Below are 72,089 nucleotides of genomic sequence, written 5' to 3' on the forward strand. Positions count from 1 at the left end.
TATTGGTATGATCAATTTATTAATGTCTGTATCCTCTTGTAGACCAAATACAACCTTTCCTGTTTATGTTTTGGCCAACCATTATATTCCCATTCTTGTTGAGCTCTTGTAAATACCAAGACATGCAGCACTTAACAGCCACTGTTCTATTAACTTCAGTGAATATGTACTTAATCTTCATGATAACCCTATAAGGTAGGTTCTGTTATTTTATTACAGGTGAGGAAACTGGTTTACAGCACAGGTTAAGTAACATGCCCAAAGTCAGAACTACTAGTGCAGTAAAGATTTCGAATCTGGGCACCTTGACTTTGTGTTCTGTGCCCTTAATTACTATTGTGTGCTGATTATGTCTGTCAGTTGAATTTATAGGTTCTGTAAAACATTGGCTGATAGTTTTGAAAACTAGCAGCAGAGTGGTCACCAGGAACAAATTAACTTCATGTTTTGTAAGAAAGTTTATAAAATAAAATATGTAGCCTTTTTGCCTGGATGGTTTAGTCGTGATAGTAGCTGAATTAAAAACTTGTCATTTGTGATTCAACATCTCTTAGGGTCTCTAGTTTCTCTAAACAGCCTCCAAAGAAGTTTCCGAATCTTAAGTTCAAAAAAAAGAGTTCCCATTGCCATTTTGGTAGTGATATGTAGCTTGTAGATAAGAAATTCATATCTGTGTACAGCAAACTTATCTATTTTCCCCATTACTATGAGACCTGGTAAAACCAATTTTATAATTTAGAGCATCTGCAACATAAGATAACTCCATAGGAAAAACAGATTAAGATTGTAAGCATAGAGACAGATAGCAAAGGATAGTTTTAATTTTGGGCTTTCATCTTCAGGTCAAACCAGTGGTTATCAAAATACTATGTCCAGACCAGTAGGATCAGCATCGTGGGATTTGTTAGAAATGCAAATTCTCAGTCATTGTCAGACCTACTAAATCAGAAACTCTGGGAATGGGATCAAAACATTTCCCTTTTATTTTGACATACCAGTAATGTTTGAAAAACAGCAACATGGAAGTCTGGTTAGGCTTGTGGTTTTTTCCGTTTATCAATTTAATTTTTTCTTTTAACTTTGTAAGAAAAGTTTTGGATTTAAAGACAAGTTGTGAAGGTGGTACAGTTATAATTTCCACACCCCATTTCCGCTTTTATTACATCTTACGTTAGTATGGTACATTTGTTAGAATTCATGCCAACATTGATACATGGGGTATTGTTACCCTAACTAAAATCCATACTTTAAATTTCCTTGGTTTTTGCCTAATGCCATTTCTGTTCCAGGATCCCATCTAGGATACCTCATTACATTTAGTCAAGTCTCCTCTCCTCAGGCTCTTCTTGATTTTGACAGTTTTGAGGAGGTACTGGTCAGGTATTTTGTAGAATTACCGTCAACTGGGATTTGTCTGATGTTTTTACCGTTACATGTTTTGAGAAATAATCACAGATGTGAAGTGCCATTGTCATTGGTAGTATCAAGGGTCCATACTGTTAACATGACTTACTTTGAACACCTGGCTAATGTAGTGTTTGTCAGTTTTTTTAACTGAAGTTATTCATTTACCTTTTATCCTTATTTAGAAGGATGTCAGTATGTGCAGCCCACACTCAAAAAAGAATGGGAAGTTACGTTCCACCTCTTGAGAGCAGTGCATTTACATAAATAACAATTTTTGTGCATGGGAGTTATTAGAATAACTCTTCTAATTAATTCATTTAGTCATGTATCTAGTCAATATGGACTCATAACTTTGTTATGATCCAGTATTTATTTTGTCAAGTTGTTCCAACTTTGATTATCGTGGACTTCTCAGTTGGCTTTGTTCCTTTGTAGTAGCCCTGTGCTGTCATTGTTGGTTTGTTTTTGTTGTTTTTTATCACTGCTTACTTTCTGGGCACTTCAGGATGCTCCAGTCGGCCATTTCTCCAAGGAGCCCTGGTTCTTTTCATAGGAGAATGGTATTAGAAACCAGGATCTGGATGTTAGGTGTACTCACTGCTGCTGCGGTGTCTGTGCCTCTAGGCAGTAAATACATGTGTATGTATTAACTTGTCTGTATGTATATCTATAAATATTTCTTAAGTAACCATTTTTATCTATATTAAGCTACACATGAGTTCATACTTAAGTCTCCACTACTACTATATTGCCACATAGGTATTTCTAGCTTCCTCCCCTAGCTTATCAGCAACTTCCCACTCCTACAGTGAAAACCTGGCTTCTACCATCTGCTGTCCATTTACGTAATTGTTCGGTTTCAGCATACAGAACTTGTAGCAGTATCAGAATTTTTGCCTTTATTCTTACTCTAGAATGACTCCTACAGACTGAGTTACTTGAGTACCTTTCCCCCTTCCTCTTTGATAAAGGTTGTTTCATGTATTTGTACTAAGGCTTTATTTTATTATAGATAAATTTGATAGGTGTATCTGGAAGTTGTTTAATGAAAAGACTGGTTAGGATGAGGGCATGAAATACAACAGCAGTAGGAAGAGAAAGGGATAAATAAGAGATTTAGAATCTTGAAGTGATAGGAATTAGGGACTAGAGAGTGAAACTTTTAGGAAAACCCCCAGGTTTGGGAACACAGGGAGAGCCCTAAACAAGATAAGGAATATAGAAAAAGGCTTTGGAGGAAGTGATTTTCACAGAGGACTGCTGAGTCCAAGGAATCATAATATCCAGGTGAAGTAGTCCAGGCTGTAGATAAGTTCACTCCAGCTTACAGTAAATGAGGCCCTGTCTGGCCCTCAGGATTTAGAAATCATAAATAGGCAGTAACATAAGTTACTATTTAGCTAACTTGGACACTACAAAGTTGATAGTGTTCTGAAGTTTTGAGGGCTTCTTGGTTTCATTCAAAAAACAGTGACAATCCTGCCTTGATGTAGTAGAAGTACACAGGCATTAAAATAAGTCAGTCAAAGGATTGTTCCGGCTTAGACCCTGAATATGCAGTGTGCCACCTAAACCATCTGTACTGAGTCTCCTACTTGAAAGTTCTTTACCAGAAGAATGGGGAAGGGAGGCTGAGTGGACAGAAACAGTATAAATTCAGTACAGTCCCTTGATTCTGTCAGTATCATGATTGATTTCATTAGGCATGACACATTCTTAAGGTGGATTAAATGTTTGGTACATCAGGCTTATTAGAGTCAATGGGGCCCTTTACAATTGTGTATGAAACTTTAATAGCTCCCTACTAATGAAAGCTGGATTCTAATAACAGACCCGATCCCAGACTCTGAACTTCATATTAGAGGCCAGCTTGGACTGGTTTTTAACACCTCAGGGATTCCTTCCAGTCCCAGCCACCCCCTTGCCCGTAAAGCTACTTAAATTATCTGCAGGAAAAGGCTGAGCTGGAGGTGGAGGAGGGAAACAAATTTAAGGGGACAGAAAGCCAAGTCAGGGTATCAGAACTGAAAGATAGTTAGGTGGCATTCTAGTCCCATTTTTCAGTCAGATAACTTACAATCTTCAGGAAAAGTATAAAAACCCAACTTTATAATTCACTTAATTAGAAGACAAATTCTGTTATGAATTTAGGTATTACAGTACAAATAATGGCATGTTCAGAGAACTCAGAGTTTGCTGAGCCCCCAAACTCTATTTCTATACTTCAAAAGTTAGAATTAGAAAATAATTGATAGTACTTTGTTGTAACTCATTTCCGTGTAGAAACTTGAAAGTTTGAGGGTCAGTTGATATTTTTGAAATTCTGAGCTAAATATGAAAAATACTGATAGCCCATGTACACATATGTGAAATGAGTGTTATTTATATCCTCACAACAGAAAAACTAGTAAAATACAGAGATACACAAAGAGGATTCTATTTGTGAACTTTATTTCATCCCATAACTTTGTGTGCCTTTTCTGTTCAAAATGCAAACAGCCTTACTGTAGTTTTTATTATAAAAGGTGTATATGGTGATGTAAGAAATTGAAGCAATACAGAAAAACACAAAGAATAAAACTCCACCACCCCAATGTAATCACTTGTTGACACTGCATTATATATGTACCTTCAGTTTTATCACCATTTTTTCCAACTCAACAATAACTCAGGCTGTACCATAAACATGAAAAATGCTTGTATCAATTTTATGATCCTTTATTATTAAATTATAAATTAATCCATCATTGATGAGTAATTTGTTACTTTTTTACTATGGTAAAAAATGTTGCAGTAAACACTGTTGTCACATTTATTGGCACTTAGTTGCCAAGTTTTTCTAGAAAAATTTTTAGAATTTTTGGGTTAAAGTATTACACTTATGTTACATTTCACATATATTTTTTTACTACAAAAGGACTAAATTACTGCATTACAATAGGAATTTATGGCTTATTTGAATATGATTGTAAAAGTCAATAATAAAACAGGGAGTATACAGTGACTAGCAAATATTTTTGTTATTTCCCTAATGAAAAAGAATATGTTGCTCAGGATGTGGACCAAAGAATGGGATGAAAGGGGAACAATGATTAACAGTTTAATTCAACTGATCTCAAATACTTAGAGAATAAAAGCCTAGTTTTTTGAGGGATACTATTGGATTTTTTTTTTTATCTTGGAGTGATGGGTACATGGGGAGTCTATTGTATGATCTATGTTTGTTACTGAAATTTAATGAGCACTTGAGGTGCCATGCTGGGTGCTAAGTCTTCTTAAACTAAGCACCATCCCTCTTCTAGAAGTGTCTTTTATATGTTCATATATGTGTATATACACACATATATATGACATAAAAGTAAATTTAACATGTACATGTTAATTTGATATATACTGTGATTGCCATTGTAGCAATAATTAGCACCACTCTTACATCACATAACCTTTTTGGTGGTTGTAATAATTCTAGTCTCTTAGCAAGTTTGATGATTGTAATACAATATTGTTATCTATATTCACTGTGAAGTGCATTATGTTTCTAGAGCTTATTAACTACTACTTATAAATCTGTAGATGTCTTATCCCCAAAACCCCCTTCCTTGTTTAACCACCATTTTATTCTGTTTCTACAAGCATGGCTTTGTAAAATTACACATATTAAGTGATACATAGTATGCGTCCTTGACTTACCTCACTTAGCGTAATGTGCTCAAGGTCCATACATGTCATTAATGGTGCAGGATGTTCTTTCTCATGGCTGAACATTCTCCATTATTTGTATGTACCACCTTATCTTTATAAGTTCATCTAACAATGAACTCAAGTTGTTTCTGTATCTTGGTTGTTGTAAATAATGCTGCAATGGATATATGGAGGTGCAAATATCTTGTCCAGTTAGTGTTTTTGGTTTCTTTGGATAAATACCCCGAAATGAAATTAATGGATGATATGGTAGTTCCATTTTTAATTTTTCAGGAACCTCCATACTGACTGTTTTCCATAGTGGCTGCACCAATTTACATTCCCAACAGTGCACAAGAGTTCCCTTTTCTTCACATCCTTACTAGCACTTACTATCATTTGTCTTTTTGCTAGCCATTTTAAAACGTGTGAGGGGATTTCTCATTGTGGTTTTAATCTTCATTTACCTGATGATTAATGATATTGAGTATCTTATAATGTACCTCTTAGCCATTTGCTGTTTTGCTTTTATTTTTTTGGAAAATGTCTAGTTCTTTGGCCCATTTTTAAATGTTGTTATTGAGTTGTATGAGTTGAAGTATTCTGGATATTAACCCCTACTCAGATACATTGTTAGCAAAAATTTCCTCCCATCCTGTTGAATTTTAATTTTGTTGTTGCTTTTGCTATGCAAAAGTTTTTAAGTTTGATATAGTATCCTTTGTTGATCTTTGCTTTTGTTGTTTGTACTTTGGTGTGACACCCAAAAATCAAGCCCAGACCAGTTCCTTGTCAAGGAGCTTCTTCCTACATTTTCTCCTAGGAGTTTTATAGTGTCAGTTCTTATGTTTAAATCTTTGATCCATTTTGAGTTAATTTTTGTGGGTGGTGAAGATATGGGTCCAATTTCATTGCTCTGCTTGTGTTATATCCAGTTTCCCCAGGACCATTTGTTGAAGAGACTTACCTTTCCCATTGAGTGTTCTTGGCTTCCTTGTTAAAAATTACTATTTCCTTGTTAAAAAATAAAAAAAAATAGCAGGCTCTCTCTTTCATTCCACTTGTCTATATGTGTGTTTTTGTGCTAGTACATGCAGTTTTTATTACTGCAGCTTTGTAGTATAGTTTGAAATGAGGAAGTATAATACCTCCAGTTTTGTTCTTTTTCCTCAGGATTGCTTTAGCTACTGCAGGTCTTTTGTGGCTCCATACAAATTTTAGGATTGTTTTTCTGTTTCTGTGAAAAATCCCATTAGTATTTTGATAGTGATAGCATTGAATCTGTAGATAGCATTGTGTAGTATGGACATTTTAACAGTATTAATTCTTCTGATCCTGGAACACAAGATGTCTTTCCATTTGTGTTTTTGGTTTTTTTGAGCAAAGTCTTAACAGTTTTCATTGGACAGATCTTTCACTTCCTTTGTTAAATTTATTCCTAAATTTTTTTTATGTATAATTCTATTGTGAATGGGATAGTTTTCTTTCTTTTTCAGATGTTTCATCTTCAGTATATAGAAATGTAACTGATTTCTGTGTTTTTGTATCCTGCAACTTCACTGAAATCATTAATTTCCAATGATTTTGTTTTGCAATTCTCAACATAGAAAATCATTTCTGCAAATAGTTAAGTTTTACTTCTCCCTTTCCAAATCAATGCCATTTTTCTTTGTCTTGCCTAATTGCTGTACCTAGTACTTACAGTATTATATTGAATAATGAAAGTGAGCATCCTTGTCTTCTTCCTGATAGAGGAAAAGCTTTCAATTTTTCTCCATTTAGTATGTAAGCTGTGGGTTTCTCATACATAGATGGCCTGTGTTGAGATATATTCCATCTATAACCAGTCTGCTGAGGGTTTATCATGAAAGGCTCTTGTATTTTGTCAAATGTTTTTTTTCTGCATCTATTGAGATGATTTTGTGCTTTTTATATTTTTTTAATGTAATGTATTACATTTATTGACTTGCATATGTTGAGCCATCCTTGTGTCCCAGGGGTAAATCCCATTCATTCATGGTGTATAATCTTTTTTATATGTTCTTGAATTTAGTTTGCCAATTTTGTTGGGAATTTTTGTACCTATATTCATCAGGAGTATTGGTCTAGAGTTTTCTAATGATGTCTTTAATGAGTTTGGAAGTATTCCCTCCTCAATTTTTTGGAAGAGTTTGAGATGGATTGGTGTTAATTCTTTGAAAGTTTGATAGAATTTACCAGTGAAACCATCTGGTCCTGAGGTTTTGAGTTAGAAGTCTTGATTACTGATTCAGCCTCTTTGCTCATTATTCATCTGTTCAGATTTTCTATTGCTTCTTTATTCTTTCTTGGTAGGTTGCATTTCTAGAGATTTATCCATTTCTTCTAGGATGTCTAATTTGTTGGCATATTTGTTCATAATAGTGTTGCATGATCCTGTGTGTTCCTGTAGTATCAGTTGTAGTGCCTACATTTTCATTTCTAATTTTGAGAATTCTTTTATTCTTAGTCTGGCTATCAGTTTTGTTGATCTGTTAGTTTCATTGACCTCTATTTTCTGGTCACTATTTCATTTATTTCTGCTGTTTTTTCTCTAGTTCCTTGAAGTGTAAACTTAAGGTTGTTTATTTGAGATCTAATTTCTAAATTTGTCACTCAATTTTCAGAACAGCTTCTGCATCTCATAAAATTTGATATGCCATGTTTGTATTTTCACTTAAGATTTTTCATTTCCCTTTTGAATTTTGTTTGACCCATTCATAAATGTGTTTAGGTTCCAATATTTGTAGTTTTTCAACTGTTTTTAGTTTTATATTATATTCAGAAAAAAGTTATGATTTCGAACTTTAATGTGCTGAAATTTGTTTTGTGACCTATCATGGTCTACCCTTTAAGTGTTGCACATGCACTCAAGAAGAATGCTTATTTTGCTGCTCTTGGATGGAATGTTCTATTTACATTTTTTACTAAGTCCATTTGTTCTAGACTATGGTTTAATTGCAGTGTTTTGTTTTCTTGTTTTCTATCTGGATGATTTATCCATTGATGACAGTGAGATATTGAAGTCCCTGTAATTAATATATTGCTGCTTATTTCTCCCTTTACAAGTGTTAGTATTTGCTTAATATATTATGGTGCTCCAATGATGAGTCCATTTACATTTATCTTCTTCTTCTTGGCCCTTTGTCTATCATTACGATTTTTGGCTTGAAGGCTATTTAGTCTGATGTAAGTATGGCTATGCCTGGTTTCTTTTCTGTTTCCACTTGTATGGAATACCCTCTTCCATTCCTTCCCTTTGAGCCTGTGTGTGTCTCTAGAACTGGTGTTTGCTATTGGCATTGTGTAGCTGTATCTTTTTTTTTAATCCATCCAGCCTGTCTGTGCCTTTTGGATTGGTAAATTCAACTGTTTGTATTTTGAATGATTATTGATAGGTAACAGCTTACTACTGCCATCTTACCATTTGCCTTCTGCTTGTTTTGTATTTCCTTTGCTTCTTTTTCCCTGTTTCTGGGGGAAACACCTTTGTAAAGTGATGGTTTCCACCATGGTGATTTGCTTAGTCTCTATGTTTCATGGACTCAACTCTAGATTGCTTGTGATTACCAGGTGGCTTACAAAGAACATAAAATAATTCTAGGGAGCAACGTTTTAAAGTTTAATACATATTCTATGTGTTCAACATGTGGTAGCACATCATTTAATCTATGTCCCTGATTGATTACCATGCATGCCACATAATTGCTTGTTCTATTCTAATGGCCAGATGGTGATTAAATGATAAAAACAAAATAATAAAAAATTAAAACAATGAGTTGCAAAGGTTTTTCCATCAAACCCGTATTTCCAGCCACACATGCTGTTTTAACAACCCTTGTCTATCTTCAGGTTAGCTACCACCAAGAAGAAACATAAGATTTATGAACTTTTGTATTTTGTCACCTTCAGAAATGATATGAGTTAGAGGCAACCTAACAAATCAGGAAGTGTGGTGCCTCCTCTGTTCTTTCTCAGGATTTATTTGGCTATTTGAAGTCTTGTGGTTCCATATAAATTTTAGGAGTGTTTTTTCTACTGCAAAAAATGTCATTAGACTCTTGATAGGGATTGCATTGAATCTATTGGTATTTATTGATGTTAACATTTTTTCCAGTCCATGAACACAGGATACCTATTTGTCATCTTCAATTTCCTTTATTAATTTCCTGTATTTTTCAGAGTAGAGATCTTTCACTCGCTCAAATTTTTTCCTAAGTATTTCATTATTTGCAATGCTATTATAAATGGGATCAGTCATTTCTCAGAAAATTCACTGTTAATGTATAAAAACACTATGGATGGATTTTTGAATGTTAATTTTATATCCTTTGACTTTACTCAATTCTTTCAATTCTTTGATTAGTTCTAACAGTTTTCATAGTTGAGTCTCTAATTTTCTATATAAAAAACCATGTTATCTGGACACAGACACAATATTACTTCCTCCTTTCCAGTTCTGATATCATCTTTTCTTTTTTCTTCCTGGTTGCTCTAGCTAGGACTTCTAGTATTGTATTGAATAGGAGTGCTGAGAGAGGAATTTTTATTTCTGAGTAGTAGTATATTGTGGACATACCACAATTTATCCATTCATCCATTTACAGACCTTTTGGTTGTTTCCATTTTAAGCTGCTATGAACATGACTGGTACAGTCCTTCTCTGATTATTTTTTGCTTCTCTTTAGGAATTTTGAGTCATAAAGTTGTTAGTAGATGTTTAGCTTTACAAGAAACTACCGAAGTGTCTTCCAAATAGGCTCTACCATTTTGCATTCTTACCAGCAGTGTCTGAGAGTTCAAGTTCCTTACCATATTTTATTTTAGGTTAATTTTCAGTTACTTTATCTCTTTCTGCTACATAATTGGAGTTTTTTTATTAGAATAACACTTTGGTGATGAATTTTGAATTTTTAGAGTAAAAAACCTCTGCAGATGAACAAGGTAGAAGTCTAAAATAAAAACTTGACATGAAAAGCAGGATTTTAGATACTTTGGCTTCATGAGTTATCAAACACAAATACGGATTTTATCCTCAGCCTTTCAGTAATACTTTTAATGATTAGCCACTCATCTGAGACCTTAAAACACTTCTTTCAGGGTCCCTGCTGCTGCTTGAATTGTAAAGGCTGCAATAGAAATGTGTTTCTTTACTTCTTCCCAGGCTGAATGAGGGTCTGCTTTATTGCCAATGTCAAACATAGCATCGTAGATCCCAGGAAATGATTCTCCAGCATATTTGTTGTGGCTGCTTGGAGCAAAGATGATATGCCTAGTAGAAAAATACATAAACAAGACAGGTGGAGCTAAAGAGTAACATATACTATTACGTTTTATATACTTTTTCTTTACTCTTTTTTGTTTTACAATATCTCATCAAGTGCCCTATGTCTCCTTCTGTCATTTTTGTTACTCCAAAATGAAGACATACATAACTGATGAGGTACTATATATATAATGGCATAATTTTAAGCAAAGAGAGAAATTGACTATGCATTCATTACATGTCTTATGAGTCATATCGTGTTGCCAATCTACACAGTAGGGGGAAAGGTAAGTTCTTTCTTATAAATTGTGTGCATTAGTTGTCAAACTGCCTAGACATACATAAACAGTGATAATGTGTATGCTTTATGAGTATATTTAAAAAGAGAGGAGATTGATAAAATTTGTGTTACCTTTTTTAGAGATTCAGCAAGAATGACAGTTGTTACCAATACTCTTCAGACATTAAAAAGAATAATTAAGGAAGCTTGTATTCCCCAAAATATTATAGATGTTAAGAATAATGAAACACATTCCACAAGGTAAGTTATATATGAATTGCCCTCAAAGTCAATTTCTGATCTAGAAGGAAAGCTCACACAACCAAGCTACCCAGTTAACTGGAATTCTTTCAGAAAAGGTACATAGTTTATTAAACACTTACCAGAAATTAGGTCCAACAGTCCAATCCTAGAGCTTCTAGATATAATTTGTAGGAGACAATATGGAACTCTATGTAAGTCCGTATCAATGATCAACCAGAAATTTATAATGCTAATCATTTAGATTATCATTAGAGAATCATTTCCCAAAGTACATCAGGATTTATTGCTCTTGGCTTTTAAATCTTAACAGGATCTCAAATGGATCTTTCTTATTAAAACAAGTATAGGTACTAATTTGTTTATAAGTATTGATAATCTAACATATATGAGTTATTAGAGATACAGGTCATAGGTATTCCTTAGTATAGTTGCTCTCTTCAGGAGAACTGTAAAAGTATAGTAAAAAATTAGTGATAAAGAATTCATACCTGTTTGAATCACTGACATGACATCTAATGCCTCTGTGGCCTTTTGTAATGGCCTTTTGTAAATTACCTGACTTCTGTAAATATGTCCCATAAATTTAAAATAACTGCAATATATAATCTCTGCACAGTTATGATTAAGTGGCTTGTGGAATCAGAGTGCTTGTGTTTTATAAACAGCACACTATTATATTTGTAACATCACAGTGGTTTTCATTTACATGGAATGTCATTTTCCATTCCTTCACATTCAGTCTGTGTCCTTATATCTGAAGTGACTCTTGTAGGCAGCATATAGATGGATCTTGTGTTTCTTAAATCCATTCATCCCTTCTATGTTTTTTTATCGGAAAATTTAGTCCATTTACATTTAAGGTAATTATTGATAGGTATGTACTTATTGCCATTTTTTGTTAGTTGTTTTCTGGCTGTTTTATAGTTCCTCTGTTCCTTTCTTCACTTCGTTAGTAGTTTGATGACTCTTTGGCGGCATGCTTAGACTCCTTTCTCATTATCTTTGGTGTATCTACTATAGATTTTTATTTTATGGCTACCATGAGGCTTACATGTAACAACTTACATTTACAGAAGTCTATATTGTTAAGTTTGAATGCATTCTCAAGCTCTACGTTTTTACTCTCCCCATTCTGTTTTCCATGTCAATGTTTTACTACTACTTTTGTGTATCCCTTAATTATAGTATTTTTAGTACTTTTGTTCAGACTGGTATATAAGTGGTTAATCTACTACTTTACTGTATATTACCAGTATAACTGAAATTTTTACTTGGATGTGTTACCATGTTTTCAGCTTAAAGTCCCTTTAACATTTCTTAAAAGGTTGGTTTAGTGGTGATGAACTCCTTTACCCTTTGGCTGTATGGAAAATTATTGCTCTGTCAATTCTGAATGATAACTTTGTTGGATAGAGTATCTGTGGCTAGAAGGTTGGTTTTTTGTTTTTTGTTTTTCTCAGCCCTTTGACCATACCATGCCACTCCCTTCTGGCCTGCAGAGTTTCTGCTGAAACCCACTGACAGTCTTATGGATGTTCCCTTTATGTAACGAGTGGTTCTTCTCTTGTGCTCTTAAGATGCTCTCCTTTAATGTGACATTTTCTTTGGGTTCATCTTATTTAGAATTGTCTGTGCTTCCTGGATCTGGAGGTTTATTTTCTCTGGTTAGGAATGCTGTCAGCCCCTTTCTCCACTCCTTCTGGGAGCCCAGTAATTCAAAGGTAGAGTACATTTGGTGCTTTCCCAGAAGTCCCTTAAGCTATTTTCACTTTTTTTTATTCTTCTTTCTTTTTGCTGCTCTAATTGGGCTCCACTGCGAGGTTTCTAGATCGCTGATCCTTCTTGGGATTTATCTAGTCTGTTGTTGAACTCCTCTAATGTATTTTTCAGTTTGGGTATTGTATTCTTCAGCTCAGTGACTTCTGTTTGGTACTTACATTTTCTTTCTCTCTGTTAAAGTTCTCACTGTGTTCATTCTCCCAGCTTCATTATCATTATTTTAAACTTATTATCAAGTAGATTACTTATGTTTCACAGTAAGGTTTTTACCTGAGGTTTGATTTTATTCTCTCATTTGGAACATGTTCTTGTTACTTCATTTTGCTGTACTCTCTGGATTGGTTTATATGCATTAAATGAAAAATCCACCTCTCCCAGTCTTGAAGTAGTGGCTTCCTGTAGCAGATAAATCATCCAAACTTGCCCTGGATTGTGGTTGCCTCTCAAACCTTTGTCATTGTCCCAGTAGCTGAGGGTGTGCCAGTACCTAGCAATGTATCAAAGAGATTATCTCTGTCAGCAGACATTCAGATTCAGGCTGACTGGAAGCCAGACCCTCAGAGCAGCTTTTAAAGTATCAAATATGTTCTGTCTTATGGGACCACAAGCCGAAGCCCTTGTGCCTACACAGAGCTATAGCAAGGCAGAGGGAGAACAAAGATGGTGTTCCCCAGCCTATGGCCCTCGAGCCTACTCCTCATGCTGAAGCTCCAGGACAAGCAAATACATCTCTCATAGAAAGACTGGGAGAATTTCAGTTCTCTGTGCAGTGCTGTAGGGGTGGGAGCTGCCACTGTGTCCCAAGAACACAAGCCCCTCTGGCCACCAGAAGCAGGCAATCAAGGGGACATCCCCATGTGGCAGCTGCAAAACCAGGGCAGCAGATGTGTGAGCGCTCCCCTCCACGGTCTCTGGCAGGGTCTGCGGTTAGCCTTTAGATGTGTGTTTAATTAGAAGTCCGCTCTTAAGACTGTAAACATGATGAGAGTCCTCGAGGCCTCTTTCACTGGAAGGCGGAAGCTCCTACACCTGTCACCTCCTCCTGTGCCCTGAGGGTGGCAGCTTTTTAAAAACTCTTTCTCCATTGTTTATAGTCCTGTGGGACTGGACAGCATTAAGTCCCTCTGAACAGCAGAGCCAGGCAGTGTAGAGGCATCCCCTGGCAGAGCTGCAAAAATCAGGGCATGAGGCAAAGGTACAAGCTTTTTGGGAGATATTGTCAAGCTGGTGCAAGGCAGAGAGCACGCAAAGTCTGTTTTCCTCCTACAGGGCAACTCTGTAGGCCCCAAAAGTGTGCCAGACCAGAAGCCTGCCAATAAGGCCAAAGCTCCTGGACAAATAGGCCTCTTTCTCCGAAAGACTGGGAGTGTGTTGTAGGCTGCCAAGAGCTGTGCTGTTGTTACAGTACCATGGGACCCAGGATTGCAAGCCTCTGGGCCCCAGAGCCAAGTGATCAAGGAGTGTCCCCTGGGCAGTAACTGTAAAAACGGGTACCAGATGTAAGTAAAAGCTCCTCTCCAGGAGAAACTGGCACTTCGGTGCTCACAGAGGGAGAGCATGAAGCTAGTGCCTTCCAACTTTAGCAAAGCAAAGTAAAGCATGACAGGGTGTCCATCAGCCTTTGTCCTATGGAGTATCCCAGCATGCACCTGCAGCTAATGCTTTCAGATTAGAAAGTGAATCTTTTTCACACAAAACCTGGGTACTTTTCAAAAAGCTGCTTCAGAAGTGTTGTGCCCCATGGCGAGAGGGTCCATGCAAACTCTTTAATAGCTGTTTCTCAGTTTGCTGTAGCCCTTTGGGTCTTGTTGATACAAGCCGCATTGGTTTTCAAAGCCAGACATTTTAGGGGTTAACCATCTCAAGTGCAGGTCTTAAAAGCTGGGATGCCCAACGAGGTATGTACCCTGTGCTCCTTAGAAATTCTAGGTTTGTGAATTCTCTCCCAATTGTGGGCGATATGGCAGGGTGGGGGTTAGTGGTGAGATTAGGTCTCAGCTTCCCACCTGCTTCAATGTGGTCTTATTCTCGTTTGCCAGATACAAAGGAGCTGCTCAGTTTTCAGGTCTTTGTAAAGATGAATCATTCCATACGTAGCTGTAGGTTCAGTGTGTCTGGAAGGTGAGTGCAGGATCTTCCTATATTGCCGCCTTGAACTTCCTCTCCCTTTAGAATATAGTGTTACTCAAGTTAATAGTCCCAAATATGTTTTTAAAGTAGTGCAGTCTTTTTGGAGGACCATTTGGCAGTTAAATTTTAAATGCGTTTACCCTTTGACCCTGAAATCCCATTTACTGATGATAGAGATAGTAAAACAAATTTTCAAACAGGACACAGGGACATCCTATGGCAGGACTTTCCACAGTGAAAAACTGGGGAGAAAACAGATCCAATTAAAAATTCACTGAGGACTAAATTATGTAAGCCATACAGTGGAACACTATGCAACGGATGAGCTAAAACTATATAAACTGATAATGGAAAGATCTCCAAGATAAATTTATAAAGAAAAAAAGCAAGTTACAAAATAATGTATGGTCCCATACAGTTATATGTGTATAGATTAATAAATGTATGTATATGTGTACACAGATGCATTAAAAATTTCACATCAAATTTAACCTTGATTTTCTCTGAAGAGAAAAACAGAAGTGGCTGTCTGGGGGTTACAGAAAGGTAGGCTGAAGGCGCAATGTCCCTTTTTCATTCAGTATGATTCTATAAAGTATGAGTTGATTCTGACAAAGATTGTTTTGCTGTCAAATAATATAGATGATAGACTAACAGACAAGAGAGGATTATTAACATTTAGATTTGCTTTCAACTTTTTGGTGTATATAAATACTTACTGCCATAGTTACAGCTGAGGAACGTGAGGCTTAGGAAGTAATTTGCCCAGGTCACACTTAGTTTGTGGCAGAGCTGGGCTGTAAAAGCCTGTGCTTCTAATTAGTTAAATGTTCGTACTGATCACTATTACTTATTTTGGAAAGATAACTAACAATTACTTCACATACGTTACTTGATGATAAATGGCCTTGTGAAATACCAGTTATCACCAGTTTAGAGGAGGAAACCCTGGAGGTGATTTGCTCTCAATCACACATGTGTAAGTGAATTAAACAAATTTTCTGAGTCTAAATGCTAGAACCTTTCTAATTTTTTCACCAAGGAACCACAGCTTAAGAGGTACCATGAAACACTGGAAACAATACAAAGCATGCAGCCAAGGTACTGAAAGAAAACATGACAGAGAGAGAGATAAAAAGAGGATCATTCTTTAGGGGAAACATAGCAGCCGTCAGTCAAAGACATAAACTGTTACATGGAAATAGATCTAGGGACTGACTGTATGTGACTATGGAGAGCAGAACAGGGTCAGAGGGGGAAAGTAACAGGGAAATAGATCCTTATGAAGAAAACTTTCTATTAAACAGATCTTTCTCAAAATGAAATGGACTTCATCAGGTAGTAAACTTCCCATCACGGGAGATTTAAAGAGAGGCTTGGTAACTACCAACCTGAGATCCCACAGAAATTTTTCATGTGGAAGTTTGAACTACATGAGCTAAGATTCTATGGCTTTTACCTAAGAAAGAAACAAATCCTACCATTTGCAACAACATGGATGCATCTGGAGGGTACTAAGCTCAGTGAAATAAGCCAGGCAGAGAAAGACAAGTACCAAATGATTTCCCTCATTTGTGGAGTATAACAACGAAGCAAAACTGAAGGAAGAAAACAGCGGCAGCCTCACAGACTCCAAGATGGGACTAGCGGTTACCAAAGGGGAGGGGTGGGAGGGAAGGCGGGAGAAGGGGATTGAGGGGTATTATGATTGGCACACATGGGGTTGCGGGGATCATGGGGAAGACAGTGTAGCACAGAGAAGACAAGTAGTGACTTTGTGACATCTTACTACACTGATGAACAGTGACTGCAATGGAGTATGGGGGGATTCAATAATATGGGTTAATGTAGTAACAACATTGTTTTTCATGTAAAACCAAAAGAGTGTATATCAATAATACCTTAATAAAAAAATTGTAATAAAAATATTCTATGGCTTTCAGATGTTCTTACAAAGAGTTCTTTTTAAACTATCACACCATTTACATTGGCAGCAAAACAATTGGTAATAAATCAATTTTTCTGATAATATAGTGTTAGTGCATAATCCTACCCATGTTCCTCTCAGTGCACATATTCAGCTTCCACTATTCTGATAGCAATAGATTAAAGCAGACTTCAGATAGGCTCGCCATGGTCCTAGTGAGGTATGTGGGGTCCTTTAGGTGGAGCACCTGTTGCTTCCTTACCTATAGAACTTCCTCCCTGGTAAACCCAGGGGATCGATGAATGCTCTTTCCAGGAGCATCAGTTGATCATTCATGATTCTCACTGCAATGGGACTTTGAGAATGAAAAAAATAGATTTTATTTAATAAATAAGGATAAGGCACAGGAAAAAAAACTAAATAGGTTTTTAAGCAAATGCACATTAAAGCAATGCTTTACATGGTAAGCTATATATAATAGCAGGGGCATCTCTAGTATTTGTAAGCACACAGACATTGGGAAATTGTTTTTTAAGACTATAGACTTAGCAGAAAAAACAAAGATTTTTAATTCTTTCTAGGAGAACAATACATCAAGTTATTCTTAGTAAGCCATTTAGTTCTGCTGTGGAAGAAAAGAGAACAAAGGCTGAATAGCAAACAATGAAGGGAAAGTGCAGAAATCTGAAAGAAAGGTGGAGAATATGCACACAGTGCACAGGGACTCCCCTTTCACATTTGGAGTCTGTCAGCTCTTTTTTGGGGTGCTGCATAAATTCTCTGGGCTCTTCTACAACCCAAGGGAGAGGGGCCTTTCAGAATGACGATACAGCTTTCTGCCAACATGGGAGATGTGAAAGCTTATTCTGACTAAATCTCAAAAGCACAAAGAAATAGGACACTACTGTGGAACAATTTATGCTTGTTAAATAATGCTAACTTTTATTTTCAACCGAAATGGCAAAAAGGTAAATGATACGAAAAAATTGTCTTAATAAAAAATGAATTTCAATATTGGTCATAGGAGTATTGGGACTGTAAAGAAATATACTACAAATGCACATAAATCCAGAGAACTATGAATTACCAGCAATAGTTACAAGTTTTAATCAATGCAAACTTCTGAAAGCATGTCTCTTTGGGAAGTTTTTTAGTCTACACTTAGAGCAGTGCTCCTCACACTTTAACGTGAATGCAAACAAGACTGGAGAGTCTTGTTAAAGCACAGAATTCTAATTCACTAGGTCTTGGGTGGGGTCTGATATCCTGCCTTTCTAACAGGCACCCAGATGATGTCAATGCTCCTGGTTGGCAGACCATAATTTGAGTAGCAATGATTTGGAGTCAAATGCTTATATGAGTATACAGTTCATACTAGAAACCAAATTGCTTTTCAAAACAGTAGGCAGCTTTCCATTTGTAACTTACCTATTAAGATCAACTTGTGTAAGTCTTCTATGAAAATCTGAAGCAGCCACTGAGAAGTTTTTCACAGCGGAAAATAAGGAATCTTTTTTAAGAATAAAAAAAAAATTGAATTAGTAAGGACAAGTGCTTTATATTTCAGAGGTTCATTTTCCTGCCCTCCCGCCATTCCAGGCTGATGTGACTGAATAGATACTGAAACCACTTTTCTACTTATCTTTCTGGGAGATCCATGGAAATTACCAGAAAGTGGAAAAATGGCTAAACTGATTCTTAAGGAAATGACTTTCAAGAGTCCAGGACATAAATAAAAAATGTAACTCAGTTTACCAGAAACCTATTCATTCATTCATTCAATGCTTATTTATTAGGAGAACTACTATATATCAGACACAGACACTGGATACAGCTGTAAATGAGCTATGTTCCTGCAATTATTACAGAATGAAAATAATGCCAATCCTTGTTTTTTTTTAAGTAGTACATTTAAGATCTTGTTTAGAAGCAATCTGTGACCAGCTGATCTATCTAGACTGAGAAGCAAGATCAGGTTCAGTCTAGTCAAACTTTTACAAACTTTCTAAGGAAAGGGATTAGGTTCTCAATATATGCTCCTTATACAACCTACTTATCATTTTTCATCTGTTCTAAACTAGACATGAACATACATTAGTGATTTGCTTCTTGCACTAATCTTGTGATACAGAAGTTACAGAATTCCTTGTACAGATAAAGCACAGCTCCAGACATGGGATTTCTATGCACAGCTGTAATTCATTGTGGTACATTCAGTGTGTAAGTACATGCAATATAAGAAATTGGATCTTTTAGTCCTCGTTTATTCATTAAGCTTTAATTACTGTTGCTGTTTTTCAAAGCATGAATAAATCAATATTATGGAGGCTAAGGGAAAAAAGCTTTGAAGTAATTTTAAATATCAAATGAAGCACAGAAGTCAAGGACTGAAATGTGTCCCTGGGATTTAGTGACACAGATGAATGAAACTTAAGAGCAATTTCACTATAGTAGTAGGAAATAAGACAGTGCAATAGATTGCTCACGGGGAGGTAAAGAACCGGAGACAAGGAATGTAGATTACATAACCATCATTCCTTAAAACGTTTGAAGGACTGTTTTTACCTGGCATTAAATGAAAAATTTTGATTGTGAAGGAAATAGGGCACATCAGGTAGAAGAAATGGTGTTTAAAAGATGGAAAAGATAGGCAAATACTTAATACTGATGCAGAGTTCCCAACAGACATGGGGAGTTGAACACGAGGAAGAGAAGAGCATTAATGGATCAGACCAGGTTCCTAAGAAGGTAAACAGGTGGACCCACTAGCCTTGTATAAAAGTCATTCCACTCTGACTGTGTAGTTTCTCTCTCTTGATTGGACCCTGACTTAGACAAATTGATAAAAGGAAATCAGGGATTTAGGAAAAGAGATGGATCCACAGCACCATGCATAATCATCTTGCTACAGGCTCTGCTTATTTCTCCAGTCCCTTTCCCCATCACTACAGAGATTCCAGTCATGCTGATGTAAACACAACTTCCTAAACCTTCTCTGCTTTATTTCTAGATCTTAGCACCCTCTGCTTGTAACTTTCTGAAGATACTAATTCTTACGTAGTAATGTTCAGAAGCCACTATGACGCTGTGCCCCGTGTGCTCTCTGGGCACCTCTACAACTTGTCCTTTGCGTCTGGCTTCTTCCCCACATGAGATTTTAAGCTCTTTGAGGACAATGTCTGTACCTTAAACATTCTTATATCTCCAGAAAATTACACCATACTTGGTACACAGTAGGCACTGAGCACGTTTATTAATTTTCGTGTATACTAAGGATATGTACTCCTAGAATAATAAAAAATAGTAACAGTAATAATAGGTAACATTATAAGCATTTTCAGTCACCATTGTTTCTATATATTAACTACCTGAACCTCCACAGCAGTCTTGTAAACCTGTTACATTCTTAACTGTACCACTCATAACAAAAGTGACACAAAAGAGAGTTCCGTAACCTTCCCAAGGTCACACAGTGACTAAGTATTAGAGCCAGGATTTGAACCAGGAAACTTCTTAGAGACCCAAACTTCAGTGTTCCTACCCTACACTGTATTTCATCCCTGCATTGCAGGGAATATATGATATGGAACAGCAGCCACAAAATTGTTGGATATAAAAGGAAAAAAATACTTAAAACTACGTAAAAAATACATTTAGTGTAGACAAACACTAAAAGATACATGCAGTAAAAGTACCTACTAATTATATATATATATATATATATATATGTAGTAAAACTGGTGGTTTTCTCGACTTTCCCATCTTTGTGTTATATTGCATTTTTATATTACTGTTCTTCTAAGAGTACAAATATGTTTAAAGGTAGCAATATAGGGGAAATATTTACCAGTTTTTGTAGCACTAAGCAAAATGGATTTAGCCTACCAATATCAGATTAAACCATATTCTTTAATCGATGTTTACAATTTCTTTTCTAGAAGTCAGAATTAGTGAGTGAGACACGGATAAATTCTAGGATGAAACAGCATGCCCTGATGATACGAGGTGATACCTTAAAGCCCCAGATTACAGATTATAAAATATCTGCCCAGCCATTTCTTACCAAATGATACTCCATGGTCTCTTAATTGTTGGTCGTGTTTCTTGGATAAGTTGTAGATACTTGCTGCATAGATTTTCAAAGCTTTTGCATAATCTTGAATATTGAAAGGAATGATTTTAGAGTCTGCAAGTTCATAAACCAGCGCTCCTCGTAATTGTGCCACAGAAAGGTGTTTTTTAAATGTAGGGTCATAAAAATTCTCTACTAATTCAAATGTCTCGTAAATTGTATGGTACACCGGGTAGCTGCTGTACTTATCTGTTTTCTAAAAAAAAAAAACGGGGTGGGGGAGGACTGAATATAGACAGACATTAAATGTTCGAATTACAAAACTCTGTGTAATCATAATGGTTGTAGAAAAAAATACAACCATATGGTACCCTGAGTTTTATCACAACGAAGCAAAAAAGTAGTTAAATAAAACACTACTACCAAATGTTTACCAATTTTAAATTTTACCATTATCCACTTTGTAATTCATATAAATATATATAATGTATCTCTACATAATTCACTCAAATACTGCTTCTTGAAAATTTTTCTTACTGTTTTTCTGATAACCACAATTAAGGAGTACATACTCCAATTGAGTATCAAGCATAGTTTGAAATTAGCAGTTGATTAGGAATGAAAACAAGTGTCTCTATAGCTGAAGGATTATGTGTTTAAGCATCTTCCCTGCCTTCCCAGTATATAACCGCATGCCATTTCAACCTTATCATGCAATTATGGACAATCATTACAAATGTAGTTAACATGGTGGTATTCTGGGTAAATATTTTTTGACTCTGTAGGTCTGCCTCTCCTAACTTTAGTTTTCACCTAACTGTTACTTTGCTATCAGGTTAGCATTCTGCTGCTTTTGGTGTCACTAAAAGGAATCCCTGATTCAGTCTCTCTCCTAATATTCTGCTTTTAATCTGCATTCTTTCTAGGAACTAGATGACTTTATTTGGACGGATGACAGAATATAAAAGTGAATAGGCCTTGAAAGCGATAAAGCACATCTTTTATGTATTAAGTGTAATGAGTAGGAGTATGCCGGTTATTTCATTTACTGGGGGTTACTCTGGGGCTATTTTTGCTTACATCATTGTTCTTAATTTTATTCTGGATAGTCAACTGCGAGGGATATGTTATACAAGCAAGAGGTTGGTATATTGCAATTGTGATTTGAAAATTATTAAAATCTGTGACAAGTCTGAGCTTACTACTGAGATCTTTAGTTTGCTTATCATATAATTCATAACATAGACAAGAAAACATGCTGGCATATTGAGGTACTTGCACATCACCAATGTGTCTGAGTGGCAATGGTACAAACCAGTCACAGTGCAGAACAGAAAAGAGGATCAAGTTAAAAATTAAGAGAAACTTATTTTATTCCCAAGAACCCTGGACTCAGATGACAGGCAGGAGTGAGAATGTAGAGAAGGGCTGTGACAATAAAAGAATCTCAGCCTGGCATTGCTGGTGACTGAAACAAGTTCTCCACCTGCATATTTTCCTCAGGAAAAGTACATCAGTGCCCATACAATTAGCAGAATGAGACTTTCCAACAAAGCCAGCATCAGGAAAGGGATGTGAACTACTTGGTACTGATAACCAGCCAAGTACCCAGCATTATTCTGTCAACAACATTTCAATGAATAACTCTAGCAGTGAAAATTTACAGAATCACCAAATTACTTACTACTCCATCTACAAAGGAACATGATGTCTGTCTGTATCCCTGTAATTCTTCCCACATGCCCATCCAGGGTCTGGTGCCAAAAATTAATTGACCGAATTCCTAACAGAATGAATGTGGATACATACTATGTACCCAAAATAAAAGGGCTTACCCTGTTCTTGGTGTAACGGGCTCTGCCTGAAGCAATACCAAGCCTCTGAAAATAAGCTTCAAAATCACTTCCAGATCCTAGCTTGCTGATTCTAGATACAGATATAAATAAATACATACACAGAGAAGTGCAGAAACAAGTAAACAATATGAAGTTAAGCAGATAAGACAATCCTGTCCCAAGAATAGCAAGGAATTGCATGGCACATTTATAAGATTTAGGAAAAGGTCTACCTCCCCACTTTTCCATCATCTAATGGAAACTGGTGTGATAAACCTATAAATCTGTATTGACTACAGCCAGAGTTAGGCAGTGCCACTAAAGACAGCAGCCTAGTGACTGGGCTCTCTCCTTTATTTTTAGCATTTGTGGTGTTTAGAGGGGAAACAGGTAAGAGGCCCTTGCCCACAGAGAACTATGTAAGAAAACTGCTGTGAGGAAAGTGTACCTCAAATCATAAAGGATCTAAATGTGCCTTATTTCACAAATCTAATTACAATGTATTTCTTTGCATATAATTAAGAAACCACTATATACATAAGTAATGTTATACATATATGCAATATACATATATTATTTATATATATATATATATATAACATAATGACATGGAAGCACTTTCATAATGGTGAGTAAAGCAGAATATGAAATTGCATATGCACTAAGATTATAACTATGTATTTCCAAACTATTAGATATGAAGATTGAGACCTTCAGATTTTTTTAAATACTTTTTCTACTTCAGTATTTTTAATACTATTTTTAATAATAAACTTTCAATATTTTTAGTAAACATTTCTGTTGTTATAATGGAAATGCATCTAAATTTTCACAAGACTTATTTGGAATATGGAATGAAGCTATAAACTGTCACCATGTGCTGGTTTTAGAAATACTATTGCAGGAGAAAACAAATATAAAATAAACTCTAGAAAGTGGCTGTTGAATGAATGAGAATTAAAAAATAAATTAACACTTGTATGAAATCTAAATTGATTACAGGTTGAAGACACAATTTGATAGTTGTTGATAGTGCCTCTAAAAGGAAATAATCCATCCTCTGTGTTTTCCTTCATCATCATCTGAAGTTATTTATTATTGTATTTAGGACACATCTGAATGAAATTTTAGGCAAGAATGCAAAGCGATTTCTAATAATGTGGCAAAATAATTTTGACTGAAAATTTGCAAAACTAGATGTATCTGCTCGCTTATAGGTTAAAAGAGTTGGCTGTTCTGGTTGGTCAGCACATCAGGAAAGCTGCACAGAAGGATCCCTTGGGATTATCTTTTCTCAAACGTGATGAGAGATCTGAGAACTGCATGTCTGGAGAAACAAGAGGCAAGGAGGAATTCATAATTTATCCTATGGTAGAAAAGAGACATACAGGTAATTTACCTAGGAAAATTTTTATTTTCAGGTGAAGGGTCCTTTTCCAACCAGCTTTCATAAAGAGATTTACTCTCAAAACCATCATCAGGACTGGAGATCTGGAAAAACAAGCCATACTAGGAATTCCAAGCAGAAGCAACTAAATTATGCCAATAAAAATCCCATTAGTTAACATCAACTTCTAACTATATGTACATTTGTATATCACGTGCTTTATAGGAAAACATGCTTTCGCAAATGATGAGAAAAAAAATCCAGCCCAAATTCTTGTTCATTTATGATGCCAGCCTATCGATAAATTTGCCATGTACCTAGGATAAAATTTCCTCCTTCTTTTGGTAAATTTTTTAATAGTTGCAGATTTTTAACAAATGTCATCACTTTTAATGTTTGGCATCTTAGGTTTCTTTTAGTGGAAAGTCACTGGGGGAAAACTTGAGATATAATATTTACTTTAGCCAATTGCTTTTGTCTAAGAAGACCTACAAAGAAGCCTCAGAGCATGTGAGGTGAAGATGCGGAGCTTGAAACTGACATGAAGTCCTGGCTTTGTAGGGTGCGTGGGGTGAGGAAGATCTGTTATTTTAGAAAGTCTCCTTATATTTAAACAAAGTTGGAATCTGATGGGCTTTAAAAAAACTATGTAACCTGTGTATTATAAACATATTTTTATTACCCTCTTTAAAGGACACCAACAAACATACTTTTCTTTCTCCACTGGAAGAAAAACCGTGCTATGTAGTGCAAGATCATGGACTGTGGAGTCTAACGTGTCTATTTTAGATCCAGATTATCACACATATTGGCTGAATTTTGTTTGTCAGTCTGATTTATTCAATTATGGACCCAAGGCAGACCCTCCTTGGGCAATTCAGAAATTATGCAATTCTGAAAGCATTACCATCTTGAGTGTATTGCTTGCCCTCTTTGAACCCTATTTTTCTTACCTGTGGAAATGGGGATAATGGTACTGATCTCAACCTAAACACCCTCTTCCCTTACATCTCCGGCCTTTATACAGAGTCGGGCATCACTCCTCATCACACATAGTCCTCAGCTTAAAAACAGTCTCAGCACCCCACAGAGGCCTCCCTACCACGCCAGCATGCTGCCACTGCAGGGATGCTCTGCTCGTTTCCAGCCAATCGCCTGGGTTCTGCTCCTGCCAATGTGCAGTAGCTGAGCTCCTGCTCCAGTGCTCACGTCCTGCTTGGATTGAATCCCCTGCCAAATCCCCTTCATTATCTGGAGTGAATTCATCTTGGGCTAGCGCTAACCAGAACTGTGTCCCTTTGCCCTGAACATCCTAGAACACACCCCTCTGTCTCAGCTATATGCACTGTCAGACATCAGATCAACACCTTTTCCGGCTTCTTGCCTTTGTCAGGCCACTGCCCTTCTCTCTAAGCTCAGCCCTCTCCACCAGGGAGCAATCTGGGGGGGACAGCACAAAGCTTAAATACATGTGCTGAGACGGGGGTCTCCCATCAAGGATTTTTTTTACAGCTTGATGTCAGATGTTTTTAAGGGGCATTCCAGTGAACAGATCAAGGGCATAAGCTACCCAGTATGGTGAGAAGAATGTGATGGGAATGAGGACTCTCATTTGGGAGAACTAGTTTTTAAAGACACTGACGGTGTAAAGGAAAGAGCAAGATTAAGAGAGACTGGAAAATAGTACCTACAGAAAAGTGATAGCTACATCACATTATTGTCTAAGTCGTACCTGCTTAAAAGAAACAGTGCTGATTAAATTCTGAGGGAACTATTTAAATGAAGTGCACAGACATTAAATGATGAGGTCATATAATTTTTAGAGATTCAGAGTACATTAGAGTTTTCAGAGTCCTTCTTATATTCATAATATAAATTTCTGTGTGATGAGTAAGCATGTGGAATTACTTCCATTTTGCTTTTAGGGTTTCTACAGTTCAATCTGAATTATTCATGACACTGACATTGAGTGATCTTTCTAATGAACAAATATGATAATGTATAACCTTATTAAAGATTCTTTACTTTTTCCATCACCAGATTTCTGAACTGCTTGGCCTGTTCGTCAGTTCCCATTACTTATCATCTTTCCGCAAACATCTTGGGGTTAGTTCATATCGAGCTGCCTGCCAGTTGGGCAGTAGGTTCTTTCATAGCTCCCATCTTTTTTAGTATTGTGTCCGCTGCTGAGAATGCCTTCGCCCTTACTTTCACACCCTGCACTATAGCCCAAGCATGAATTATTCTGTCCTTGTCATCTATGCTTCCCAACTTCCCCAGCCACTCCAGGATTTTAGGTCCTCTATTCCACTGTTGTTCTCTGTGGCATATGGTATCCATTATTCTATGGATAATGTGAAATAAATGAATAATTCTTCATTTACAGGTCTGTATTCTCTCTAGACTACAAAGCATTTGGATTCAGTGACCTGGTTGTTTTATCACTGTTTCTGCTAGAATTCATTTTTTAGGGCCTGACACGTAGTAATCACTCAGTAATACTTGTTAAATGAATAAATGAACGAATAGCCAAAGCAATCTTTGAACCCAAGCCTTTTCCATGCCAGCTCACTGTTCTTTCTGCTATATCAAAATGCCTCTGCCAGACAAAATAATATTTCCTATGTGTACAACAGGTACATGATTATAATAAGAACTATTATTAGAAAAAGAGACTAGCAATGCTATCTTTAGATTTAAGTCACATAAATACTGTATTAAAGATTTTGTTCTAGCTTTTTTTTAATAAAAATCAGGTATGTCTGTCACCAGCTTAAAAACAATTAAGAAAAACAAGTGTTACTTATCCATTTATCAGAAAACATTAAGATGGACGTACATACATACCTCTTTTGTCAGTTTATACACCAGTTGGTAAAGAAGGGGTGTACAGTCGACTCTGAGAGTGTAATTGCCTGAAAAATAAAACACGTATTTTATTACCTCCAAGTGAAATTACAATCTATGCTTAACTCTAAATTTATTTTCTAATTACAAACAAGATATAATAGGCTTCAAATAGTCTTCACGAGTGAGAGAGGGTGCAGTACCTTTTGGACAGAAGAAGGTATAGGCAGACCCTGGCTGGTCGAGTAGCAGCTCCCACAGTAACTGTAAGGGTCATTCTTAAGGGGGACTTTGGCAAAGGAAGTGGTAAGGCTACAACATCTTATTCATTCAACAGAGTATATTAAAACAGACTACAGCATTTCAGTAGCTCTTGAGTATGTTCTGACATTTGCCTAGAAATAATTATACAATGAATGCCTAGAGACACAAATTTCACATGTCAGGTTCAAAAGGAAGTCTGTAGCTTCTGCTTACTTCAAATCGTTCCAATACACATAAAGTATTTGTGCATGAAACATTATGTAAAGTATGTCTTCTGAAATATTTTAGCCAGACTCTTTTAATATCTCCATAGAAAGCATGTGGTTAATATTAGGGTTTGAAGCAGTAATCTAAGATAGGCAAATATCAAATATACTAAAGAAATCAGGATTAATATCTTAGTTATGAAGCAATATTCCTTTGAATCATAATGATTTTCTCTGGGGTATAATAGAACCCAGAGGTTTTTTGAGGTATCTCATAGGAAGAGGATAATCTTAACTTACAAGTTGGAATTTACAGACCTAAAAGATGATATACTGCTTAATAACAACCTGAAATAAAAGTTACCTTCTATAGCTGAATCTGAGTTTACATAAGCAATGCTTCTCTCCTGGAGTATTTTTGTGTTCTCCTGTATAGTTGAAGTAAAGCTGTTACTTAATTCACAGTATTTGCAGTTGTGAAATATAAACAAAGTAAGTTAATTTTGTATGAAAGTGGTCTACAAATACCTTTATGAATCAAATACCCATGCCTGTGATCATAACTTCTGAGAAAATACTGATAATGGGTTAACAACAGTAATGCAATTAAAATTGAAAAACTAGTACAATGCTGTAGCTACTATTTACAGCAATATCAGGGAGCCCTGCACCAGAATTTGAAACAGTGGACCCCACCCCAGATCTACGGAGTCAGGTTGCCAAACATATGGCCTGGAAATCTGCATTGTCTAAAAGTTATTCCTAGCAATCCTCAGATACACTGACTTTGAGATCCATGGAGATCAGATATCCAAGTAAGTGTATTATTTTCAAAGTGATGACAAAAAGAACAGAAAAAGGAGAGGAGGACAGAGAAAATACTAGAGTAGAAAAGGAAGGACATCAGGACAGACAAGTCTGTCTCTCACACACACATCCAAGAAAGACAAAGTGGAGAAAGACTCGTGTCACACACAGATGGGAGTATGGTACACAGTGCTTTACATTTCCCTCTCTCTCCACTTGCTACCTTACAAGAACACGCTACAATAAAAATATGTAAAGCTGTGAAGGGTCACAGTACTAATGAAGACTGTTGCCTGCACTTGCCCACACAGGCTGGACGACAGCTGCCCCTGCTCTAGATGAAGATAGAGTTGGGGTCTCCATTATAACAGATTTACAGTGGAAATAAAGATTCTTTAACTATATTTAAAGAGGGCAAGAATGCTGCTGAGTATGATGAAGAATCTGGAAACATGCTGAAACTGTCTTTTTCAATTTATTTATATTAATGCAAAGCAAATTTATCATTTTATATCTTAGATTTCTTTGCTCTTTATCTCAAACTGCTAAAATTATAGAGACATACTTATATATATGTATTCAAAAGAAATTACATGTCTCAAAGTAAGTGACCTTAATGAATGAAATTTGGTTCAACTAAATTAATGTTGACTTCCAAAATGTGTATTCATAATACCAATGTATTAATACAACTCTGCAATATAAATAGAAGCAAAGGATACCTGATATCAGACAAGTAACTATATGTGATTTTGCCCCCATATTTACTTGATTCATATTAAGTTAAAGAAAGAAAAAGTGAGTCAGGAGGAAAGCTTTTTAAAAACAAGACACATGATAAGAAGTATATGACATGCTTTAAAGTGATTCTATAAAATCTGGACTTATAAAAGATAAATAGAGAATGCTGGAGGAGATTAAGTGCTTCTTTAGTGCCCCCCTGACTTTATAAAAATGTATGAGCTTACCTTGTATATTAAAGAACTTAGTTACTCGACAAAGAGGCTAAGGACAGAAGATAAGAGAAGGGGCCTAAGAGAGACACTTAAAGCATTAAGAACCAGTGACAAATGAAAATCAATCATACATCATGAAAAAAATACATCTCTGAAACTGTAAAGTTAAGACAACTTACTAAAATAATTCAGTTAACAAAATTATCATTCTCAACAATAACGCATTTATTTTTTATGAATGGTAAAATATATCTATGATCTCAATTTTATATGAACTCTGTAAATGTGAAATTAAAATCAAAAAGTACAGTCATCGTAAAAGAACATCATGTTTTCTTAGGAAATTTCCAAGGAAACTTCAAAAACTTGAAAATTAACCCCCAAGGATCTATATCAGTTTTTATATAATTCACTTGTCAGAAACAGCTTACTAGTTTTCATCATTTTCTGAGCTTACAGATCGTATTTTTCACAAAGCAAATACAAATAGAAAACATTGTATTTTGACAATGATGAATGAATTCATAGTCCAGTAATTAAGAGGGTATTCTGTTTTGCCACCCTGATGTGAAAGTAAAAACAAACTATGTCTTAAATTCTTTTGAGTCTTTCTCCAAATTAAAACCGTGTTAGGGAATAGTATCTACTTATGATCATCCTGAGATACATACTGTTTGTTCCCTGTGGACCAAAAAAGACAACAAGTACCTTCTCTGTCTTATTTACCTCAGCCCATTCTGTGGAACCCAGAAGTCCAAATTCTTCTGCATCCCAGCTAGCAAAAATGATAGTTCTTCTAGGTCTCCAGCCTGTAATAATTGTTAATATACACAGTTAAGTACACATGCCCAAAAAAAATAAAGGAAAATTAAATGAGTCACTTTTTGTCATCAACTACCAAAGAAATACTATTTACCTCTACTCTTTAGTTTTCCAAAACTCTGGACAATTTCTTGCAAAACAGCGGTCCCACTAGTTGGGTCAATAGCTCCAAACACCCAGGAGTCCCGGTGACCTCCCAGAATAACATACCTGTCTGGGAAAGAATGTGTTCAGAAGGACTACACCTCTGCATTATAAATCGTTGTAATTTATGCTTTTAAAATTAAACTTCCTCTTGGTTGAATTCCCTCCACAGAAAAAATAAACAGTAGAAGTCTCTGCTATAAATAGAGTCTTCTTTAGAGCTGTACAACTGTTTTCAAATTTAGTTTCAATTTCTTATCAGCCAGCAAAAAAAGACAATCTGTTGTTGGCTAAAATTTATTTTCTCATACTTTTTTAATCTTTAAAAAAAAAAATTTAAAAATTCACTGACTCACCAGGTTCCACAGATCCTCTGATAGTTCCAATTACATTGTAAATCCTTGTAATTTTATTGGTGTTATAAACATGCATTCTAACCTTCCTAGGATTTCAAAGGGAATAAATTACTTCACATAGAGCATTCTGTCTTAACAGTTTTCTTCCCAGTGTTATTATGAAAAATATCAAAGGTACAGAAAACTGTACAATAGGAAAATGAATTTCCATATATCCATCACCTGAATTTGATCATTGTTAATATAGTTGAGCCATTTAAAAGTTGCAGACATCATGACATTTTATTTCTAAGTACTTAAACATACACCTTAAAGTCAAATTTTAAAAAATCAATGTCAGTATTTTATATTCCACCTCCCACATAGCTATATTGTTGATATTTAAAATACTGTACTATTCAAAATGTCTTGGGTATTTATTCTAAAATTTTTCAATATGCCATATTAATTACAAAAATAAGGTGGACAGCCCATTATGTATTAAGGGACAAACAAGCATACTTTTAAATGTGTCTGTGTATTTTACAGTAATTCCTGCTACTCAGTAACTCAAACACTATTGAAGTAGCATGTTGGTACATTGTTAAAGAGCTGGCTGAGTGCTGCTGAAAAGAAACAAGATAAATTCTATTGTAAAATGGGAATTTGGGAAGCACCTGCTAAAATGTACAAGAAACCTATATAATGAAACTTGTCCAGGTCATCACCGTTGATTCTGATTTGGGCCAGACTTTGAAATATTCATTTGTGAATTGCAGTTAACAAAATCAGAATCCAAGGGAAAATACAATCAAGCTCAGGAAAAAAAAAAATGCTATTCACATTTTTTGAATCCAAAATGACATGGGAAAATGTTGATCCTCTTTTCACAAGGAAAAAATTCAGTCTTTATGGGGGTCAGGGAATCGCAACAGCTTTTAATTTGTGGTTATTTTTTTCATGGAAGAGCCAACAAGCTGTCAATCCTGCACATTGTTAAGAACAGATTCTGGTTTTTCCCTCCAAAAATACATTATGCTTCTGAATGTATATTTAATACATGTGCAGTATTCAACAAAAAGTACCTTTAGGGGGAAACTGATCAATGGATGTTTCTACATTTTAAGACATTAAGGTGAAGGATTTATTTTTGCGATTGAGAGAAAAACATTAATAGCAAAAAAGCAGAAACATTTTTTAGTAGCATGTCTTTCTAAAAACATAAGCCTAAGATCAATTAGTAAGAAACCAAAGTTCATTTGTTATGTGACTAATGTAACAAATAAGGAAAGAAAAAAAGTTATTTTAACTTAAACATGAAAATAAACATAGGCTATTTGCTCAGTCTCAAAGAAGCTCATCCGCATCTTTAATCCCTGTGTCTTTCTCATTTTCAGTATCACTGCCTTCAGAAGTCCCTAAAAGAATAGCTAGCTGTTTCTCTATTAACACTTCAAACTTATCATGTTCAAAACTGAATTGTAGAATGTACGCTCCACATGACAGGGATCTTAGCCTGTTTTGTTTGCTGCTGAATCCCCAGTACCCAGGAAGGTATCTGGGTTACAGTACATGCTCAATAAATATTTATGTGAAATGAATGAACACACTTCATTTATGAAATGAAGGAAAAATTGAGAAACCCAGCTCACGTATCAAAAGCACCTCTGCCTATCAGTCTTTAACTAGCCTACTTTACAACTTTATAAGGACAGAAGTTACCTTGCGGAAACATGAAAGGAATGCAGGTAATTCATGTTCCCTGAGACATACGATCTGTCTGGTGAATGTTCAATTGACTTCACTCCCCCAGTGTGGAAGAAATCAGTTTTTCTGCTATTAAATACATTCATTTCAGCATTCTTGGTCTTTTTCTTTTTGTATGATCTTCGGATTCTTCCTTGAACCAATTTTAACCCCTTTTTGATTCCTTTAAAGTCATGAATTAAAATTGTGACACAAGTTCATTTTATACTTGTATAAGAATCATGGTCTACTGTATAAAAAAAATCATCCTTTATCATTTCTGGAAATCCCACTGAGATGTACAATGGACTCATCTCAGAAAACCAGGCATGGGCAGCTTAAACCTGGACATGTCTTCTTTTGGTTAGGGTAAGTCCCAAACAGCAATAAAATTTTAACTTTGCTGATTCTCAGTATCTCTCTATATTTTTTCCTAATTTTGTGTTTTGTTTATTTTTCTAGTTTGCTTATGGCAGAATTAATCCCCACTGGTGGCAGCAACAGTTAGGAATTTTATGTCTTGACATTTGGCAATCTCTGTTAAGTGGGTAATAGATTATCAAGATCCCTTTGGGATGAGAAATGACAGAAACCTGGTTTTGGCAATTTTTTTGTGTAGTTGTCCATTTTGAGCTCAAATCAACTAAGAATTTTGTACCCACAGTGAAGCTTTTTGGTATCTATAACAGGGAATTTTTGTTTCTGAATTTACTCTTCAACTGTGACAGAAATGGTAGAATTGAAGCTATGTTGTCTGTTTTCTCTGTTCTCTTCTGCTTGTAAATCAGAAAGGCCTTTATCTTTCAGGGTATGTATGGTTTTCTTACCTCTGGAGGGTATTAGTAAATTAGATAATACATTTTCTTATATTAAAGGAATTTATAATAATGATAATGGTAAATGTTTTGGTCGTTACAGTAGTTATATGCTTACCCATTTCAATTCATCTAACTTACCCACACAGTTAAGTCATCAATAATATTGGTTCCTTTCTTTTCTTTTATTCCCTCCTGTAAGTTAACCTAGTGTTTCCCATGTATACAGCACTTTGAAAGCTATTTGAAAAACTGTTTTAAATCTTTATGTGAAATGGGAGATTAAAACGTTAAACCTATAACTCAAATGCAGTCATTTCTGAGACTTTATGAAGCAAATATTGTGACATTACTATTGAAAGAAGAAATTGATACAACATTCTGTAAGTACTTATTAAGTGATATAAAATGATCAAATGCTTTGAAAAATTAGAAAAAGATAAGCAAAATATACTTGGCAGAACAGTCATCTTGATAGTTTTCCATTAAACATAAAAGTTTTCCAGACTATTAATTAAAATTACCTGACATGCCCCATAAAGCCAGGCCCGATATTGTAATCCACATTAAGGCCTCCCTTCCAGCTCTCATCTGGCGGAGCAATTCCTCCCATATGCCTGTCCAGAGAAAATTAAAACAACAGAAAAAGTCTGAGTGTTGCAGTTTCTTAGGGGAAACAAACTTTAATGATGAGATAGTTCATTCACATTTTTATCACATATTTATTGAACATTTACTAAGTGCCAGATACTGTCACAATTCCCTTCCTTCGTGAAACTTGTAATTTAGGGAGAGAGTCTTAACTGAGATTAATAAGTGAAATATTTCATGTTAGTGAAAGAGCTAAGGAGGGAAAAAAAAACACAATAGTGAGGGAACATGGGAAGCATCAGCCTCTGTATTGACTTTAATTATGTAAGGAAGCATTATGCCCAAGAAATCCTGAAAAGAGGAAATTCATGACTGTGTTAAGGAGAAGCAATGAACCGCTAGAGAAGCTGCTGATATAGAAAGCACTCAAAGCAATTATTATACTGTACTGGTACAGACATTTAAAAAATAGAAGTTTGTGGAGATGTGTAAAGGAACACGTTATAGAATGCAACAGCAAACATTATTTGAATGTTTACTCCATTCCGGCTACCTTAAATGATTCCATAGATCTATCCACTTCTCATAATAACCCTATTAGGGATAAACTATTACTGCTCTCATTTTACAGATAAGGAAATCGAACTAGAGAAAGATTAAGTAACTGGTCCAAGTTCACACACCTAGTAAGTGGTGGGCATTATCATTTTCAAAATGCAGGTTAAGTACAAATATCAAATGAATAACTAAGAAAGTCCAACTACTTAGAAATCTCAAATCATTACTTTAATTTTTGGACATACTTTGGCACTTGAGACTTTGGTTTGTAGTAATGTTTTCTTACTATTTCTTAGTCACTAAACTGACTGCCCTTCTCTTCTAGAATAAAAAGCTGTACTCTGTTATTTCTACTTAGGACCTATTTTTGATACCAGCCTTTACTTTTTTAAACTCTTTTTCCTACTTTATTTTTATATTTTAAGATATTTTTTATTGAGGTATAATTGACATAACATTATGTTGGTTTCAGGTATGACAAGAACTGACTTTTAACATAACTAGGTTACATTGGTTTTAGATGAGAAAATGGACACATTCGTGCAAAATATCTTAATCACATATCCAATGAGAAAACTCTACCGTAATACTATTTCCGCATCATTATATCCAATGGGATGTACAGGGATTTTAGGAATTCCCACACCTTCTTCAACATCAAGTCTAAAGGTGTACTCTGCAAAAATCAGTTGCATAAAATGAAAACAATTAGAACCTAAGCAAGGCATATAAAGGAATTTTTTTCTTACTATTGCAGATTTGCTATATACCCTTGAAATTATGTCAGAATTTAAAGTTCCCCATGAGTCAATCAATGATTGTTTCATCTAATACAGCCTATTTAATTCAATAGTAAGAAATTAAATCATTTAGCATAAAATCAATTATAGGGATTATAGATTCCCAGGTTTGTTTCGATACTTCACAAAGTTCTCTTGAATTCTACAAGAATATTTTATTGCCTCAGAATATCTTGAATCTTAGAGAAGCTTCAATTAACCAGTTGTCTAGAAAAGGTGTCCCAGAATCTGAAACTAGACATGACTGGAAAAGGGTGGAATTTAGGGGATGGTGGAACTAGAGGATAAAGATCTTACTCAAAACTAGCACACTAGTCCCTCTTTGAAGGAAGCTGGGAAGGTATTGTCAGGCTTAAAACCTCCCTGGGATTTTGGCTTTCAGGGAAAATGAAGTTGTGGCACACGAAAGCATCGATCTTAGAAAAAAGGAAGGATTCAAACAAACAACTTCAGATTCCACTTTAAGAAGCCAGAAAAAGAAGAGCAAATAAGGCAAAAAATGAGCAGAAGAAAGGACATAATAAAGATCACAGCAGAAATCTAAAAAATAAGAAATAGAAAAATGGTAAGGATTACCAATGAAACCCAAAACAGGTTCTCTGACATCAATAAAATGGACAGATCTCTAGCAAGACAGTTCAGGAAAAAAAAACAGAAAAAAGAAAAGAAACATAAATTGCCAATGTCAGGAATAATGAGACTTATCACTCCAATTCCTGCAGACTGAAAAAAAAGAAGAAACTATTATGAACAACTCTATCCAATAAAACTTAGATAACTGGACAAAATCCTTGAAAGATACAAATTACCAAAAATCACTCAAGAATAAATGGATAACCTAAAGAGCTATATTACTAAAAGAAATTAAATTTTTAATTTAAAATATTCCTACCAACAGAACTTCAGACCCAAATGGATTTGCTAGGGAATTTTACCAAACGTTTGCAGACAAAAATTAAATCCATACTATATAAACTCTTACAGAAAAATAAAGATGAAATGGGTCCCAACTCATTATTTCTCTGATACCAAACTGAGACAAACATATTACAAGAAAATAAATCTATAGGCTGATGATATTCCTTATGACTAAAGACAGACATATTCTTAACAAAATTTTAGCACAAATCCAACAATATAACCACAATACATACGAGGAAAATACACTGCAACCAAGTAGTTTATCCCAGGATGACAGTATTTTAACACTAAAAAGCTGTCAGTGTAATTCAACAAAAATAGATAACAGATCATCTCAAAAGATGCAGTAAAAGCACTTGACAAAATCCACTGTACATTCCTAGATAAATGTGCTATGATAAAAACTCTTAGCACATTAGGACAGAAGTGAGTGAACTCCCTCAATCTGATGAGAAGAATCTATCAAAACTGCAGCTACTATTCTACTTAACAGAGAAAGACTGAACGGTGTTCTCCTTGAGGCAGGAACAAGGTTAGGATTTCCTCTCTAACACCCTTTTTCTAAAAATGTGCTAGTCAGTACAACAAGTCAAGAAAAAGAAATAAAAGGCATCTAGACTGGAAATAAAGAAACAAAACTGTGTCTTTACTTGCAGATGACATAATCATCTATGTAAAAACTCTGAGAGGATCCACAAAAACCTAACAGAACTAATTAGTGAGTTTAACATGCTTACAGGATACAAGATCAATGTATTTCTTCTAGAAACAGAATAGTATTTCAAACTACTGGCAATAAACAATAGGAAACTGCAATTTAAAATGTAATTAAAAATAACATAAAACTATGAAATGCATTTGAATAAATGTGAAAAAAGCTGTGCATGCACTGGGTTGTGTGTGGGGGTGGGGGGTGGAACTTTGATACTTTGGGTGAATGTAATAACCACAATGTTGCTCATATGAAACCTTTATAAGATTGTATATCAATGATACCTTAATTTTAAAAATTATATATATATACACACACATACACACACACACACATATATATATATAAAAGAAAAAAGATGTGCATGATCTGGACAGTGAAACTATAAACATGTTGAGAGACATTAAAGAATAAGTAAGTACAAAGCTGCACCATGTTCAAGGATCAAAAGAGTTAATATTTTTTAAGATGTCAGTTCTCTTCAAACTGACCTATAGATTTTAATTATAGTCTCAAACTACCAGGAGGTCTTTTGTTGTAAGTCGTAAGCTGGTTCTAAAATTCACATGGAAAGGACTTGGAATAGCCACAGAACTTTGAGAAAGAATTGTAACTCAGAGGCTTACATCTCTACTAGAATGTAAAGTAAAAAGATTGACTATACTGTTAGCTACTAGCTCACTCACTCACTGCTGCCAAATGTAAAATGGTACAACCACTTTGGAAAACAATTTGAAATTTTCTTTAAAAAATATTCATACATCATATTACCCAGTCATTCCATGTCTGTGTATTTTTCCAAAAGAAATAAAAGCATATGTACATACACATATGTACATACAAAAACAACTGTTTTTGGCAGCTTTATGTACAATAAATAGCCCCAAAGCTGAAAACAACCCAAACGTCTATCAGTGTGTAAATGAATAAATAAGCTGTAGTGTATCCACTTGATGGGATACTACCAGCAAAAAAAAAAAAGGAATGAACTATTTGACCCAGACATCATACAGGTGGATCTCAAAATAATTATACTGACTCAAAACAGATCAGTGGTTGCCTAGGGATTAACAAGGAAGGGGCAGGAAGGCTTGGGGAGAAAGAAAACAAAGAGATGAGAGGAAATTGTTTTGGATAATGGGTATGTTCACTATCTTGAGTGTAGAGGCAGTGACAGAGGTGTCAAAAGTTCTCACACTTTACATATTTAATAACCCCAAAAAACTCACTGGATTTTTACAAATACAAATGTATGATCTAGAGAAGGATAAAATCACTAGGCGATTCAGAAACCTAAGTTCTATTTTGGTCAGAGAATCTTACTTTGGGTATGTGGGTACAAGTTCTGTGTTTCTAATCTTCTACTATACTAAAAATAGAGGGAATCCAATTGACCCTTTTCTCGCCATGTCTACACCTCATAAAAATTTTAAAATAACACAAGGGAAACGTTTTTTTTTTTCAATTCTAGCAATAATCAGAAATATTATAATGGCACACAATTTTAATGTTATTCTGTAGATGCTTCATCTTATGCCTTCCATAAGAGGAAATAGTATTTTTGCTAAAAAGGGTGAACCGTAACAGGCTCCCCTATTACCTTTAGCTGGATAGCCTGGAGTGAGTGGGTCACCAGCACCATTCAAATTTAACACATTCCCTCTCTGGGCTGCAGTGCCAGGAAGGTTCCACCCTTTGGGATATGGCTGCACCTCAGGGGCAAAGTAGTCAGCTGGATCTGAGTACAAGATGATGCCTATGGCGCCGGCTGACATGGCATTTTTAACCTGCAGAGGAATGTGTAATCCATAATGTAGAAATGACAAATGACTGACTGACTCATTGAAAAGACAGTCAATTTAATAATGTAGGGAAATTTAGACCCTGCTTTTTATCAAGTTGTTACACATTCAGTTCTCTTTGCCTTGAGTACAATTTCTAGTAGACCTAACAACTCTCACTGACAGCTTCAAACAAGTTATTGCCCTAAAATTGCAAAATTAATGTCCCCCATCTTTGAACTTCTTCTATGTTTTGTATGTATTTCTACTATAGGATGGGTCATAGTACTTTAAAATATCTTTTAAATATCTTTCTCCCCTACTAAACTAAGGGTGTTTTTGAGAACAGGGACCATATCTTACTCACTTTTAACTATCCATCCTCCTAAATCTGGCCTATCATAAACACTCTACAAATATTTGTGGAAATAAACTAATCTAAAACTCTGTTCAGAACAGTCATAGTGTGTGGAAAATTGCCCACAGAAGTTTGTAAATACTTTTCTAATGTCAACTGAATAGGAAAATTTATCCTGTTAGATACTGAATTCTTCATACCAGAAGTATTACAGCAAAAAATAGATATAACTATCAGTCTTGATTTACTAAAACACATTTCAATATTCAGAATGCACTTTTATGTATTAGCAGGAGTACAATTTGTCACGTTTTTGAAGGGCAACTTGATGTGCTTTTCAAGTTTCTGAAAGAATATACACTGATTCGGCCATGCAATTTCAAGGTGTCTATACTAGAAAAAATTTCACAAATGTTAGACACATATGGATAAAGATGTTCACAATGGATCTGTGAAAGTAATAAATTCAAGCCAACCATCTGTCAACAGAGGAATGGATAAACTGCTTATCAATTCTGCAAAATTCTATACACCATCTAAAATAGTATTTACTTAATAAACATTTATATAAAATTAGGAAAAAACAGTCACTAGCCTAAATGCTCTTACCCATAAAGTCATTTAACCCTAATAAGGACTCTGAGATTAGTGCTATTATTAGCATTCCCATTTTATATATGAGGAAACACTGGAATGGAGTAGTTAAATAACTTGCTCATGATAAAAGATCTAGAGCATAGGAAGCCCAGACTAGACCAGAACCCAGCTTCTATGGATCTAGACCTCCCTCTCTTAACCATATTATACAACTCTCAATGTGTTGACATGAAAGTTTCCTACTGAGGAAAACAAAGCTATACAGGATGTAATGTATGATGCCTTCTTTGTGTGAAAAAAATGTAAAATTAGTATATAGAACCATTTATATTCATATTTCACAGAATTAGGTCTGGAAAGAACAGTTAAGATTATGTGAGCAAGGGAGATTTTCATTTTTTAGTTTACATAAAATTTCCTTCAATTGAATTTTTAAAAAGCAAATTTTGCTTTTGTAATAAAAATAACTTTCCTTTCTAGATACATAAGTAACATAAGAACAGGATTTTCTACATAACCATGGCAAATTGCAAAATATTCATGTACTTTTAAAGGAATTTTGAAAAACATGATGCATGCTGGTCATTTACATTTCTAGCATAAATTGTATTTTCTCCCCCCAAGAAAAGCAAACAACACATTACTTTATTTCCTCTGAAGATTTTTCCATATCGTGCAATAACAATCTTTCCAGTGCAGTTGATGTTCATCTCTCTTTCTAATTTGAAAAAATCCTCAGTCCGAGCATAGTTTACATAAATAAGCTCTCCCTGTAGGGAAAATAAAAAGGAAAAATAATATATAATACTGCTAGATGCTCCACATCACTAGTCATCAGAGAAATGCAAATTAAAACCACAATGAGATATCACCTCACACCAGTAAGGATGGCCAGCATCGAAAAGACTAAGAACATTTGCAACAACATGGATGGAGCTAGAGGGTATTATGCTCAGTGAAATAAGCCAGGCAGAGAAAGACAAGTACCAAATGATTTCACTCATATGTAGAGTATAAGAACAAAGAAAAACTGAAGGAACAAAACAGCAGCAGAATCACAGAACCCAAGAATGGACTAACGGTTACCAAAGGGAAAGGGACTGGGCAGGAGGGGTGGGAAGGGAGGGATAAGGGCAGGGAAAAAGAAAGGGGGCCTTACCATTAGCATGTATAATGTGGGTGGGGGGCATAGGGAGGGATGTGCAACACAGAAAAGACAAGTAGTGAGTCTACAGCATTTTACTATGCTGATGGACAGTGACTGTAATGGGGCTTGTCAGGGGGTCTTGGTGAAGGGGGAGCCTAGTAACCATAATGTTCTTCATGTAATTGTAGATTAGTGATAATAAAATGAATTTTAAAAAAAGAAAAAAAAAGACTAAGAACAACAAATGCTGGAGAGGATGCCAATTCCCACTGCTGGTGGGAATGTAAGCTAGTTCAACAATTGTGGAAAGCAATATGGAGGTTCCTCAAAAAAACTAAAAATAGAAATACCATTTGACCTGAGAATCCCACTCCTTGGAATTTACCCAAAGAATACAACTTCTCAGATTCAAAGAGACATATGTACCCCTATGTTTATTGCAGCACTTTTTACAATAGCCAAAACATGGAAACAACCTAAGTGTCCATCAGTAGATGAATGGATAAAGAAGAGGTGGTACATACACACAATGGAATACTATTCAGCCATAAGAAAGAAACAAATCCTACCATTTGCAACAACATGGATGGAGCTGGAGGACATTAAGCTCAGTGAAATAAGCCAGGCGGAGAAAGACAAATGCCAAATGAAGCAAAACTGAAGGAACAAAATGGCAGCAGACTCAGAGACTCCAAGAATGAACCAGTGGTTACCAAAGGGGAGGGGTGTGGGAGGGCAGGTGGGGAGGAAAGGAAAAGGGGATTGAGGGGTATTATGTTTAGTACACATGGTATGGGGGATCACAGGGAGAACAGTGTAGCACAGAGAAGGCACATAGTAGATCTGTGGCATCTTGCTGCACTGATGGACAGTGACTGCTTTGGGGTATGGGTGGGGACTTGATAATATGGCTAAATGTGGAAACCACATTGTCTTTTCATGTGAAACCTTCATAAGAGTGTATATCAATAATACCTTAATTAAAAAATAAAAAATATAAAAACAAGGAGAAATTAAGACATTCCTAGGTAAGCAAAATCTGAGAGAGCTAGAAGAAATGCCAAAGAAATGCTTCAGGCTGAAATGAAAACACACTAGAGAGTAACTAAAATCCACATGAAGAAGTGAAGTTCACTGGTAAAGATAAATATAAAAGTATTCATGTATTTTTTGTCTATAACTCCTCTTTCCTATTTGATATAAAAGACAACTACATAAAGCAATGATTATAAATCTGTTGATAGGAACACTGAATAAAGATGTAATTTGTGATAACAGCATAAGACGATGGAGCTGCATAGGTGCAAAGTTTTTATATGCTACTGAAGTTCAGCTGGTATTAATCAGAGACCTAGATTTTTATAAATTAGTATTGTTTGAAATTTCATTTTTAAAAATTAAATATTTTTTAATCTGGATAAATATCTATCTAAATTCTTTGTCCATTTTTTAATCGACTTTCTTGCCTTCTTGTTATCTTTTATTTTCAGTTGTAAGAATTTTTTATATATTCTAGATACCATGCCCTTATCAATATATGATTTGAAAATGAAAAAAATATATATATATATAATACTGCTGTAAGTGAAAAGAAAACCAAAGACTTTGTTCCACCCTACTGCATCATCAAAAGTTATCTTTCTCCATTTGGGCTTACTAAAGAGATCCATGCTAATTCCACAGAAGTCTTGAGAAAATACTTCAAAATTCTGAGAAGTTTTAAAAAATGACAGCATATAAAATATATTTCACACAGTGTATTCTGTTTTGAAGAAATTATCAGCATATACGGAACCACAGGAAGTAAACAAAAGTCATTTAAAAAATCCCAACTATGTTTAATTTTCAACCATGGTATTAACTTAAGAACTTTTGCTGTTTGCTCTATAAAATCAGACCTATATATCTATAACAAAGTCAGACAGTGAACAAAAGAGAAGAGGTTATAAAAAATCTATTGCCCCTACTGAACTAAACGCATGGTTAGCAACTGGCTATTTCAGAGTGGCATCTGCTTTTTACGTGGGTCTGTTTACCAGGGTCTGGTTTTTATGTATTTCTTTTTTTTCTTATTCTGTTGGGGTTTTTTTTTTTAATCATTTCTAGGGAGGGTGTTCATAGCACTGAACTTCAAAGCATGGATCAGTATGTAAAATAAATCCACCTGATTTCCTTGGCTTACCATCCTCTACATAGGTTTTATATAACAAAGAGAGGTTTAAAGAGTTGAATAGAAAAGATCTTTTACCTCTGGCGTGCCTTGGGCTGAGAAAGCATTATATGGGGGTACAATATTTGTAACATTCTCATATCCCTCTGGTGGTGCCTCAAAGTATGATGTTTTGAAAACCTTGCAAGAATTGAAACACAAAAGTTGGAGAGAAATATTCCAGATTGCTACTGAAGAATAATGCATCCTGCCTCCAAATACACATTTAAAATTAAGCATCCTGAAACCAGGTTCCATAATTAAATAGGTAAATTCCACTGACAACACTGAGAAAGAGCTTTATCATTATTATGGCCCTCAAATACTGGAAACTGCTGTAAATGCATGCAATCTCAGGTAACAAAGATTTCCCATATGAAGTATTAAAAACAGGGCCTTGAAGGTGGCATTCTCATGACTTTAACTCCTTTTTCCAGACATTCCTTTTCAGCTTTCTTTGTGGGCCCCTTTTCTTTCAATTGCATTTAAACAATGTTTGCAGTGCCCCAGTCTGCAGCTTGCCTCATTTTACACTCTTTTCCTGTAAGATTTCATTGACTCTCAAAATTGTATCCATAGGTAATATGCTTATGATGTCCAGCTTTCCAGACTTGTATCTTTAAGGGCCTGGAAGTTTTTTCAACTTGGATGTCCAAACTCAACATGTCACATCAGCATATGAATTTATGTTCTCTGACCTGCTTCCAGTCTTGCATTCACATCACTATTAACAGCAGCACCAGCTAGCCACGCACACCAGACACCTAGGACTGGAACTCCGTGTCCACCTTCTTCCTCATGTCCATCCTCACTTATCAGGTCCTGATGATACGGCTTCCTAGCTACTTCTTAAATCCATCCCTCTTCTCATTCCTGCTAACATCCTAATGCAGGGCTTCCTCATCTTCTACCTGAACTATTATTGTCTTAAGACTCCAACTTTAACTCCTTGCCTAATCTAGGTCTAACCTGCAGACGGCCCAAAATGCCTCTCTAGCAGTATCATCCTACTGCTTAGCACTTGAACTCCTAAGGACAATGTATAAGTCTTCCCATGACCTGTCCCCAAAACATACATACTGGTTTACTTCTTACCATGGGCCACGTTGTATTTCACACTCTGATAATACAGAAAAATCTTTAAGTTCCCCCATAATACTAAGTTAGTGTATGTCTTCTCCAGACCTTTGCCAATATTTTTCTGCCTAGAATTCTCTTACCTTTCTTTTCATGTGGTTAAGCCCTTAGGACCTTTCAAGACTCACATATCAAATCTTTCACAAAGCCTTCTCTAACTCCCAGGCTGAGGACCCTTCTCTACACAGATAAGCAACCCTAATCATATTCTTTGGAGCACTTGTGATATTGATTTGAAATGATGTGTTCTGATGTCTAGTTCACCCTACTTAAGCAAAAGAACCACATCCCAGTCTTCATTATGGCGTTGGGACCTAGAACTATGCCTGAAACATAGCAAACACAGAATTAATTCGTTTGTAACTTACTTTCTATAAAATATGGGTTCCACTGTACTATTAACAAATTTATCTTTTTACTGACCTTACATTCTAATTCACATTTTTTTAAAGGTGGGATTAAAAATACCAAAGGTACCAGCAATTCTATACCACCTCAATTCCATGTTCATCCATGACTGATATATAGTTGGCATTTGTCTCATTAGGGTAAGACAGGAGAACATCATAATGAACCAGCTTGGCTGAATCCAGTCCAAATTTTTTCCACTGGGCTTGGATTTTCTTGGCAAGAAGTAGATTTTGTTCTGTTCCTGCCAGATGAGGGAGCTTTGTAAAAGAACTAAAATGAAAACAAAATAGAAGTAGGAGTTAAAGACTGTATTCAGACAATATGCCTGAGAACTATTCTAGATGCATTACTCATCCATTAGGTATTATCGTTTCTACATCAGACATACAAAAAACCAGCTAGACATACCAACTTCTGGGTCTATCAATTTTTAAATTATCTGTGTATAGTTGCAGTTTTCACTTTAGGCTCCTGAAAATAACATATTCCATGATAAATACAATAAGCAGAGGCCCAGATATGAGAAGCCACCTGAGAAAAATGTCATTCCTCTATACTAATGGTGCTCCTTCTAGCTGCTCATCACTAAGTGAGGATATTTTGGAAAAAAAGATCATAGTTTTTGCCAGAAACCAGTTGGGCAATCTACTTACCATATATTTTCTACTGTTGCTTTTATCATATTGTTGTTTATTTCATTGAAGTTAGAATCCATGCATTTTTGTTTTTATATTCCCCTTTGCTTAGTTCCTCCCTGTTATCCAGGAATTACACTATACAAGTCTGTTGATTTGAATTTAGGCAGTGTTCTCTTGGTTCTGAGTATAAATGAATTGCAGCACTTAAGTGACCTTACAAACATAGTTCTCACTGAGATTCACTTTACGTGAGGATAAATAATATTTTTAAAGTACAGCAATAATACTTTTGTAAATTAGCTTTTTAGTCCACCATAGGACAACCAAAAAAAAAAATCAGCAGTAAAGGAAAATTGACATTTATTGAAAACTTACCATATGCCAGGCACTTGACCAGATTACCTCCAACTGGGCTATCTCATTTAACTATCACAACCCTTCTTCCATTGTCCCATTTTACAACTGAGGGAACTGAGATGGTAGCTAACTAACTTATTCATTATTTCATAGTATTAAATGCTGCAGCTAGATTCTGAAAGTCACAGTGGTCTGACCTTGAGAAATAGTGATTATTTTAAAATTATTCACCTGATCACATTATTCAGTTGCTTAAAATCCTTCTGTGGCTCCTAACACCCATTATAAAGGTCACACTCAAACACAGCCTATATGGCCTTTCTTCATCTTATCCACCCTTCTACCTTTCCTTATTCATTTCCTACCATTCTCCTTATAAACTTCTCTTTCCTATGTCATTTGGGATATTCATGTTTCTCCACAAATGACTGCTTTTTAGCTTTTGCACAATGTCTTCCCTCAGTCATGAACACTGTCCTATCTACCTGCATCTCCTTCTATCATTTTCCCTTTCCTACCTGCAAGCTGTTAGCCGTCCCTTAGGATCCCTCAAGCATCTTCTCTTCTGTGAGGCTTTCCCTTTCTATATCATTAAATGAAAACTAGAGGCTACAGATATTTAGTATCTTACAATATGCATTTTTTAAAAAAGGTATTAAAGGGCTTACAGACAAAATTTATTTTATATACACACAAAAACACTGAGGCTGGAGACATTTAACTTCTCCCTAATATAATTTGTTATTGTTTTATTTTCCACAGTGAGCAGATAATAATCTTACAATTAGGGAAAAAAATATATGCATTTCCTTAAATTAAGATGGAGAATTGACCATGAACTTCTGCCTCCCATCTTTTAAAGAACCCACTGAAATGAATTACAGAAGTATAAAAAAGAGCAGCAAGGTAAAATGTCCTTTACTCCACATCTGAATTTCTGTTATGATCCCAAATTGTGTATCACAAATCAGGCATTAAATATTCACACTGTCATGTTCAGGAGAAACAAGTACAAACAAGAACAGTGATTCCCTCTTTTATGTTTTTCTTTAACAGAGGCAAACTTTTTGTAGAAGATCTCAGCTAAATTTTCCCTCCATTTCATTATGCATAACAGGGGCATATGCCTCTTATCACACTAATCATTGCCAAGGGAAGAGAGTTATAATGATTTGATGATTTGAGAGATTCCTGGGCTGGAAGGAAGGCAACCTTTATGGAACACAAGAAGGAGGATGAACACTCAATAGATGAGGCTCTGCAAACAAGAGAGTGGCTGGGGAGAACTCCAGTTACTCCCACTATATTAATCCCTTGAACCCCTCCTTTCCCTCCTAGGCTCTCTCACTGACCATAAGCCCTCAGATCGACGATCAACAGTTCTGTATCCTCAGCCCTGTCTCTAAGTGTTTGCTTGACTTCCTTCTCTCAACTGGTTTCCTCAGAAGACCCTGCTCACCTGAAAGCTGTTTTACTGCCCATGACCCCCACATATCAGGGCTCAGAGATCAGCAACAAGTCGTTCTGACTGTCCACTGACTCCTTCAAAATATTTTTCCTTCTTCTTCTTCTTTAAAAAATAACAATTCTTTTAGAGCACACACCAAAAGTCAAGTCACCCACCTATATATCTCCTAGGTGCTGTCAAAATTGTGGGTCACTCCTCTGCATTCATTAAAGTCTTAGGATTCTATTTCAATTCACTTCACTCTACCTCTATTCTTGTCATCATTCTTGGTATGCAATTTCTGTGTTCAGTTGAATGTGAAGGAAAGAAAGCCAACTCCAAAAAGATAATCATCATACAAACTATTCATATATAACTTATCACTTACACTATATCACACATTAATGCAAAATAAAAGATAAACAGACATGTTCGGTCATGAGAATCACCAAGTTTTGCTTCTGACCACCATATGTAATTTCCTACATGATTTCTTTTGGACATGTTATGATATGCTACAGACAGTTCAATATGTGAACATTTTACCTGGTCTTTTAACTTTTGCAAATTTAGATATTAGCTTTCTGTCTCACTTGGTAAGACATGCTGCCATTTTACTGTCTTGACTGGGAAGTATAGAGGGAGTCTCCCTTCAGAGGACATCTATCCTACTGAGTTTGTTTTCCTCTATCTCCAAACAAGCACCTCAAAACAGACTTAGCTTCCTCATACCTGACGCATGTCAACTGTAAATCATCTCAAAATTCATAAGAATGTTATAGGTGTTTTCATTCCTCATTACTATAACTCGGTTTTGTTCATCCATGAAACCTAAGAAGGGACTTTGTGACCCCATCAAATCATAGGATGGTAGGGGAGAGAATAAATGCACTTCATTTATTTGATTCGAGGGTATAAATAGCATCTCAGAGGGGAGAAAGAATGCTTCAGAAAAATTAAGAAATAATCAATGAAACCGTCCTAAATCAGTAAAAATAAATAAATTTACCAAGTCAAGAATCTCAGAGCACCAATAACAATAAATTTGAAGAAAACTATGCCTACGTATATAGTAAAATTGCTGAAAATTAAAGACAAAAATGACATACTTTATAATTTAAATGACTGTGGACTTCTCATCAGATGCCAATACCAGCCAGAAGACAGTGAAAAAGCATTTGAAGTTCTGAAAGGAGAAGAAAACAAAGTCATCTTAGAATTCTATATCCAGGAAGAATATGCTCCAAAAATCAAGGTGAAATAAGGATTTTGTAGATGAAGAAAAACTAAGAGAATTTGTCACCACCTGACCCTACGGTGTCAGAAAGTTATTCAGACTAAATAAAATACAATAGGATAACCTAAATTTAAGAAACAAATGAAGGCCATTGGAAATAAAAAATATCTGAGAAATATAAAATACTATTTTTAACTCTTACCTGAACAGTTATATGTACTGAAGGCCAAAAAAAAGTTTTTAACTGTTTCCTGGTGTTTATATTGTATATAGGATACTTTAGATAGCTATGGTATAAAGGATGGTAGGGGAGAGAACAAATAGATATTAGAAATGTGAATTTTCTGTATTTTATATTAAGTGGTACAATAGAAATTTTAAGAATTTACAGTTACAGATGTATCATGTAATAACTAGAGCATCTAACAAACCTATGCAAAGAACTATAGCCAAAAAATAAACTGAAATGAAACAAAATTTCAAATATTTCCCTTACTACCAAAAACAAGGTCAAAAATGAGAAGTAAAAAAACAAAAATAAAGGGAGCAAAGAGAAGACAGTAAGTGGTAGACCTCAGTTTGACCTTATCAGGAGTTAAATTATATGTTAATTGACTAAATTCCCAAAATCAGAGGCATGGATTACCAAAATGGATAAAACAGCAAGTTGCTACTATAGCTGCCCACAGAGGATACATTTTAATTGAGGTTAACAAAACGGATAAAATAGTAAGTGGCAATTACATGCTCTCTATAGAAGGTACCTTTTAATTATAAGGGAAATGAAAGCGTAAAAGTAAGAGGATGGAAAAAGACATACCAGGCAAATATAGGAAGGCTGATGTGACTATCTTTATGCCAAATAACATAGACTTAAATATAGACATTATTACCAAAGAGGTCATTTCATAAAAATAAAAAAGTAGCTCTGCTTAAAGACATAGCAACATTAATGCATATATGCACAGTAAAAGAGCCTCATAATATATACAGCAAAAATGTAACAGGAAAAATAGGCAATTTCTCATCCCTGGAGGGAACTGTAACAATCTAACATAATTTGATCCCCCTCTCCCCAAAAAAAGTCAGTAGAGAAATAAAAGAATCACAACACTGACCAGATAAAGAAAATTCATATGATCATATAAATTGATGCAAGAAAACTATCTAATGATTAAGAACAAACAAAACAACCTCTTAGCAATCTTGGAATAGAGGGATGTTTCCTTAAATTGACAAAAAGCATCTACAAAAAGATTTACACATTAACATCACACTTAATGGTGTAACTCTGAATGCTTTCACCCTAAGATTAGAAACAGAGCAAGGATGTTTGTTCTCATCCCTCTTACTCAACATAGTACTGGAATTCCAGTCAGCACAATAAGGATCCAAAAAAAAAAGTATAAAAAGCATAATTTTGGAGAAATAAAATTGTCCCTATTTGAAGATGGCATGGTAGCCTATATTGAAAATCCTAATGAATCTACAGAATCTCCTAGAACTAACATTGGACCTTAAGCCACAGTATGCAAGATCAACACACAAAAGTCAACAGTGTTTCTATATACTCATGACAAATATGTGGAAACTGAAATTAAACATAATATAATTTATATTTGCTCCAAAGAAAATTAAATACTTATTATAAATCCAATAATACATATACAGAATATGCATCCTAATAATTATAAAATATTGATAAAAGAACTCAAATACCTAAATAATTGGAGAGACTTTCCATGTTCATGGATTAGAAGACTGAACATAGAAAAAATGTCAAGTACCCCCAAATTATTCTAAAGATTAATGCAATTCCTATCAAAATCCCAGGAAAGATTTTTCTAGGCATAGAATACTATTCAATACTTTATATGAAAAGGCAAAGCATATAGAATAGTTAAAACAATTTTTGAAAGAATAAAATGTGAGGAATCACTCCATGCATTGTTAAAGTTTACAGTATAGGTTCAATAATCAAGACAGTGTGGTACTGGCAGAGAATGGACATATAGATCAACAGAGCAGAACAGACAACACAGAAAAAGACTCACAAATATGTCTATTAATTGACAAAGAGTGCAAAAGTAATTAAATGGGAGAAGGACAGCATTTCAACAAACAGGACTAGAGCAAACAGACATCCATAGGAGATGCAACTGCATGGAGCACCCAGGACTCCTGGCCTGCACTTACCTAGCATCCAGCCACCAGAACCAGCAGGCACAAGCAGTCTAGCCAGGGGATGTCCCTACGCAAGGCCACTCCTACAAGACTGGGAAGGGAGCTGTTTCACCTAGTTCACAGAAACAAAGACAGTGAAGTAAAATGAGGAGACAGAGAAAAATGTTCCACACAAAGGAACAAAACAAATCATCAGAAAATGAACTAAATGAAATGGAGTTAAACAATCTACCTGCTAGAAATTCAGAGTAACGGCCAGAGAAGCTAACTGAACTTGGGAGAACAGTGGATGAACTCAAGGAGGAATTCAATAAAAACAGAAACTATAAAAAAGAACCAATCAGAGCAGAAGAATACAATAAAGTAAAGTGGGGCAGAACCTATCTGGAATACAGGGTAATAGAAAGCACTCAAGGTGAACTGCAAAAAGAAAAAAAATTAAAAATAAGAATAGGCAAGGGGACTTCTAGGACAACATCAAACATACTAACATTCATTCACAACACAGAAGTCCCAAAAGGAGAAAAGAGAGAGAAAAGGGTGGAAAACGTACTTGAAGAAGTAATAGGTGAAAACTTTCCTATCCTGGGGAAGGAAACAAATATCCAGGACAAGCATGCACAGAGTCCCAAACAACATGAATCTAAGGAGGGCCACACCAAGACACATAAAATTAAAATGTCAAAGATTAAAATAAAGATACAGAGAGTTTTTAAAGCAGCAAGAAGAAAGCAATGAGCTAAGTGCAAGGGAAACCTTATATGGCTATTCACTGATTTTTTCAGCAGAAACTCTACAGGCTAGAAGGAGTGGCATGATGTATTTCAAAATGCTGGAAGGAAAGAAACCTACAACCAAGAATACCCTACATGGCAAGGTTATCATTCAGAACTGAAGGAGAGAAAAAGAGGTTCCCAGATAAACCTAAGTTAAAGACGTTCACCACCACTAAACCAGCCTTAAAAGAAATGTTAAAGGAAATACTTTAAGAGAAAAAGAAAAGGCCATAAGTAAGAAAATTGTGAAAGGAAAGATTTCACTGCTAAAAACAAATACATAGTAAAAGCAGTAGACCAATCACTTAAAAGCTACTATGAAGATTAAAAGATAAAAGAAGTAGAATCAATTACATCTAAAAATTAGTTAAGGGCATCAAAATATAAAAATATGTAAAATAGGTCATCATATGCATAAAACATGGAAGAGAGGGAGTTAAAATATAATGCTGTTAGAAGGCGTTCAAACCTAAATGACCTTCAACTTAACACAGACTTCTATATTTGTAGGATGTCATACAAACCACATGATAACCACAAAAACCTACAATAGATACACACACAAAAGAGCAAGCAATCCAAACATATCACTAAAGAAAGTCATCTTGCACAAGGGAAGAGAGCAAGAGAAGAAAAATCAGAGAAGAGCTACAAAAACAACCAGAAAACATTTAACAAAATGGCAACAAGTGCATACTAATTAATAATTACTCTAAATGCAAATGGCCTAAACCCTCCAATCAAAAGACATAGGGTGACTAAATAAAATGGATTTTTTTAAAAAGACCTATCTTTTTGCTGCCTACAATAGACTCACTTCAAACCTGAAGACAAACATAGACTGAAAGTAAATGGATGGAAAAAGATATTCACCCAAATGGAGATGAAGAAAAGGTGGGGTAGCAGATATCAGACAAACTAGACTTTAAAAGAAAGACTGTAACAAGAGATAAGTGGACATTACATAATGATAAAGGGTTCAATTAGGCAAGAAGATTAACAATTAGAAATATCTATGCATCCAATAGAGGGATATCTATATATATAAAGCAAATATTAACAGAAATAAAAGGAAACAATGACAGAAATAATAGTAGGGAACTTTAACACCCCACTTATATCAATGGATAGATCCTCCCAAAAGAAATCAATAAGGAAACAGTGGATTTGAACAACACATTAGAGCAAATGAACTTAACAGATATATACATAATATTCCATCCAAAAACAGCAGAATACATATTCTTTCCAGCCAAAAACAGCAAAATACATATGCTTTTCAAGTACACATGGAATACTCTCCAGGATAGATCACATGTTAGGCTACAAAACAAATTTCAATAAATTTAAGATTGAAATCATATTAAACATTTTTTCTGACTACAACTGTATGAAGTTGAAATCAAATATGAGAAAAAAACTGGAAAAAACACAAACATATGGAAGCTAAACAACATGCTACTAAACAACATGTGGGTTAATGAAGATACCAAAGATAAAATCAAAACATACTTGGAGACTAATGAAAATAGAAACAGACTCATCAAGAAAAAAAAGAGAAGACCCAAATAAATAAATCCAAAGTGAAAGAGAAGTTACAACAAACACAACACAAATATAAAGTATTATAAGAGACTACTATGAAAAATGATAGGCCAACAAACTGGACCACCTAAAAGAAATGGATAAATTTCTAGAAACATGCAATCTCCCAAGACAGAACTAGGAAGAAACAGAAAATCTGAACACTAGGATTACTAACAAAATTGAATTGGTAATAAAAAAACTCCCAAAACAGAAAGGTCCAGGACAAGATGGCTTCACAGGTGAATTCTTCCAAGTGCTTAAGAGTCAATTCAAATCCTTCTCAAACTATTCCAAAAAAAAGGAACGCTTCCAAATTCATTCTATGAGACAAGCATTACCCTGATACCAAAACCAGACAAAGACTACAAAAAAGAAAATCAGACACTAATATCCCTGATGAGTATAAATGCAAAATTCTCAACAAAACATTAATAAACCAAATTTTAAATCACATTAAAAGGATAATTGACCATGACCAAGTGAGACTTATTCTAGGGATGGATAGTCAATATCCACAAATCAACTAACAAAAGGATGAAAACCATATGATCATCTCAGAAGATGCAGAGAAAGCATCTGACAAAGCTCAACATCCATTCATGATAAAAACTCACAACAAAGATATAGACGAAACAAACCTCAACATAATAAAGGCCAGATATGACAAGCCCACAATTAACATCATACTCAATGGTGAATAGCTGAAATCTTTTCCACTAAGATCAGCAATAAGACAAGGATGCACAAGTTCATTTTTATTCAACATAGTACTGGAGGTCCTAGTCAGAGCAGTCAGACAAGAAAAAGAAATAGAAGGCATCCAGATTAGTAGGAAGAAATAAAACTGTCACTATTTGCAGATGACATAACACTACATATAGAAAACCCCAAGCCACTAAAAAACTATTAGAACGAATAAGTGAATTCAGTAAAGTTGCAGAATACAAAGTTAATATAATAAATGTTGCATTTCTATACACTAATAATGAACTAGAAGAAAGAGAGATTAAGAAACAATCCCATTTTTTACAATTGCATCAAGAAGAATAGAATACTTGGGAACAAATTTAACCAAAGAAGCAAAAGACCTGTACTCTGAAACCATAAGGTACCGATAAAAGAAACTGAAGATAATGTAATCAAATGGAAAGATATTCCATGCTCAGATTGAAAGAACTAATATTGGTAAAATGGTCATACTACCCAAAGCAATTTACAGATTCAAAATAACCCATATCAAAATAACAATGGTGCTTTTCACAAAACTAGAACAAATAATCTTAAAATTTGTATGGAACCACAAGACCCCCAAATATCCAAGGCGATCTTGAGAAAGAACAAAACTAGAGGTATCACATGAATGCCTTTATTTTAAACTATACTGCAAAGCTACAGCATTCAAAACAGTATGGTGGTGGCACAAAAATAGACACATAGATCAAATGAACAAAATAGAGAGTCCAGGAATAATCCCACGCTTATATAGTCAATTATATATGACAAAGGAGGCAAGAATATACAATGTAGAAAAGACATTTTCTTCAATAAATGGTATTGGAAAAACTAGACAGCTACATGCAAAAGAATAAAATAGACTACTGTCTTACACCATAAACAAAAATGAACTCAAATGGATTAAAGACCTAAATATAAGACCTGAAACCATAAAAACTCCTAAAAGAAAATAGGCAATAAATTCTTGAACATCAGCATTAGCAATTTTTTTCTGGATATGTGTACTCAGGCAAAGGAAACAAAAGCAAAAATAAACAAGTGGATCATATCAAAGTAAAAAGTTCCTGCACAGCAAAGGAAACCATCAACAAAACAAATAGGCAATCTACTGAATAGGGGAATATGCAAATGATATATCCAATAGGGAGTTAATATCCAAAATACATAAAGAACTCATACAACTCAACACCAAAAATGGTGTAGAGGATATGAATAGACATTTTTCCCAAAAAGACATACCGATGGCCAACAGACACATGAAAAGATGCCCAACATCACGAATCATCAGGGTAATGCAAATCAAAACCACAATGAGGTATCACCTCACACTAGGAGAGAATGGCTATTATAAAATATACAAGGAATAACAAATGTTGGTGAGAACATAAAGAAAGGGGAGCCTTCAGCACTGTTGCCACTGGTGGGCCCCATGGAAACCAGTATGGAGGTTTCTCAAAAGATTAAAAATAGGAATTCCACATGAACCAGTAATTCCACTTCTTGATAATTACCTGAAGAAAATAAAATCACAAATTCAAAAAGATATACGTACCCATAGGTTCACTGAAACATTACTTATAATAACCAAGATATAGGTAAGCAAACTGAATCTTCATCTATGGATCAATAGACCAATAGACCAAGAAGATGGGGTACATATATGCAATAACTCTTAGACATCAAAAGCAATGAAATTTTCCATTTTTGACAACATGGACAGACCTAGAAGGTAATATGCAAAGTAAAATAAGTCAGAAAAGAGAAAGACCAATACCAAATGATTTCACTTATATGTGGAATCTGAAAAACAAAACAAACAGAAACAGACTCAGACACACTGGTGGCTACCATAAGGTAGGGCATGGAGAGGAACAGGCAAAATAGGTGAAGGGGATGAAAAGGTACAAACTTCCAATTATAAAATAAATAAATCACAAGGATGAAAGGTACAGCATAAGGAATATATTCAATAACACAACACTGTTGCAGTTACACATAAAGTTACACAACTTTATGTGGTGACAGATGGTAACTACACATATCACGGTCAGCATTTCATAATACATGCAATTGTCAAATCACTATGTTGTATACCTGAAACTAATATGGTATATCAACTAATTTCAATTTTTAAAAAACGAACTCTTACATCATACCATTTACAAAAATTAACTTGAAGTGGATCCTGACCTATGTGTGCAAGCTAAAATTATAAAATTTCTAAAAGAAAACAAAAATAAAAATCTTCACAACTTCTCATAGATAGACAAAGTCAGGACATAAAATATGAAACATAAAACCAAAAATTCATTAACTGGACTTTACCAAAATTAAAAATTTGGAACAGAAGAAAATATTCGCAGTACATGTCTGACAAAGGAATTGTACCCAAAATAAAGAACTCTTACAACTCAATATAAGAAAACAATGTAAAATAGGAAAATATTTGAGCAGATAATTTATAAGGAATTTGTACAAATGTCCATAAGCATATGAGAAGGCACCTAATATGACCAGTCATCTGGAAAATGCAATTTAAAATCACAATGAGATAACACTATACACCCATTAGAATGGTTGAAATTAAAACAAGGGACCATACTAAGTGCTGACCAGGACATGGAGCAACAAGTACACTCATACATAATAGATACATAAAATGACACAACCACTTTTGAAATGTTTGGCATTTTCTTAAAAACTAAACTCATGCTTCTCATTCAACACAACCATTCCAAAAGAAATAAAAACATACCTACAAAAAATTTGTAAACATATGTTCATAGCAGCTTTGTTCACAATAACCAAAAACTAAAACACCTCAAAGATCCATTAATAATACATTGTAGTACATCCAAACAATAGAATGATATTCAGCAATAAAAGTAATAAACTGCTGATAGAAACAGCAACCTGATGAATTCCAAAATCATTATGTTTGGTGAACACTAACACAAAAGAGCACATAGTGTATGATTCCATTTACATACAATTCTAGAAAATGCAAAGGAACCCATATTGACATAAACTGATCAGTGATTACCCTGGGCTAGAGGTGAAGGGAGGAATAAACTACAAAGGTAATGGTGTAAAATTTCTGTACCTCCATTGAGAAAGGTCTGTTGAGTTTACTACACATTTGTCATACTCTCAAATTCCAGGCTTTATATGGATGCAGTTTATTTTATACAAAGTATACTTCAATAAAGCTGATTTTGTTTTGTTTTTTAACGACACTCCTTTAGAAGAATCTGAATACAGAAATAAAGATTATAGTGACTGCCTTCAAGGAGTTAAACCACTCCCCTGAAAGTCACTCTTTTCCATGCATAAATGCTGGTCAATTTGCACTAATCCTTCTCCTGTCATTTTTGTCCTATTTGTGTTACTTATATTTGCAACTTGGGATAAAGGTTTAATTTGTGGCACACAGAATCTGAAACTTTCATCTCCTTCTCTCAAACTAGAGTTTACAACCATTTAAATCTTCCTGATCAGAGTACGTTTAAATAAAACTACTGATTAAACTAGGCCTAAGAAACAAAGAGTAGCTAGCATTCAGCTGCAGTCCAAAATTCACGAAGTTGAAACATCTCTTAATACAGCAAGCAGATACTTTTTGCACAGCTGAAGTTAGAGAAGACCTACTTCTGCAACAAAGAGATTTGACCTTAAGAGTCGTTTAAAGAGACATTTTAAACTATCATAAATTGTGATATCATTATTTCACACTAAGATTACCGGCATGAATAAAATCTAGTCAATAAAAACTGCAATGTTTCAAACACTATTTTTGAGATCAAAGTGGGCAAAACAAACTTACCGAAGAAATGACTTAATATTTTCGGCTTTCATCTCGGATACCAGTTTCCACCGTAGACCTTGGTGATAGCGCAGTGAAGTGGCTGTTTCTTTGAGAGGTTTAATAAACCACCCTGTGTGGAGAACAGATATATACATACCACATACACACGTAATTGCTTTTGACTTTCATAAAAACCAGAAGCCAAAAAATGCCCCTTACTTAAGAAATAGTATGGTAAGCTTTATGAAAATGTTCCTATTAAATACAGAAAACCTTCAAAATATGCTGTGTAATGTAATTTTATATGGGGTGTTCTTTTAGGCACTGGCCTCTGTCTTTTTTGTTTTCCCCGGGGATCTAGATCATAGCACAGTGCCTGACACACAGGGCACATTCCAAAATTATTTACTTAATAAATGATGAGGGAAGAGCTGTGTTTTTGCAGCGCTACACAAATTAGCAGCAAGTTTGGACTCATTTAATAGCGCTTGGAAATGAAACCATCTGTCTCATCCCTGCAGACAGTGGCAGCTCTAAATTGTCTCTCCAGCAGCCCTTCCCTGAGCTCACTAAGCATTTAAGACATTTAAATTCCAGGCACACATTAATGCCATCGGTTGCAGTTTTGCTGAAATTCGCGGAGTTCGCCAGACGCGGCAAGCTCCGCCGGCGGGATAAGCGCTGCGCACAGCACGCCCGCGTCCCGGGAGGCCCGGCTGCAGGGAGGAGCGGCAGCCTGTGCTCGGGCGGGGAGGCGCCCCGACACTTACCCACCATGAATCCCCCCAGGAAGGAGGCCACGGCTGCAGTCAAGCACATCCAAAGGTACAGACGGCCCCTGGACATCGCCATGGCTTCCTTGCGACTGAGCTCGGAGCGGCGGCTGCAGGGCCGAGCCTCGGGACTGCGGGCGAAGAGAGAGCGCGTCGGGCACGCGGTGAGCGTCAGACCGCCCCGGAGCACGGGCGCCAATGACCTTCCGCGAAGCCCTGCCTCCGCCCTCCGGGGCGGGCCGCGGGCCGCGCAAACCAGAGCCAAAGGGCTCCCGGCCCCTTCCGTCCCCGGGAGGCCTCAGGCGGACAGACGAAGTCCTGCAGCGGGAGGAGACACATTCCTTCGTTTGGCGGGCGACTTGCATTCTGTTAACTCCGCAGTAACGCAGCTGGAGTCCACGGTGGGCTCCAGAAAATGCTAATTATCTCCTAAAAATTCTGTTGACCCTGCCACCCCCCATTCCAGAAACTGCTGAATTTGGGAAGCAAAGTGCAATTAAATCTACGGCCTCTCCTCTCTGTTGATTACCAGATTCTCTGCCCTAATTTCTAACTGGTCACACTTGGGAAACATTTCTGGTCCTGCTGCTCCACTATTAGCACATTCAATAATGGGCGGCAACATCAAAACTGATGGGATTGACTTCTTTCGTTGCCCCTTACTTTACACGTCTCCAGATTTCTTTAACTCTCACTTTCTTAGTCTGTAACTGGGATTTTCCCTCCCTGTCTAGAATGTTGTAGATTCAAATTAGTAAGATGAACCACTGAAAGTGCCTTGAACGGTAACTGACAGCACGTTCTCCACGAATGCCATCTTCCCTGTCCTCCCCCTCCTATCGCATTCATAGAGCATTTTTCTTAAAAGCCTTCAGAAGGTTTGCAAAATGGTGGTCCTAGTAAATAAGATTCCTGGGTCCATACATTTCACTCTAGAGGAGGTCGTTACGAATTCATGACTGGACTCATGTCCAACCGAAAGCAGTTTTGCAGCCACAGCAAAGATGCCTACTGGGTGGATTCTAAAGAGGATAGTAAGTATATCTGTGGTTGTATCCCCAGTCTTCACTGATTGTCTGTGACCTTAATGAGCTAATTTAGGCACTTTTCTTTCCACTAACAAGTTGCCAAAAGAGTCTAATTTCCTTTTCTTGCTCTGTAAGAAATATCCATTTCTTGCTCTGTAAGATATATCCATTATTGATGGATATATCTATCTGATGTTTTTTTCCCTTTGAACTGTTAGGTAGAAAGAGACATGAGCAGCTGGAGAAGGCGGAGATAAGGTTCAAGGAAAGAAACACCATGTAGAGGGTCCCATTTGAAGACAACAAAGGATTTGCAGGAAGTTCCTTGCTTATCGGGAACAGGCCTAACAGCTCCCAACCAGGTCCCAACCAGGTCCCAATGCAGGCGCAAACGAACAAAACTACACCTCATCTCATTAAATTAAAATTGCGGTTTACTCCCCAGGGGTTTTCTGTGTGCATTTTGGGAAAAGATATGTGCACCAAGGGGTATATGTGTCAATTGACCTACCCCTGTCAGTCAAAGGGGCACCTCCCAGCGAGGACAAGATCAACAAACCCTCCCCTGAGAGTTTGGGTCCTTTGTCTCCCTTGACCCTGGCCCACCCTTCCCTTGGAGTGCCTTCAAATAAAACTTTCACTCTGCTTCGCTACTGTGTCTCTGCCTTTCAATTCTTTGTTTTGGCGAGGACTAGAACTGAGGAGAACAAACTCAACAGTAAGAGAGCTTTTGTAGAATCCCTGATTGTTAACTTCAAACTGATATCTTTAGTGAGCTAATTGATTTCAAAATACTCGTTTGTTGTGAAATCCCTGACATCAGCTCTTTCAACTACTAGCCCATTTACCATTCTTCAACTGATGCCTCTAAAGTTTTCTATTTTAAAGATGAACACCTTTAAAAATACATCATTTTCATAACAAAATAAGCCCCCCACACACACTCACATACACATACAGCAGCATGTGCAACGAACTAGAATGAAATTACTCAAACAGAAGCAATAGCCAATGAAGCAACTATACTCCTCAAACATGGTAAGAAACAGTTCTCTAGAGCATCTAGAATTATTTTCATATTTTATTATTAAGTAATACTGGGATTTCAATAAATAACCAGTTTCTCCTTTAACAGATAACAAGAGTGTCCTCCACGCCACAATATCAAATGTTATTTATGTCAGTATATACAAAATGTGTTACACATCCACTTTTTCAGGATTGATTATTAATAATTTCTAGACCTTTGGCTTTTCTGTCTGCTACGTATGGGCCCATTGGCTATTGACCATATATCTCTCTCAAAAGGCAGATCAAAATAATCTCTAGAAAAAAGTTTGTTGGAGGAAGAAGGTAGGAACTAATGATTAAAATGACTACATTATTTGTAAATTTGTATTTTCCTCTCCTGTCTTAATTTCTATAGCTGACATTTGACTAATGGAAGAAATCAGTGTATTCATTAGCACAGTTTCCCAACTTGAATCATCTTCTCAAAGCAAAAAAATATATATATTATTTATTCAATCAATTTATTGAGAGGCTGTAGCATGCCAGACATTATGAAAAATTCTGAGGCTATGATCCTGGTCTTTAGGAAGTCTACAATATGAGATGGTAAATACTGAGTACATAATTAGATGTAAGGAGTTTTAGGAAGGAACTTCATTACCTTAATTGTGAATGTTGCCTCTGTCTCAGTAGGTGGCATCTGCGATCTTTATCTTGCCAATCCATTGTAAAATGTTCAGTTAGCTGGTTCAGCAAGTCTTTGACCTCTTGTTAATTCAGATACAGATTCATTATTCCTTCTTATTTAAGCTTATAACAGAAGGCTGCTATCACAGTTTCTAATTATCAGCATCTTGGAAGATAATTACATTTCACAAAGCACGTTTCAACAAAGTAATATTTTTGATTTGTACCAACCCCTTCTAATCTTTCCTTCAAAGCTAAAAAGCATGTAAGAAACTTTAGTACTAGTAAACCAATCTATCAATACGATTATTTAACATATTTTACCTGCTCCTTATTCAGTGGGCCTCTAACATGACAGAACTCAACTATCTTCTCCATTCATAAAATTAAATTGCTCCTATTTAATCTTTTTTACTCCTTCCTCTCATATCCTAGAACAGGCAATCCTATAACTTCAAAGTTCTAATCCCATTAAATGTGTCATAACAAGGTTTGAAAGCAAAGTGTGATATATGTACTAATAAAGCATATATGTAAATTTCCTTAAACATACCTAAAATTGAGATCTAATAGGGAAGGAATAATGTCACATTTCATTAAAATGATTATCTGGGCCACAAATTTCATTTTGAAATTCCTTTTGCTTTGTTTTGAAGATGCTGCTGACCTATCTTTCATCACCTAAATGCTCACTACACAAATAGAGACATTATGCCATTAATAATGTCACAAGTTACATGATGGTCTGGTTATCCAGAGAGCAATCTTCACTTTCCGAAAAAGTGAATGGCTGATATCATGATGACTGAGATTCATGACAAGAGATACATTCCAGTTGAGTATTTCCAAAATCCTGGGTCCAAAAACTTCCAACGGTCAGTTTCAGACTTAAAATATGCTGTTAGGATGTTAGTCTATCGTACAATATACTATAAGGTATAAAGCAGGTGTGAAATGATGATAATGAGAAAAGGGTAAAAGGCTAATAAAAGTGAGAAGGCATTTTAAAAGAAAAGCAGAAAACCACGATTGGATGATTTGCTTCTGATGTCACAATCACTCACCTCAACAGTACATGTAGAAATCAGAGAACACCCACCCAGATAAAGTGTAAAACAGAAAGCGGACCTCCTCCCGTGCCTTCCTAACACAGAGGGTGTGCACTGATGCTGCCATTTCAGGCGGAACTTCGGCACAGGTATGTTATGTTATTTGGCCGGCCTTTAAAGCAAATTGTCCAGCTTGGCATTTCTCCTTCTTTATTATTAACATGCCTTCAGCCTGTTTTCCATGATAGCTTTTACCTAATAGTACTAAGATCAGGAGACTCCTCAGGACTTTTCTTCCTACCCTTTCATCCTCTAGCATCACTTACAACCAGTCACATGTACCATCAGTATCATTCGTTATGGGAAAATCTGTCTAGATTCAGGATCTTCCTTCTAGCAGCCTTTCTCTAATCCATTTTAACGGACACCTATTTTCCCTCGATGATACCACTTTCCCAGAACCAAATAAATTCCCACTTCATAGGGAAGTAGAAATGAGTCCCATGGGGCCTCATGGGGTCAGAGAGGAAGGATGGACTTTGCTCTGTCACCATCATTCCACTACGTATTCTCTTTTGAAGTTGCTACCCTCCGATTAAATCATTTGCTTCCTATTCTCATCGCTGTCCCCAGCTGAGCACCAAAATGTTCTCCCACCTTCTGCAGTGGTTTTAACGGCTGTCTTGTCGATTTGGGGCACACCTCTGGCCGTTCACTCTCCGTTTTCTTTCACACCCTGTATCCAGTACACCAGTAACTTCCGCTGGGTCTGCAATCAAAACACAGCTTGAATCCAGATGCTTCACCAGTATCCATGTAAACGTAGCCAATCATCTCTCATCTAGGCTTCTGCAGCAGCCCCCTGACTGGTCTCTGCCTCCACTCTTGCTCTCATACAGACCATCTCTGACTCAGTAGAGTTTTCTTCCTAAAGTAGCAATCGGATCCTGTTATTAATATCCTTCATCTCTTTCTCGTTAAACTTAAAAACAAAATTCGCACTCCTTCGAGGGATAGCCAAAGCCCCGTGATCCAGCTTTTGAATCTCTCCTCTCGTCAAGGGAGGACCGCACTAAGGAAACACGAAAACCCAGCGCAGGGAGACCAGGAAACCACCAGTCAGCAGAGACCACCAGCATCACAAAGAGCCAGCCAAGTCGCAAAGGGAGGCCTGCGGCCCTACAATCTCCTAGGGATAGTGCAGTGTGCCCATATGTCTACAGATGAAGGAGGCACCGGTAAATGGCAAATGGCCAAGCCTTCTTGCCTCATTGTCCCTAAGAAGGCAAAACAGCAAGAAAGGAGTAAAATTCAACAACTTCGAAATTGGAGGCAGGTATTGGAAAAAAACAAAATTTCGTGTTTTTACTCCAATGAGCTGTGACTCTTTAATAAACTGGTAGCTCTTCTTAACTAGCTAGACCGGCCACGGACCATATAATTCATAAGAGTAGCAATATAGTCCCTATTTTGCAAACCCTATCCTCAATGAAGACCAAACCTACAATTCCCTGAACTGCCTTGCCGTTATTTGGGATTCAGTGTTTATCCTCGGTTCCCTAAATCTCAAACCATCCTGAAAAAAGCTGCCAGACATTCTCCAGGCTTCTCACTGCTGCCAGTTTTCATGTACAATGCCTTTCTTTTTTTGTTGTTGTTGTTGTTGTTAGATCTAGACAAGCAAGGCTATTAGTGAGTGAGTGAAAGAGGTTTTTAGATTATCGATTGGTGACATTATTGCAGACTGTTTTGGACATAGAAAGAGGGTGAGAAAGATCAAGAGAAGAAGAGACAAAATAGTAAGAAAACCATACAGCCATGGGGATGTACAGTGGCTCAGTAGTGCTCTCTGGCTTTCAGAGACCAAACTTGTCATCTATCCTGTTTCTTAAAACACAGGTCATCCTTCCACCACAAAAGTAAGTCTCTAAACAACATAGACATTTTATGTGCTTCTTTTAAAGTCTCTTTTCATAAATAAGAATGTTATTAGAGTATTTCATGGAAATCCCTTTACATTGAAACAAAATATCTAAGGGTAGCTTGCATCTTGCAGAGAAGGACAAAATCCCCTAGGACTGAATAAATAAGCTGGACTTTAAGTACGTAAAACATTCAAAGGATGATTATAGCCATCTGTAGACACTGTCACAGGTTTTCTTCAAAAAGATTTAAAAAGCATTTAATTCCAATCAACTTGGAAAGATAGACCCCAGAACCATTAACGTGGTCTATCCTTGTCACCTTTGTAAAGAAAAGGGATGTGGTGAGCAGGCGTACTGTAAAGCTGGCATCTTAACATCAAAACGCTGGGTTTTCTGTATTGCTTAGAAAAGAAAGATTCTGTTTTTGCAATTTACTGGCCTCAATTTATCTCTATCTTTGCCATTTTTATATTAGGATATTTGTGAAATACTTCTCTCAGCAAAATACACCCAAGGAGAGAGGCTCTACCCTCACGGACAATCAGATTCACAAAATTTTATACCTTTTCTTATTTAAATAGTTTTAGTGAAACCCAATTTTAAACTGGTCTATAAATACAGAATTTAGAGTGAGGTGATTCCTGTTTATCTTCTACTTTAAAAATTGTTTTAGATCCTTGCTCTGTAGGCATTGGGAAATGGCATCTCACCCAAGTGTATGGGTGTTGCCTGTAATTAAAACAACTCCTTAAAAAATTAACAATAGAATTGCCATACGGGCTAGCAATTCCACTTCCCAGTGTTTATCTGATGAAAATGAAAACACTAATTAAAAGATATATGCACCTACATGTTCACTGTGGCATTATGTACAATAGCCAAGACAGTGGAAACAACCTAAATGTCCATTATTGGATGAGTGAATAAAGAAGATATGCTATGTATGTACAAAGTAATATTATTCAGCCATTAAAAAGGATGAAATCTTGCCATTTGCAAAAACATGGATATACCTTGAGTGCCTTATGCTAACAGAAAAAGACACATATCATACAATCTCACTTAAGGGAACTCTAAAAACAAACAAAAAGACATATACATATATTCTCTAGCTTTGTCTATTGAGAGGACCCAGAAGCCACACATCTCAATGATAGTGAATACACTTATCTCCCAGATCCTTGCTTCTAACTACCATTCTCCACTAAATGGGCAAAGGATATTTCAAGAAATGCTTTATTCCAGGACTGTGGCAAAGAAAATACAGGAAAAGTATAGAACATCTTCTTGTGCCCGAAATCAAGGAAATGCTCAAAGAATGATGGAGATACGTCGAAAGGACAGGGAGGGCATTTAGAAGGTGTGTTATTGACCATATCTGGGATAATTTGACATAAAAATAAATAATGCTTGTAACTATCTCTAAAGAACTGAATAAAAGTGGAAACCCTGAGTCCAAAAAGTTATAAATGAATAAATAAATTGAAATGATATAAATAATGTTAAAGTTTAATGAGAAATTAGCTATTTATAGAGCTTCAAAGTACACAAACATTTAAGAAGGGAAAAGGTAACTTTAAAATGGGAAAACTTTTCAGACATCACCTTCAACAAGTGATCTAAATGAACATCATCATATGAACCCATTGAAATCTTGCACCATTAAAACAATAAAACACACATTACTTTTGTGATTTTCTTGTCAAAGATGCAGCCATTCCTAATCATAAGGAAACATCAGACAAAATCACGTTAAGAAATATTCCACGAAATCTTTCATCTTTGAAAGTATCAAGTGCGTAAAAGTTAAGACTCAGGAACTGTTCTGGAATAAACAAACTAAAGAGACATGACAAACAAATACCACTTGAGATTTTGAATTGAATCCTTTTGTTTACAAAGGACATTATTGGGGAAACCAGCAAATCTTGAAAGGGGTCTGCAGATGACATGACAGTAACGTACCAGTGTTATCTTTCTGCTTGAACGGTGGTATTGTAGTTACATAGGAGAACGTCCTTACTTGTAGGAAATACACATTCACAGGTAATAGGGCTCAGGTCAACAACTCTTCGATGGTTTTGGAAAAAAGAAATAATCTTTGCACTATATTGGCAACATTTTGTAAGTTTGTGAACCTTTCAACCTTCAGTATTTTAATGTGAAACCTTTATTACAATCATCTCTGCAATTAGAGTATCAGCTGTGACACAGCATTATCCCCAGTTTAGGGTGTGCATATCATAGGATGCTGAAGCAGAGTATGAGAGTAAACAAAGCAAAGAAAGGAAGGGGGGCCTAGACCAGAATCCCAACAGGTACTTCTCAGGACACTCAGAACTAAGGATTTTCCTACTGACACTCTAATAGAGAGGAATTTATTAGGTACTTCTACTCATCCTAAAGAAATGTAGTTAAATGAACTGTTCAAAATGTATTTAATAGTGAGGGCTCATTGTCCTCAACTTATTCCTTTCGTTGAATTTTTGAGGTCTTCTACTTAGAAGATATAAAACGACAGGTGTTCAGTGGTCCTTGATCTTCTGCTGAGCGTGTCTTCCCAGGACGATTTCTGGGTAGGGAAAATTACTGCCAAGGGCTGAAGTCATTGAATTTGATGGAATCCCCAGTCTGCCTTATTCACAACGCCTGAGTGGCCAGCTCTACATAGGAGTTTAAGTGAATTTCAATTCCATTTATTTTGAGGAGAAAAATTCACTTCCAACTCAGTCTACTTGTAATCAGTAGAAAAAGCATAATCTACACACTCATATACACACACTATGCGTATTGTGAAAAACTGGCATTTTAAAGTGGAGTGGAGGGGGAGGCCCCTGCAGAGAAACTGCCTTACCCACCTTTCATTCTGCAATAAAAATTCACACACATAACAACATGGATGAGTCTCAAAATAAATGTTGATTGAAAGAAGCTGGGTAAAAACAAGTATGTACTATATGATCCATTTATGTGCAATTCTAGAAAATGAAAACTAATTTGTAGTAACAAAGAAGATCAGTGGTTGCCAAGAAGAGAGCTAAATGGAGGGTTAGGGGCATGAGGTTACAAAGTGCAGGAGGAAGTGATGGGTGTTTATTATTTTAATTGTGGTGGTGGCTTTACACATGTATACATATGTAGTATTTACCAAATTGAGACATTTACAGATGTGAAGTTTACTGTATGCCAATTACACTTCAACAACCCTGTTTTAAAAAAGGAAAATAGGTAGTTGTTTTCCTGTTTTAGCACAACCACTGGAAATAGAAACAATGGACTTAACCAATATTCTCCTTCTTCCTTTATAGACATTAGAAGTTATGTCTCATACACATTAGCATACAGATATGTTTAAGTGGAATGGATTTGAGAGTAAGTAACCTGGAAGGTTAATTTAAAGTTGCAACTTATATATGAGCCTCTATTTTCCTGTATATGTCATGGGTACAACAGCATTTTCTACCTTTCATATGTTGACAATATTATCACACACTATTATGTTCACATTTATTATAATATTGTAATAAATAACAGGCTTGAGTACACAGAATCCAAGTAGGAAAATTTAGAGAACGTTTTTGTTTTTAGACCAACACTAATTTTTTTGCCTGCTTTTCTACTCAGAAATTTTGATTCCTACTGAACACAAGATTTCTAGAAAATTCTTATACACCCTATACACGAGAACCACTTACTCAATCACATGGTCTGTAAGCATGGTTCTTAAGGGCCCCATTCAGATTGGCTGAGAAACCTTTAGTTGGCTTTATTCAAAAGTTAAACATTTTTTTAAATGACAAGAAAAATACATCATCTTAAAGAATCAATCAGCCTAACACTGAGTTTTTAAAGTTTTTGACATACATCTCTGGGTAAGTTTAAAGTGTACAGTGTAATGGTTTGACTTAAATATTTTGTAAAATGATGATCATAATAACGTTAGCATCCAACATTTCATATAGATACAATAAAAAGCAAAAAAGGAAAAAATTTGTTTTTGCTTGTGATGAGAACTCAGGATATACTTTTCTAACTTTCCTATACAGCCCTGTTAGGTATAGCCACCAGGTGCACATTACACTCCTAGTACTTATTTATCTTATAACTGGAAATGCGTTTTGGCCACCTTCCCCCAGTTCCTCTTCTCCCCCGACCCCACCTATAGTAACCACAAGTCTTATCTCTTTTTCTATGATTTTGGTTTTTAGAGTCCATATATACATAAGGTCATAGAGTATTTGTCCTCTGTCTGACTTATTTCATTCAACCTAATGCCTCCCAGGGTCCATCGTGCTGCTGCAAGTGGCAGGATGTCCTCATTTTTATGGCTAAATAATATTCCATTTTGTAAATATACTACAGCTTCTTTATCAATTCATCTGACATAGGTTGTTTCCAAGTCTTGGCTATTGTAAATAATGCTGCTCTCTATAAACATGAGATGCAGATATCTTTTCAAGTAGGTGTTTTTGTATTCTTTGGATATATTCCCAGAAGTGGAATGGCTGGGTCATATAGAAGTCCTATTTTTCATTTTTTGAGGATCCACCATAATGCTTTCCATAGTGGCTGCTCTGGTTTTTAATTCCACCAGCAGTTGCAAGAGTTCCCTTTTCTCCACATCCTCACCAGCATTTGTTACCATTTATCATTTTGATCATGGCACGGATTATGTTGCTGTGGTTTGGGTTTGCATTTTCCTTACAAGCATCTTTTCATGTACCTATTGGCTTTTCATATATCTTCTTTGGAAAGATGTTTGTGCAGGTCTTTTGCCTTTTTAATTGCATTGTTTGTTTTTTGCTATTGAGTGTATGAGGGTTTTTAAAAATATATATTTTAGATTAACCCCTTATCAGATATATGGTTGGAAATATTTTTCCCCATTCCATAGATAGGCTTTTCATTTTGTGAATGGTTTCTTTTTGCTGTGCAGAAGTCTTTTAAATTTGATATAGTTCCCCTTGTTTATTTTTTATTTTGTTGCTTATGCTCTAGGTATCATATTCAAAATATCATTTATAAGACCTATAACAAGGAGCTTTTTTCTTATGTTTTATTCCAGGAGTTTCATGGTTTCAGGTACTAAATGTTTAAGTCTTTAATCCATTAGCAGTTAGTTTTTGTGAGTGGTGTAAGGAGTCTAGTTTGACTCCTTTGCATGATTGATAATCAATTTTCCCAGTACCATTTATAGAAAAGACTGTCTTTTCTCCATTGAGTAATCTTGACTCCCCTATCAAATATTGATTGGTTGACTATATATGTCTAGGCTTATTTCTGGACTCTTCATTCTATTCCATGGATGCATTTGTTTTTATTTCAGTGCCATTCTGTTTTGATGACTATAGCTTTACAGTATAACTTGAAACCAAAAAGTGTGATTCCTCCCATTTTGTTCTTCTTTCTCAGGACTGCCTTGGTTATTTGCATCTTTTTGTGGTTACATGTAAACTTTAGGACTGTTTTTTCCACTTCTTTGAAAAATGCCATTGGAATTTTCATAGGGACTGCATTGAAACTATAGATGGTTTTGATAGTATTGACATTTTAATAAAATTAATTCTTCCAAACCATGAATGTAGGGTGATTTTCCACTTATTTGTTAGACTCAATGAGACTTTATTCTTAATAATGGTCTGAGGAAGTTGACCTCATGTCATATGGTTCAGCTTGTACACAAATGTCTATCAATGTCTTTCACTGCTGGGTATTTTCAGAATAATTTTTGTATGGTTTTACATATGTCTACCTTTGACATTCATTTGAGGTCTCCAAGAGAAAGATATAAAGTAAAAGATATAAAAGATATAAACAGCACTGCTCCTTGTAGCTTTTAACTTTAGATGTCTGTTTCTCTCTATATATTGGATCTTTTATGTTTAACATAATGACTCCACATTAGAATCATCTGGAGTTTTAAACATGACTGGAGCCCAATCCAAGAGATTCTAATTTAATTGGTCTGACTCCAGGTATTGATGTAATTAAGAGTTCCCCAGGTGAATATACAGCATAGGCTGCAAACAACATATCTATAACTTTGTTACTCTAAGTTTGGTCAAAGATCAATGGTCAGCAGCATAAGTATCATCTGGGAATGGTCTCAGGCTTCATTTTAGATTTACTCAATAATGGATCTGCACTTTGATAAGATACTCAGGTTATCTAAATATACTTTACTTTGGAGAAACACTGGTCTAGAAAACATACAAACTCCATTGGGGCTCATAGGGGCTCAAGTTCTTAAAATAAGTTGATATCTTGAATACAAGTCCTGCAGAATATAATTTTCAAGATTAATTGGAATATTTTTAACACTTCAAATTTTTATGTTGCTTTTAAAATCAACTTTCATTTTTCACAGAAAAAACACCTGCTTGGGTTTGTAGTTTCATTATTAATCTGATTATCTAAGACATTATTTAGCAAATTAAACTGTTAAAATATATTACCAATGTTAGGCAAATTACAACTTTTTATAAGAAAAGACAAAAGTCTTCTCTAAAGTTGCATTATATTTAAAAATTTGGCAAAGAAGGAAATGGCCTTTGCAAGAATTAAAAACCCTCACTGCTTTTTTTAATAGCCTATAACGGGAGAATATTTCCACAATATGGCAAAAGTACATCAATTCCAACCTCTGAAATTAAAGGACTAAAAACTTTTGCTTACTCAAGGATAAAATGGGCCTTTCTAAATTTATTCTAATGTATAGAATAAAGCAGTTTAACTTAATAGGATTTTATTACTTAAAGTCTTGGATGATAATTTTAGTTGCTTGAATTATTTTTCATTTTAATATTTTTAAAGGAAGTAGTACTATGCATATGGATCAGTTTGACTTGTGTAGGTGTTTTAATTCTATCTTGGAATTTAGATGGAGTATGCCATCTAAAAAGGTGTTAAACTGCCATAGCTGGTGAACATCAAATTTTTATCTCGGTAAAAGTAATGAATTTACACAAATACACCCAACTGGTTTTCTAAAAGAGTGCCTAGCAATTCAAAGGAATAAGAATAACTTTTTTAATGAATGGTGCTCAGGCAATTAGATATTCACAGGCACAAAAATCAACCTTGGCCTAAATGCATACCTTATATAAAAATTTGCTTAAATGGAACAGATTTAAATGTAAAATGTAAAACTATTAACTTTTAGAAACAAAACAAAACAGGAGAAAACCCCTTGGGACCTGAAGCTGGCAAAGAATTTTTAAGCTTGAAAACAAAAGCACAATCCACAAAAAGAAAAAAATGTATAAAATTGGACTTCAAAAAATTAAAACTTAGTCCTGGGTATGACTTTGCAGAGGATAAAATGATAAATTGCCGACTGGGAGAAATTATTTGCATACTGCACATCTGATAAAGGATTTGTGTCTACAAAATATAAAGAATTCCCAAAACTCAAAATTAAAAAGAAACTCAAACTATCCAGTTAGAAAACAAGCAAAACACATGGATAGACATTTCACTGAAAGTGATACACAGCTGGAAAATAAGCACAAGAAAATATATTCAATATCATTAACCATTAGGGAAACTCACAGGGAAACCCCAAAGAGATATCGTTGCTCATTTATCAGAATGCCTGAAATAAAAATAGTGGTATCACCAAATGTTGGCAAGGATAGAAAGAAACCAGATTAATTTGCTGGTGGCAATGTAAAATGGTTGAGTAACCGTGGAAAAGAATATAGCAGTTTCTTATAAAACTAAATATGCGCTAACCACACAACCCATCAACTGAACTCATAGGCATTTATCCTGTAGACATAAAATAGGTTCATGTTCATACAAAAACATACACATGAATGTTTATAAGTTATATTCACAATAGCCCTAAACTGAAAACAAATGTCCTTCAGTAGGTGAATGGTCAAACAAATCATGGCAACCCATACCGTGAAATGTTCCTCAGCAATAAATAGGAACAAACTGTAAATACAAACAAAACTTGGATGCATCCCAATGGAATTATGCTGATTTTAAAAGTCAGTCTCAAAAGGTTTAATACTATATGACCCCATTTATTAAAAATTCTTGAAGTGACAAAATCATAGAGCTGAAGAATAGATTAGTAGTTGCCAGGGAGAATGAGGGGGTTGGTTGTGGCTCTAACTGGTAAGACAAGGGACCCTTGTGATGGAATGCTCTGCATCTTGATTGTGTTGGTGATTACATGTATCCACACATGTAATAAAAGCTCTCATTCAAATTGGTACAGTAAGACTTCTGAAATCTGAGTTAGGCCTGTGAACTGTACACATGTCAATTTCCAGGTTGTGATAATGTACCACAGTTACACATGATGCTTCCATAGGGGATAATGGGAAAGTCCATAAGGAACATCTCTGAAATCCCCTTTGTATCATAGCTTGAAACTGCCTGTGAATCTACAGTTATCTCAAAATTTAAAAAAATCAAAAATAAAAACAATAATTCCTGCTTCTAGCCTACAAACTAATCATGGAACATAAAATTGCATAAAGTTATTTAACCATTTACTCAATCTAGGTATTTCTTAATGCCTGTACCCATTTTGCTTGATGGCATATGCATGAATAGTTTCATTTTATTAATAATGTTATCACATGAGTATGTAAGTTACTCCTTAAAAATTTAGTGTCTAGTTAC

The 72,089-nt window shown here is 35.6% G+C and overlaps 1 protein-coding gene across 6 annotated transcripts; it reads right to left on the minus strand.

The window, feature by feature from the left end:
• Nucleotides 1-1,283: 1,283 nt before the first annotated feature.
• Nucleotides 1,284-58,129, minus strand: NAALAD2 (N-acetylated alpha-linked acidic dipeptidase 2). 6 transcript variants are annotated; one of them, XM_057507143.1, is made up of 19 exons: nt 57,751-58,129; nt 56,995-57,106; nt 44,294-44,480; nt 42,702-42,803; nt 39,951-40,076; nt 38,171-38,357; nt 34,720-34,813; nt 33,513-33,605; nt 30,449-30,534; nt 30,043-30,162; nt 29,853-29,935; nt 27,728-27,791; nt 26,894-26,961; nt 24,059-24,150; nt 22,660-22,750; nt 20,816-21,080; nt 18,181-18,262; nt 17,015-17,107; nt 1,284-1,950 (listed from the first exon to the last, which is right to left on the minus strand). In XM_057507143.1, the coding sequence occupies exons 1-19, from the start codon at nt 58,112-58,114 to the stop codon at nt 1,893-1,895; spliced, it is 2,367 nt and encodes a 788-aa protein (XP_057363126.1). In that variant the 5' UTR covers nt 58,115-58,129; the 3' UTR covers nt 1,284-1,892. The 6 variants fall into 6 exon arrangements, with proteins under 6 accessions (XP_057363126.1, XP_057363125.1, XP_057363123.1 ...); XM_057507142.1 differs by having other exon boundaries at nt 1,875-2,027; XM_057507140.1 differs by lacking the exon at nt 1,284-1,950 and adding an exon at nt 10,150-10,378.
• Between the last annotated feature and the right edge of the window lie 13,960 nt (nt 58,130-72,089).

Source organism: Manis pentadactyla, chromosome 9 (assembly GCF_030020395.1).
Source record: "Manis pentadactyla isolate mManPen7 chromosome 9, mManPen7.hap1, whole genome shotgun sequence".
Lineage (NCBI taxonomy): Eukaryota > Metazoa > Chordata > Mammalia > Pholidota > Manidae > Manis > Manis pentadactyla.

What these genes read in the sequence shown, in the direction of transcription:
- NAALAD2 (XM_057507140.1), bottom strand. Translation starts at nt 58,114, where the DNA reads ATGCAAGTCGCCCGCCAAACGAAGGAATGTGTCTCCTCCCGCTGCAGG. An exon ending in TCCAGGCTATCCAGCTAAAG is followed by an intron (nt 34,814 to 38,170) that starts GTAATAGGGGAG and finishes TGATTTTTGCAG; the next exon opens with AGTACACCTTTAGACTTGAT. An exon ending in TGGAAAACTAAAGAGTAGAG is followed by an intron (nt 29,936 to 30,042) that starts GTAAATAGTATT and finishes CAATTATTACAG; the next exon opens with GCTGGAGACCTAGAAGAACT.